This window comes from Anoplophora glabripennis, unplaced genomic scaffold, assembly GCF_000390285.2.
Source record: "Anoplophora glabripennis isolate ALB-LARVAE unplaced genomic scaffold, Agla_2.0 scaffold147, whole genome shotgun sequence".
NCBI lineage: Eukaryota > Metazoa > Arthropoda > Insecta > Coleoptera > Cerambycidae > Anoplophora > Anoplophora glabripennis.
The window spans coordinates 688,810-760,898 of record NW_019416251.1 but is presented as its reverse complement, the minus strand read 5'-3'; the positions used below and the strand labels follow the sequence as shown (position 1 = coordinate 760,898).

At 33.9% G+C, this 72,089-nt stretch overlaps 3 protein-coding genes across 3 annotated transcripts; all 3 read right to left on the bottom strand.

Moving 5' to 3' along the window:
• Positions 1-42,359: 42,359 nt before the first annotated feature.
• LOC108909605 (trypsin-7-like) lies at positions 42,360-44,189 on the bottom strand. Its single transcript, XM_018713988.1, has 2 exons — positions 44,112-44,189; positions 42,360-43,095 (listed from the first exon to the last, which is right to left on the bottom strand). The coding sequence occupies exons 1-2, from the start codon at positions 44,158-44,160 to the stop codon at positions 42,374-42,376; spliced, it is 771 nt and encodes a 256-aa protein (XP_018569504.1). The 5' UTR covers positions 44,161-44,189; the 3' UTR covers positions 42,360-42,373.
• A 1,133-nt stretch (positions 44,190-45,322) lies between these two features.
• LOC108909592 (trypsin-7-like) lies at positions 45,323-46,984 on the bottom strand. Its single transcript, XM_018713974.1, has 2 exons — positions 46,771-46,984; positions 45,323-46,064 (listed from the first exon to the last, which is right to left on the bottom strand). Exons 1-2 carry the CDS (start codon positions 46,817-46,819, stop codon positions 45,349-45,351), a joined length of 765 nt encoding a protein of 254 aa, XP_018569490.1. The 5' UTR covers positions 46,820-46,984; the 3' UTR covers positions 45,323-45,348.
• Positions 46,985-48,128: 1,144 nt separating this feature from the next.
• On the bottom strand, positions 48,129-49,713 carry LOC108909593 (trypsin-7-like). The gene is made up of 3 exons (XM_018713975.1): positions 49,434-49,713; positions 48,534-48,976; positions 48,129-48,422 (listed from the first exon to the last, which is right to left on the bottom strand). Exons 1-3 carry the CDS (start codon positions 49,477-49,479, stop codon positions 48,153-48,155), a joined length of 759 nt encoding a protein of 252 aa, XP_018569491.1. The 5' UTR covers positions 49,480-49,713; the 3' UTR covers positions 48,129-48,152.
• Between the last annotated feature and the right edge of the window lie 22,376 nt (positions 49,714-72,089).

The window sequence follows — 72,089 nt, the reverse complement described above, 5'->3', positions numbered from 1 at the left end:
AGGGGAAGGTAAAAATTTTAAATACCTATTCAAAGGAATAATATGAAGTATAATAAATAAATGATACTATTTTAATATTCAAACAAAATTTGAGTGCTAGAATTTATTTTGGAGATAGAACACGAAATTAGAGGATGAAATACTTAAAATTAGCACACACGATCGGTTCATTACGGTTCTGTAAACTTGACTGCTGCTGGAATGGTAAAGATAATGCGTATCTATGTCAGTTCTTGGCATGTAGAAAAATCCTTGAAGGGTAATACATTGACATTTGCTTAAATGAATAGTAAATGAGTTAATGACGTACAAAGTACGATAAATTGCACATACAATATTCTCCCCGGTAAACAGTTCGTGGGTGAAGGAACTGGAGATTATGAAACATGATCCGTTTGGCAAAAATGGAATCGTACATACACAATTCCGTCCTCGATATGTCGATATCAATGGCAACTACCAGGCTGTACCCATAGAAACGTATATTTTTAATTCAGTATACAGGGTGTCTCACGGTGACGGCAAATTAGAATTATTTCAAGAGACTACTTCGATTTGAATTTTGAAAATTTGGGATACCGGGTTTTCGGGCATGCCCTTCTCAACTAAAATAATGGCGCCCATGTACCACTTCCGGTTATACCGGATGTCACCATGAACTTGTTTATTTTAAATGGAACACCCTATATATTATTGCAATTTTGGATTTTACGTGTTATTTTAGGTGGACTTTTATGAAGTTTCCCTATTCCTAAAATTAACCGTTTTCGAGATATATAAGCAAGTTGATGGCGACTTCCGGTATAACCGGAAATGGTACGTGGACGTCATTTTTTTAGTTGAGAAGGGCATGCCCCTAATTTTCAAAATTCAAATCGAAGTATCTGAAATAATTCTAAAGGGCCGTCACCAGGGTGCTCGGTGTAAGGACCCTAAAATTTGGTGTTTAAACCAACTTATCTCCATACCAAGTTATTTCGTTTACCTTTTGATAAAATACTTTCGAATCACTTTTATGCATTTATTTTTCTGATTAACTATTAAAAAAACGTACTTTGTTTTGTTGTACTCAGTTAATGACAATGGTCGTATCCAGAACGCGAAAAACCCGGTGCAATAACTCATCAGACAGGTAGCAATCAACGCTGTGACAAAAACAGACCATTTAAAATGTTTTTTGAACGTTAAAGGCTAAACACATGTATTTATGGCGGGGCGTGTCCCAAACACATTTCATCGACACTAGACTACCAAGCGACGTTCCGTAATAACTGCTCTCCGCGGACTTCTCCCCAATAATAACACGATAATACGCTCTATATCAGATTATTACGTCCGTACAATGTTTCGACGTTGGTATTAAGCATTGCGTGCCTTTGCGGCGACCGGACGCGAGGTTTTATGGAACTTTCATCTTTTCATCATTTTCATCTCCTAAACACCGGCTACGACTTGAGTATTCCCATCGAGATGGGATCAGTGCTCATTATAATCCTAATTGCAACGAGAAGGAATTTATTCTTGAGGTAGAAAATGGCCATTTTGCTCCGAATGGTTTCCACAAATCAGACCACCCATCGCAACTGGCTCGTGTCTCTAACCTCAATACGCGCCTATGATATTTGTCGACAATCAAATTAAAGAAATAAAATATATGCTCCAGAGGAAGAAAAAACCTCTAAACTTGTCAAATATTTGCCAAATGTAAACACTTGAAGTATATAATGGCCAAGAATACCAACATCTTTGCAGATTTGTCGAAGCAAATGCCGTATAGTGTGGAAGATGCATATCGATACATTCGAAAGCGTCTTAATTTGCCAACGCTCGGGCGGTAAGAGCCTCAAAACTACTATTAGCTGAAAAGAACTTTAAGAATTCTTACAACTTAATATGTACTTGTTCAGATAACAGAATGTTTTCATGACAAGCTAGCAATTACCATCAAACCAACAAGACAACTTTATATAATGGCTGCAATTGTTCTATAAAACTCTTAGACAAGGGTATTTAACATTAATACTCAGGTTATTAATTAAGTAACATTAATAATGAGAAGAATTATAACTTGGCAGAAAAAGTTGCGTACAATTTTTTCTTGTTCCTCCACTACTGTGACACAGTATCAAATTAAAAATCGTGGGCCGTGGCACGAGAGAAAACATAAAATTCCACCAAAAAATTGAAAATAATTATGCTCGGGCTTTTGAGCTTTTTACTCCATATACTTTGAAGTATCAAATAGCTTAAAAATGTAAAGATTTCGTTATTAAGTAACAAATGTATTTTAATAAAAATGGATTTAGCAAAGCAGCGTAAAATTTGACAGCACAAAGCTAAGCTTAAGGTCTTGTTTACTTCATACTTAAGATATCTTTTTTATCTATTTCTTAGAATACATGGAAATGGTGATAAGAAAATACTCTCTAACATATGGATTATGGGTATATTTACGGAATTATCTTACTATACAAATAGATTTTCTACAAATCACACCAAAACTTGGTTTTTTGAAGAACTAAGAATAAAATAGATAGCAGGTGATTCAAAATGTGAATGTCCTGTACATATCCTTTAAATAGTTTATTTACATGCCATAGCCAAGAGGCACGTACTTTTTTCTTTAGATAGTCACTGTTTAAAGTATTAGTCTAATAAAAAATTAAATATAAGAAACATCAAAAACTGTTTCTTCTAAAGGAACAATAATACTTTAATCTGTGTGTTGAGAGACCAAACTCTTTTATCTTATCATCTTTGCAAGTAATAAAAATTGTGAGTTTAGCATCAATAAAATTCCAAGGGATATAAAAATCACTACAAAGGGTGTCCGTTAGCGCCGTTACAAATACAAATGTTGTATTTTTAAACCTTTCATGCCGTATTACATCTATTTCAGCTTCTGATTATTTCATAACCCCACCAGATGATGGCAATATTTCTCGCAACGGCCAGACACACAAAAAGCCCGCCTTGTCAGCCATGAATGATTTAACGTCGATTAAAATATTTTATATAGGAATCAAACTCTACGTTTGCTAAAATTCATAGACATAACTATTACGTAAGAAAGTATGGAGCATTGAAAGCCCGTCTAATACCATCTTTTCAGAGAGGATTGAATTCCATTGAATTTAAAATAATTTAATATATTAGTACAATGTAGTTGTTGGAAATAATAATAGATCCTAACCCGCTAAATGTTGAAGGTTACACCTGCTCACAATTAGTGTGGTTGGTAATTAATTTTGCACAGTAATATTTCGGTTTAATTAAAATTTATTACGGGAATTTTGTTGAAGAAATTGTCAAATGAATCCCAACACGTCTATATATAGTTAAAAGTATAGGATCGTGTATTTGCCCAGAAAATTATGATAATCAATATAAATTAGGTTTGAATTTAAATAAATTAATAGCTATACAGTTAGACTGAAAGTTATTGTCATACGTTCTTGTAAACAAAATGTCATTGGATGGAGTCGATTTTGTTTTCTTTTTATAATTCCATATTACTACCTGCTTTTCTTCTTTGAGTTTCATGTATTCACGAAATTCCTACACTATTTTTAAAACATCTCTTGAATAAAACATAGAATTATGTGTTTGTTGCCATATAATTAATGATATTATTTATGAGTGTTCTGTTGTTATTTAAAAATATTGAATTCCGCATTTTATTTTGATACAACATAAACTAGAATAATTTATCACTCATGCTGTTTACAAAGTAATTAATGTTGATTTCGAATATGAATACTTTGATAGATTCTTACCAACACCGTAAATTTTGTCGTACGACTGGGTTCTATTTTTACACAGAATTTTATAAATTCGCCATATCCAACGTATCTTGTAATGGTGCTAATTTTGCTACGTCCAAATAAATCAAGGCATCGGGAATAGAGGAAGAAATTAAATATCTTATTTTGAGAAGCACCTACATGATTTGTTTGAGATTTGCACATAAATCTTATTTTAGCCATTTGTCCAGATGTTCCACGACAAAGATAAAAATAAACTGTTAGAGCGTTAGAATGTTACGGTTAGGCTGAACAACCGAAAGTTATATAATTTATTGCAAAAACTACTCAAGAATTCGGGATCCGAATTTCTATTTATATACAGGGTGTGGCAATAGCGCGTGTTTGGGTCGTCGTTTATTTATTATAAAAGAAAAACGGTTTCTGATACCTCGACTGACAGATTTCCATACTTATGGTTTATTAAAAAATAAAATTGACATTTAACATATACATCGCTAAATATTATTTAAAAGTGATTAAGAGAAATACACCGGCTATGAAAATAACAAATGACAGAAGTACTTCGGTTACCTGTCTTGTTGTTGACTTTGGTCTTTACCAAATAAACTGAATGCACATTTTTTAAAATTACAAGAATGCTAAAAGAATATTATTTCCTGAACAAACGATGTATCGACAGCGAACCATTTGACAAACGGACGGGACAAACTTTTTCGTGGTCTTTACGAGGCTTAAAATTCATCCTGTACATGTCTATGTATATTGTAATTAAAAACAATCAAGGTATACAATCGTGTAATAGCATCTTCTTCCTTGCAAAACATGTCTAACAAGTGGAGACGTTTACACAATAAGCGCGTACTGCTTGTACGTGTTGCACGCAAGCAAGATCCGAGCTATTTTCGACGGGAGTTTACCGAAAATATCGACCATGAGAATTGTAAAGAATTAAAGCTCATCAGCGATTTTTGTAGTAAACGAACCTTAACTATTTGCCATATAGTTCAAACATTTTGGCAGCAAACAGGCGAATAGTTTTCGAGTTAAAAATATCTGATTCGTCGTACGTCTGGTGCAGGCAGGCAGCGGAGAGGAATCGTAACTTATTGCCGATCCTGATGGGAGCCAACGTACTGCGGGTTTTAATGGCCAAAAACTCTTTTACACTCGGCGTCCCCGCGGTCGAGAAACTGGACAACTGTTTGGCGTGTCAGTACCCACTGAACGGTGTTACTGAAGACGTTGAGTCTTGGCTTAAAGTAAAGAGTAAAAGCAAAGCAAACACAGAAGTTTGCCGCAAAAGTATTTGCTAAGTTTTGTTTTGCTCTACAGTAAATGCTTCAGAATTTGTAATAGATGCTATCCACGTTAGATAAAAAAAATATCTTCTAACCCAATAACAGCCACGCAGTTTATAGCTGAAGCCATTGATAAACAATTGCAAACAGATGCTGTTTACACAGACTTTTCGAATGCATTCGACAGACTTGACCAAGAAATATATCTATCAAAGCCTAATACAGGCCTCGAAATCACTATTAAAATTGTTTGGATCTTTGTTGAATAGATTTCAGTATGTTCTACTTAAAATATGTAAGCCTTTGGACAGTCCCTACAGTCCCACAGGGACCTGTACTTGGGCCCCTACTATTCAACATTTTCATCAATGATATAACTCTTTAAATATCAATTACCTTCTCTATTCGTCAAAAAAGTTGCGTAGAAGAATTTACCAAGTACTTCAACCCTACAAACTATGTGCTGGGTAAAAAAATTATAAATAATTTGATTGGTTATAACCTAATGAGCCTAGATGGTGACAAAAATTACCTGTTACTGAACTAGTACTTTAAATATTGTCAAACAGTATTCGCCAGAATGGCCTTGTGCAATTCTTTTTCTTGAATTCTGTATTTACAAATGGAGGAGCAATAAAAAACGAGAAAAGATTCTCCTGTCATAATAGTTGCACATCAATTGAATAACGCAAATCTAAAGAATAACTTTCCAAATCACTATTTTCAAACAATTTCAACGCCATTAACAACTTGTGCTCTTTGCGCCTTTTTCCTCAGTCAGTCGCCGCCTACGATTAGTTTTTGACAAAATAGTCCGATGACAAACCTACACACATAGGTAACTGCGTCTTTGTAAAACGTATCTATTTTTAACACTAATACTATAAGAAAAATTTTCAGTAAAAAAAAACGAGAAAAACTGGTTAAAATCGTCGCCAAACAAACAGCCAAAGCTGTAGACAAAACGGCTTATAATTAATACGTTTGATTAAACTTGATTTTTGACCTGTAACAAAGCATTTTAAAATATCGGAGCTAGTAAGCAATTATTCAAAAACCGAAAAATACGATGATAACCGTGACGAAAACGACGGTCGCCAGAAAGACGCCGTTGTACACTTTCGAGAGTAATAGTAGTGAATCACTGCCAATTTGATAGATTTAAATACGAACGACGCGGGGAAATTTGTAAAAATATACAGGGTGTTTGTAGATAAATGCGAAATATTGTAGGGGGTGGATGCCGAAGTTATTTTGTGAGATACAGAGTGTTTAAATTTAAATTTTTTGTTTATTTTTATTAATTATTTCAGTTTTAAAGAAATTGACTCGAAATTTGAAAAACGCTTTGGAGGGATAAATGTGCATTTTTTGGGTATATCTGAATATTTCTACTTGCACCTTTAAATAAATAAAAAACTAACAAAACCTACAATAAAATATGTTTTATTTTTTTTCTTCAAAAAACGGTGCATCCTACGAAAAAAATTGAAGAGGCCAATTTCATTTAGAATTGATGGCGGATTTCTAAAAAAAAAAATATTAAAACGGGAAAAGTCAGTGGCGTACTATTTTTTTTATTAAAAAAGTTATGGCATTCTCGCACGAACGCCACTGATGCAAGTAAAAATATTCGGATCACCCCATTTAAAAGGTTTTATTCGAAGAGTTTTGTGAGTGGAGAAAATTGCGTGTACTTTAAAAGATTGGACGAGCAAATTGTGAAAAAAGACGGATCATTAACAGAATAAAAGACATGGCTTATGAAGACATTTGCTCCATTTGGTTAAAATGTGTAGTTTTCAGAAAATAATTAAATAATAATAATCTAGAACTAGTTTATTAAATTATTATATTACAAGTAATTACATTCTGATATATTTGTATAAAGAAAAAAAAAACGCTTAGAGTTCGATTTCGACCAAGTAAACAGGAAGTATTCCTGACCTATTAAAAGCATGGCTACTCCAAATCTTAGGCGTCAGCAGAACGAAAATTGTATCGCGTTACCGTTGACATGAAATTTAATTTCATTTAGAGCACTGTTAGATAAGTTAAATATAGGAATGTGATAGTTACATTGAAAAACAAGGACGCGGTATTTTTGCGAGTTTACTGCTATTCGCATACACAATTTTGAACAGTTACAGTTTCTCTATATTAATCAAAATTAGCAAAAATTTTTCTATCAACTTGAGAATATTGTCAAATAAAACAAAGCTCAATCAATGAAAGCAAAATTAAAATTAAACGAACATTCTTTTTCAAGGTATAACAAAATATGTGATAAAATAATATTAACAATGATAATTTAAGATTGATACTTAATATAAGCATGTGTCTTAAATAAATGCTGCTCCAAATCAATTTCTTCATAAAATAAATTTCCAGTTCTACAGGGTGTCCGACTTTATTCATTTGTTTTTATTTTCTTTTGATTTGATTAAGGTATGTTGAGTTTTATTTCTAATAGCTGGTGAAATATTTCAATTACCGTATTTTTTTTTTTGTTATTACTGCGTTATTGGCGTAAATGGATATCACATAAAAATAGATTGCTCATGGCCAAAATGGGGTGTGAAAATAATATCTGTTGTATCGTTTAACACTAAAGTTGCCTAAATGTTAGAAATATATTTAAAACGATGTACAAATAAACTTTTTTAATGTTCTGCGCTCTATCCACATTGATAGCAAAACAATATGGTAACTTTAAAATAACACGTCGCAAAGTCATATACTATTTTCTATTGCAGTTTTACTATCTCCTACTCAGTTTTATATAAAAACAATATGCAACAAGTGCAATTTAAAAGGAACTAATTGTCTCTCAAGTATGTAAATAAGTAAACAATATATTTTCAGAATAGCTTTCTAGGGAGCACGTATTATTACCCCTAAAAGACGGACTGCTATTTAAAGTTATTATTGCAAAATAATTTTCTTAAAATTATATTACAAATATTGACGATTTCATGGATCTATTTTGATTATAATGTACAATAAACCTTATAAATATAAATTCCCACAAGAAAAAGTAAAATTTTGTTAGATCATGGGGTTCTAGCTGGGCAATTAAGGACTTTCGCTCAATTTGTTTATGTGAAAAATGTTGATTTAAATATTATACTTTTTTTTTAATTCGAAACGTAATGTTAGCTAAATGGTAACCATTTTTTTATGTGGACATAGCAACGCAAAATATGAAAAACCCTGAATATTTTTTTATAAAATCGAATTAAGTATCCACTATCCAGAATTTGTAAATTTTAATACTTACCAGTAATTGTACCGGAATCATATGTATTAAGTAAATAATGGACAGGATAAGTTTTTCATACGTGAGCAACATCAAAAAAACTAAGTTGGTAACGCCAAAAGAAATGAAACACCCTGTATAGCAAACCCAATTTAAAAATATGGAGAAAATATGGAGATATTACCAAAATCGCGGAAGAATCCATCTTGAATGGGACACCCTGTTTTGGCCCTACACTTGTCCCGAGAATGTTGAATAAACTTTCTTTAAAGCAATGTATAAGCCACGCCAACTACGTTTTCGTATCCGCACATTAACAGTCAATAATACTAAATTAGGACAACAAGAAATTTGCAAGTAAAATCCGCAATCGTCTAGCACAAGCCGAATTGGTCGGTAAAACAAACAATTTTCGTCTATTAAAGACGCACGACTCTCTTAAAGCAGGACAAAATCTTGATTAGAGAATCAAAATAGCCACATGGCGAGTATGCTTCGCAGTAGTAAAGTGTAGTACGGCTATAAATCTTTTTTCGCGCGCAAAATTCACGTACTGTAGAGTTCAACGTCTCGGAGAAGTTCAATCCGTTGGTTCAAGCGAGAAAGAAGCGACGAGCCTGTGTCAGATTGTGTCTTAAGTCGGAGTTATAATACCGAGAAGACAAACCTCCTCTAAGCCTTGTACAAACATATAATTGTGGTTTTTACTACGTATTTTTGTACGTACGTGAACACGCAACGGAAAATACCCGGAACATTCGAATGCAGTCGGCGACTGGTGCGGATTTTTTCAAATTCCACTTGACACAGCATGTTATAAAAGAACATAAACCGAAAAAGATATAACAGAAAGTATGTACCACGCAAATGTAATGCCACTGACCCACCAGGAAAACGATGTCGTGAAGTAATCGAGTCTGAGTCCGTGAAGTTTTTGACGACATCTAAAAATCTAAACAGAGACGCTAAATCAAAGATTTTGAACTTTTGAAAAAAACACGGTTTACAATTAAGCCTGAAGAATAGTCGTATCCTTATAAAAATTTATCACAACATACAGAATGTTGATAGCTGCACTGCCACTTTAGTTATACTTTTGTTGTACTTTTTTATTTGTAATTAGAGGGATTTCGCGCCGTTTCAACGTCCTTATGTATATTATTAAGTAGGACAAAAACTTGAGTCGGTTCAGATCACCTGGCGCCATTTGGTAGATAATAATTGTTTGCCTTAATAGGAAAGAGAAACGTTTTTTACCCATAACAATGCAATTTATTTATAGTAATACTTAAGCAGAATATAACATTCGTATGTTATTATAACAAGTACATACTCAAATTTATTTGAACATAAAACATTGTTATACCTGAAAACATACGTTTGTTTATGTAAATTTAAGTAAGTCTTCATTAGTTTTGGTCTAAACTAACGATATGTAACAAACTGTCTATAGTTCTATGATTTAATTAATTCAGTGAGGTCTACTTATTTATTACGGCGAAAATTACCTAAACAAAAATGTAAATTCATTTGATTTTTCAATGCAATATTTAAAAAACGAAAATATTTACGTAATATCTATGTGTTTACAACAAATAATAATCTAAGTGACGTTCAATTGTTTTTTAATTACAATCTTATGACTTCAAAAACTGGTACCTAAATTTTATCTCGTTCTCATTGAAATATTTGACTCGACAGTAGTCAGTCGCCTTGTACAAGTTCGTCTGCGCCTAAATTGTCACAGTAACATACCTACACCTGTTTACTGTACAGGTTATATCAAATAATCACATTTAATAACCGATAACCCCCACAATTAGTCCGATTCGACGTAATAACAACATTTAGTTCAATTGCATCGCAGTTATCATTATCTAAAATCGAATTTCGCGCAAACACGCGAATGCGATGTATCTTTCAAATGTATTCGATTTCACCTTGATATTTAAACTGGTGTTGTTTAAAGTTTAAATATCCAAGGTTAATATGGGTTGCTATAGACTAAGGAAGTTTGCTGCAATAGAAATAGGTAGACAGGTATTTTGTCGATTCAGTCAGTTAATATTCAAATGGAAGTAATTATTATTCAATACATTTTTAACAGTTGACATTGCTTTGTACAAATTTCCATCAAAAACTATTACTTTCAGAGAAAATCCTTCACATTATAGTCCGTACTTGCCACAATTTTATTGAATTTTCACGATTGCAGAAAGTAGAAATCTTTAATTTCAAGAAATTTAGTTTTTGTCGTCTTTAAAGGTAATGATAGTAATATTTCTCGAAGAAATATGTTTTTGCTAAAGACAATATAAAAAATCATGCATGTCAACTGGAAAGTTTACTGCAATAGAAATAAGTAAATAGGTGTTTTGTTTTTATTCATTTCAAAGAAAAACCTTCACATCTACCTACCACTATTTATTCAACTTATTGAATTGTAGATATATTTAACTTAAAAGGATTTTTTCGTTTTTAATGGTAAAATAGTAATACTTATCTACTAATGTTCAAGAAAATTTAAAAAGTGTATGGTAAAACAACTGCTATAGAAATAGGTAGATAGTTATTTTGTTTATTCAGTCAGTTAAATTGAAGGCTTTTTAACAGGTTTGTATACATTTTCCAATAAGAACGATTACAACTAATATAACAATTTTTTGTGTTATTCCTTTAGAAGCAAATATTTCAGTTGTGGCATGCATAGCACTATTTATCGAATATGTTTAATTTTATTGAATTTTCAAGATTGTAGAAGTCTTTAATTTGATTTTTTCGCCATTAAAGGTAATAATAGTAATATTTGTCAAAGTAATTTATAACTTTGATCTTCTACATCTAAAGAAAATATAAAAAAAACAATATAAGTCAAACTTAATATCGAACTCGAAAATATGAAATAGTCTATTGAAAATAATAGTTTTTCATACAATTTTTTTTTCTAAAAATGATCTCTCTTCAAGATATAAAAAAACTTAAACAACCAGTATTGGAGATTTGATTAATTTTATAAAAATAGTAGTATGGTCCTCTGCCAAATAAAAATTTATAAATTTTATTTGGAATGAAAAATGCCTCTTGATATATTTTTTAAAAATATTTTTAATATACAGTTGCACAAGCAGTATGTACACAATCATATTAACCACAGAAAATTATGTTAAATTTATTTTGAAATTTTCGTTACTTTGGGATTTATTAAAAAAATATAGTTTATTAAACCTGTGTTTTTGGAAAAATGTTTATTTTTAAAAGGACTACCACATACTCTCGGGTCCAACTCCACAAATTATAAATTTTATGCTTATTCCGTTTAAAGATTAAGAAAATATTTTCAACATGCAAACATAAATTAACTCATCTAATAATCTAGCAAAACAGTGGGTATATAAGTGTCGAATGTGTTAAATTTGTTATTCGAAGAAGCACATAGTGTTATTAATATGTTAATTAGTAAACATGCAGTACATATATATTTTTTTCTAAATACGCGTATTGGTATTTTAACAAGATGCTTCTTCAGATATTAAATGGAAAAAAATGGTACTTATTCCAAAAATGGATTAAACAGATGGTGTTACAATAACAGAAATAATTACTAAAGCAACGGGTTTTGTCTAATATTTCCTTTGACAACTTTTTGGCTTAAGATAACATACATTTTTACAATTTTTATTATGTGGCACTGAAGCTTAGGACCAAACTCGTAGTTTAGTCGATAAGCACAAAAAATGGGAACTAATTGTATTAATATTTCCTATTTAGACTATAAAAACTAAGATAGTGAATATATCTTTAATTTAGGCAGCTTGTCACGTCATTTTATTGGTTACACAAATTTTAGTTTTCGAATAGGTAAACGTATAAGACAAAAGTTGTTGTTTTGATTGTTTTAAAGTGGTAAAATTATTACTAAAACACTCTGTATCTAACAGGAACATATTTAAAAGCGAATGAGTTTTAAAAACAATCTGACACATTATCAAAAAGAATATACCTACCTAGATTTAGCTATTTTTTAAACATAAAAATTATAAATTTCAGGCATAAAAACACTTGTTATATTGCAAGATCAGATGTTATAGATATGTATATTTGAGGAATTAAGTGAATAATTATATCACATTCAGCATTAGTACTTAGCATTAAAATTTAAATTCTTTCTGTTTTGCAATAGCCCTTTTATATACTGATATTTAGAGATTTTACGGTTTCTGACAGTTTTCGTGTCGTCTTGTCTACTCCACAGTCCACACATCGAAAATAACCGCAATGTTGTGTCTATCAATCTATTTATTTTAATTTTGGTCGTACCATTGTCACCTTCGACGAACAAATAAACTGGGTTTTTTAAATTAATAGTTTTGTTTATAAACTGTGACAAACATTATAAATAAAAAGCTAAATATAGAATTCTTCATTCACGTTATTTGTTACAAAAAAGAGTTATAAATTCTCCTCTATAAATGTTACCAGCACACCTATAAATACTTGGTTAATCTGCAATTCATAAGTCGTTAGGTATAAAAAGCGAAAGATAGCAACAGCGGTCGAATTATTTATAATAAAAAAAATCTATAGCATTCCCTAGACCGGCTGGAATGTATCCAAAATTATTTCCGGGGTCAGGGCCCATAGCAATTTTATCGACTGGTTCGATGAGAGTAAAAACGTGCTGAATTTGAGGTTAGGGTTTCGCGAAGCCCGTCAAGGTCAGACACTGGCATTAGACAGTAAGGAGAGAGTACTGAGAGAAATAGTATGAGTATGGAAAGTGCGTGAGTTGTGTGTAGAGCAAAAGCGAAAAGCACGTTGAACATACTTTATTCGTGCCATGTCCTTATCCATGTGGTCATTGAACGCATCACAGTAATCTTCCAGTGCACTAATAAACATTTGAAAAGCGCGCTGATGCTCAGATCTCTCGGCACTGTACGATTTCCTAGCCAAAGTCTCTCCCGGCAGTATCCAATAATAAACACTGCATTCGCTGAGGAATTGTTACAAATTTATAAAAATCCTTCAAGGGACTATGGGCGGGTTGACGCGTTTCTAATGTAGGGTATTGGCTGTTTTCATATTTCGGTTATCAAATTTTAGAAACAGGCGCTAGCAACGAGCTAGTTTCTACGGTCTGTCGTCACACACTGAATCTGACGGCTCGGAAGACATTGTGTTCGAACGGCCAGACATAAAACCGAGCCGCGTTCGGCCTGTCTCGTGCGCGGCCGCCAGCCCAACTCAGTATAGGCAACCGGCTGTTACGTAATGTCCCTTTATTATTTACAGAGGCTAAGGAAAACATTATTTAAATATAGACAAAATTAGTGGTGCTAAGTTCCGGCAACAAAGAATGACGCATTGTCCGCTATTGATTGTTGTTCGCATGCACCTTATTTTACGTGTGACGCTCTCGATTGATACCTGGACCTCGCACCGTTCGCATTTTCACAGATAAGACGTCAACAAGGTCCTGGCACGTTTATTCTCCGTTCCGATATTTTAATTGATTTGACGCTGATTGCCGCCCAAGCTCATACTGGACATATTATTAAATGTATGTTTTTTCAGTAAAATAGGTATGCACGAAACATTTTAATATTACCTAAATTCTCTATATAACTGAAACATGTTAAATTGACCTTAATAGATTACCTACTGCTGAAATAAATTTTCAAAACGGTCCAGAAATGTGTAAAGCAGTAATTATTTTTTGAAAGTCTTTTAATTGACAATAATTGAGACATATTTTTATTAGATTTATTTCAGAAAAGAAAGTTTTAATAAAGCTGAAACATTTCTGAAACATGAAACATGTTAAATTGACCTTAATAGATCCTACTGCTGAAATAAATAAATTAATATTCAAAACGGTCCAGAAATGTGTAAAGCAGTAATTATTTTTTGAGTCTTTTAATTGACTGTAATTGAGACATATTTTTATTGGATTTATTTCAGAAAAGAATGTTTCAATAAAGCTGAAACATTTCTGAAACATGAAACATGCTAAATTGACCTTAATACCTGGATTACCGCTGAGATAATATTTTCAAAATACATATTTGTCGAAATACAGTCTGTTTGATTATAAAGGTACCGTTTAAATGAGAATGTATAATTTTTCTTGCACGTTTTGATTGATTTTTTTATTTTCTCTCCAGCCATATAGACTTTGTATGCCTTTTCTTAAAGAAATTTTTGAGAAAAAATGAGAAAACTTTCAGCCTCTGACTTTAGTAGTAAATAATGCAAACTTTTCAAAAGTGGTTTTATGGACAGATGAAAGTAATTTTTCTAAGAACGCAATGGCATTTTTAACCGCAATACATCATATCATTGAAGCTTTGATAATCCTAGGAGTTAGGTATATTAGAAAAAAATTTTCAAAATCGATTTCATATTAATGTGTGGTTTGGTATGCTAGGCTCTTACTACTTTCCTTATTTTTTTCGATGATTATTGATTGGGTTCATATTTTATTATTCATAAACCATTACAAATTTTTTATTAAATGAAATAAACAAAATATCTTGAGACCAACATATTTTAAGTATTTTAATTTTTGATTTAAAATATTCCGCTCAAATAAATAACTTTTTCTTTCATCGATTCAGATATTTAAATGTCACCAGGCACATAAAACAACAAATATTATTGTTATTTATGTTACTATTAATTATAGTTGGGATGTGTGTTTACAAAATATACTTAGCAGTTTTTTGCTGAAATTGACGTGTGTTTTCTTTTTAAAAATTTCCATAAATTAATATGTGAATCGCAATCTTCTGCATAATTTTCGGTTATAATTAAGCTAATTTCGAATACACTGAATTATATAATCCGCGATATTGTGCCTTTAGGTTTATAGGTCAGTCACAAGATAAGCAAAGTAGGTGTCTCCAAAAATATTATGTAGGTAGGTACCTAGGTACGTAAATACAACGATTAGTCATAGAAATTGAAATTGTTTTACGAATAAGGAAGATATATCCATTAATTTTTTTTTATTTATTTTTTTCCAACAATTTTTGAACATATTTAGGTATTTATTCGTTATTTTTTACCTAAAAATCATGAACAGTTTTTTTTAAAAGACATTTTGAGGACACGCCGATTTATGAGTTACTTTATTTATTAAAAAAAGGAAAAGGACAGTTCCCGAAAAAAATTAATTTCAATTTTCTACTACAGTTATCAGTGTTATAAGTCCAACAAATTCTCAGCATACCATCCCTTTGTAAAGGTGATCTCTCTTATTATCCATTTTTGAAAGAGATGTTAGTATATAAAACTGACACTTTTATGTTTTTATGTAGTCTTTATCCTTGTATGTGTGGTAAAATACCTTGAGAAATGATTTTTTTAGGTGATAATGGAACAATAACGATGCTTGTCAAGAAAAACAATTTCAATTCTTCGTAATTACTGGAGGCAACGATTTCACTTAACGATTCCATTAATTTGTAGTTCCCTCACAAACGACCAGACACGGTCCGGACTCTCAAAACTACAAGTCGTTGAGTCAAACGCCGGTTTTTTCTGTCCGTATTTGTTTTTGTTTAACGAGATCAGACCCACGCACGTCTGAATTTGCTGTGAAGTGTTTTTTGTTACAAAAGTACCAACGTTTAATTTTTGTTTTATTTGAGCAACTGCCCAGACATACGCAGCATCCTTCGTGCATCTAAATACCAACCAAATTCAGTAAGTTGGAGTCGGAGACAGATGTATTGTAGAACTAGAAATTACCTGCAGAGCAGTGAACAACTCTGTCTCCACAAATACCCACACAGTTTCTGTTAGAAAATCTAAATTTTTACCTATGTTTTGAATTTAACCGCCTAAACATCTACGGAAAAACAGCATTAAATTGAAACTGGGACACGAAGTCACGCTGCCTTACATTAAATTTAAGATCGAAACGACCCCAAAGGTCATCCAAAACCGTACTGAAGATCCATTTCAGTAGATACTTAGTGGAACGTCAACCTAAAACTTTTCTTTTGTAAAAGTCAATTTATTACATTTCATACAAAACACCAAAGACATGATAAAACTGCCACACTTTCTAATGAGAAATTTCGGAACTAGATATGATGACATTTATTGGGTCGTTCAACTAGATTTTTTTAAATGGACTATAATCTCTACTTCTTAAATGTTAAATTAACTTACGATATGAGGGTTTTAGCCCACCATCTCCACACCTAAACAATATAACTTAATAACCGTCTCATAATTTTCATTAAATAATATATGTAGTACGTTTCCTGTTTAATTTTTTTCCCAGCTATTCTTTAAAAATACTTAAAACTTCCGCTTGCTGAATAAAATCCTTATTAGAAAGGCTTATTTTTCTGCGCTTTCCTATTTCCGACAATAAAAATTATTCCGACTTTTCCGTCTGAAAATTCACTCAGCGTTCGCGAAGGACGGAGACAAGGGCGCTTTTCATTTAAATTCACCTTATTTATGCAATTTTAATCAGATCTAGAGTTGTTCAAAGTAAGATTTTGCTGAAATGCAAAGAGCCGGAACGGAAGTAGGTACAAAGCTCTGAAAAGCCGGCAAAAGCGCGGATGAGTCGCTTTAGTTGTAGTGAAAACTCCTCGCGCATCTGCCAAAGCATGTCATAAAACAACATATTTAGATTAAGCCGGATATGACTGTAGGAAAGCGCATAAGGTTTGAAAATATTGTTACAGTTTTATACACTGTCAAGAATACTAAGCTGAGACTTGCTTGCCTTTAGATTTGTTAAAATTATTTAAAAAATGCGAAACTGTGCTATTCTAGCTTGTTTCTGATTTCGCGTTAAGCGATGAAAAGGCGATTATTGAACACCCTGTAGGCAGCAACTGCTGGTCATATCATACCCGATGCATTGAATTCTCATTTCCAATTAAAGGCTGCTAGCGGAAAATTATAAAAGTCCATGACCATATTTTGCTCTATCCGAGTCCACGCCTTTTTCTTATAGCGGTCGATCGACATGAATGTAGTCGACGACGACGACGTCCAGCTCCAACGTTCAGCCTTTGAGGTTGTGCCTGTTGTGCCAATGTATGCGTTATTATGTCCGGGTGATGTCGCTGCACTGCAGAGGGTCGTTGACTTGTTCGCTGGTTGAAGAGGAACATTTTTGCCTGTAGTTTTGCTAAAATACAAGAAATAATTCGTTAGATCGTCTTTACCTTATTTGTATGAAAGCAGTTTTATACAAGTACGATCAAAAATATACTTAGTAGTACAGTTATTTGGCCCTAGTAGAAAATTAGGTTCGGAAGAGGACAACAAGATACACAATCAACTGTCAACAATATTTTGTTTTTCTTTTCGGTATCAAAAATTGTACACGATAAAAATTAGCGGGCTGTAACAAGTCTACTTAATTTTTTAATTTTATGTTTCATCTTATTCCGTTGGATACCATCTAAAATAAATACATATTGAACTAACCTAAAAATGGTTATTTCAAGGGAACGCAGCTGATGCGCGGTTCCATGACATCCATCTATATTTGACAGCTCTCGCATATCACCTCACAATTCATTGGGGATTAGGATATAAAAGTATACAGTATGTCCACAGACACAGGGGACAACAGGGAAACATTTTTATTTTAGCTGTTATAGATTGTTTGTAATATATGTACTTTTACAGTATTGCCCGTTTCTAATACATCGCTCTGTACATTGCAGCTCAGTAAAAATACTCATTTGAATCCCGCCCAGTAAAATACGGAATTTATCCTGCAATTATCCATCAGAAGTACGATAATTATGCGATATTATAGGTATTAAAAACTGATTACGTACTATCTACATACTCCAGGTACAAAATTTATATTTCGAATCAAATGAAAGCACGTCAAGCAGAGTTTATGAAGCAATAAAAGTCGGAATATGTTCAATTAAAATTAAAACTCAACAAATTTTATGAAATCATTAAAGCCGGGCTCTATAATTTTAATCGACCTTTTAATTACAATTTCCAATAATAGCAGTTCCGTTTAGTACCTAGTTAAGCGTAGCAGCGGATTTATTATATAATAAATATGGCCGCCGTGAGAGTGCGAGCGATTCAGGACTATGAAGGAGAGATATTACTCGATTCGTTTGAAAGAAACTGGAAATTTAGGATATTTCTGAAAGTATTTTTTTTTTACCTTTGCATGACAGTTACACTCTTTACCAATTCGTATGAAATTATAATATATGTTATAGATCAACTTCAAGTAAAGTAGATCCCCATTATAATTTGCTTAAAACTTATCCCTTTCCCTTTGTACTTTCTCTTCCCTTATCAGTAATTTATTCCACCCAGTAAACGTCTCCAAGTTAGGTACGCGCAATGCAGTTTTTCAATCGCCTAAACCAATACTCAAGCTTCCAGCAAGTAAATTAATGTATTCGGAATTAAAATGTTTCGCTCCTTCAGAATCCGGAGACAAAAAAATTGTATAATTCGAGTTAATATGTTTGACCTTCATTTGACCTTGATCTAGAGGTGATTGGGGTCTTATGGACACCGGGATCGTGATCAGCGACCTCAAAAACATAAAGGTCACTTACAACTAGTCTGGGAAAAGGGACCTTTCGATTTCTGTTTGTGGGCCTGTGTACTTTTATGCAGTAAGCTGTACCGCTGCTTAAAGTATATGTACAGCTTTATAGTCCAGGTGGTTGAGCAGTAAAAGTAGGCTTAGGCGTTTGTGTTTGACGTCATCTATTTTGTTGTACAGAAAAATCCAAAATATTATGTAGAATAAGAATCCGAGTTTGCCTATTCCAAAAAAAACATTGCTAAACTCAGGTGAACAACAAACATACAATTCAAAAACTTTTTTCCTCTTCAATATTCTTCCAAAATGCATAGGTTCCAAGATATAAGTAAAAAACTCAGACAAAATAGGTATTTTTTTAAAATTTTTAAAACATTTTTGCAATTTTGAAAATGTTCCGGGCCTCGCGCAGATCTAAGGATCTACACTTCTATTATGTGAATTGTACTGAAGGTAATCCAGAAAAAATTTGCTTGCCCCCTCTCACATCCACCTTAAAACAGATCCGCCCTGATCTAAATCACCTAAAATTTCATTTTGTAGATATTCTCGGATTTAGCCTAAACTGATCAGCAAAGAAACCTTTCAGTCAGCACCCAGTTTAATGACAATTATGTACGAATAAACATTCCCGCCTCAATTTTTCCTTTTTCTATATTTCCATCAAAGCAAATCGCTTTCGGAGGCATCTACCCACCAATAATAACGAGGGGTTGGAACTCCCATAACGCAAAAACTCGTAATCGTCTTAAAGGGACGCTCCACGAGAATAGAGCAAAACAAATCGCGTTGTCAATTTAATTTAAATCAAACTGAACGGACCAGCATAAGCGTATTTACGGAGGCGGCTATTAACGAGCGCTCCGGACCTCTAAATGCGCTTTGTGCAACTTCCATGCACTCCGCACAAAACGACAACTAAACACTGCACCGGGGAATATTCACAACTCTAGTTAAGAGCGCAGACTTGCTTTGAAACATCAGATAAGGCTAAGTCCCCGCTTTAATATGCATATTTGCTTGGAGTCGCGTTGAAGATGCCGGTGTCATTAAAAATTGTGCATGTGTAACGAGTTTTAAGAAAAACTGAATTAGTGCCAGCGTTAGAGCACTTAAAAACTAGTTGTAATTAGTACAAATTTCAAAGCATTTCGTTAAGTTTTGAATGGACTTGAACTATATCAAATCTTAATCATATCAAAACAGGTTGGTTTGAATCTGATGGTAAGTTATGTTTTGGAACAGTGACTTGCGGGAGTTCGGTAGACGCGGCTCGTAACAGAGACGTACTCAACTCACTCTCCCATTCTCGATATTAAATAAAAAAACTTATTTTATCTGTTCCCACTATAGTAAATAGACAATTAATACATTGTTTTTAAGGAGGTAAGTGGATTTTACCGTAGATGTGGAAGTTGCTATGGACAACGAGAGGTAAGTAAGGTAGCTTGCCTCCCTAGGGAAAAAAGCGATTTCGAGTTAAAAATGAACAAATAAATATAAATATTTCATTTTATTAATTATTATGAATGAATATTTATAGTAATTGTACATTTATTACATTTAGTATTTATGTTTTGAGTTTCGATTTAAAAAATTTAAATGTAATTCTTTAAGAAACTCGCGGTCGGCTGCGCCACTGCGGCCAATGAACACAACATACTATTTACGCGATTGAAACAGATCGATTTCGATGGAAAGTTCGGCCAGACTCGAGTCTCAATAACCACCTCTTCAGGCTGCAGACAATGGGAATCGCGGGGCACTTTACATTTTTACTCAGCGCTGATTGACCGACACGTAATTTTGCCATTACTGCTGTCTAGTCGCAGTTGGAGCAACAGATTGTTCTTATTTTGTCTGCTGCAAGTCATGTTTATGTGGCTTCTTCTTGAGAGACCCCTTCGATCGGGGCAGGACGGCCGGTCGCACTAGGCAGACTTCCCTTCGATAAAATAAAGTAATAATAGATGAAAGACGAAGCCTTCAGTCCTCAATCACAGTAATTATCAATAAGCAAAGCACTACAGGTCAAAACTATCATTAATGAAACTTGTAAGTAATAATTAAATAACTTTAATCATTAATATTGTAGGAAAGAACTACTCAGTGCGGTACGGAGCTGTAGTCCTCAGGGTAGTTGTTTCCCACAATATCATTAGTTAAAAATTTCCTTTCGTCTAGTGTGACGTTAGTCAAGCTTTAATAGTACTTACAGATTAGCAGGTCGCTATCTGTTAGTAGATACAGACCAACGCTTTGTGAGAAAGTATTCAGTAGCAGTGACAATTAAGATATGACGCACTTTATAGGTTATATCTCATCCATAATTAGATAACGGATTCCTAACAGTTACCCAAGAATTACTAAAGGTGTTATTTTCAGTGGAAACGTTAAATTGCCCGACTGTGAATTTAATTTTACTAATTTTAATTACTAGTCATTGCTTTGTGATGATAATGAATTATTAAGAAACAATTAAACATCAGTGAACTTCATTGCGTAAAAACCGTGATTCGGAAACGGTTCATCGCCTCGCTGCTATTCTTGTGTACACTCTGTACAGAGAGGCAGCATCCGACTCATCGAATCATGATGATGTCTGGGTGAAGAGGATGTGAGTGATGCATAGCACTTCTTCTGTTGCGGTGTTTTTAGACTAGGATAGGTTGTTGGAGGTTAGGTTAGGTCAGTGACAGGCCGTCGAGAGCTGTAGCGAGGCAGACACACACACGGACGGACAGAGAGTCGGGTAGTCGGCTCCGTATTATCACACTGAGAAAAGGGTTAGCTCAAGTCGAGCAATTGTGGAAGAACAACGATTTTAATAAGGTCGGATTTGCTAAGGTGTATGTGTGTGTCGCCATTTCAGTAATCAGAACGGAAAGTTACTTCGAAAATTTTACTTGCATTGCAATCCTTGACAAAAAAAGTCATCAAATGAATTTATTTTTATTTTTTTAGTTATGTGTTATATTTTGTACACGCAGTGTGTATTTAAATGAAGGAGTTCAGACGGTACCTTGATAATTTCACAAAAACATCACAAATTCGCATCTCGAAAGATGTTCTACGTAAACTAATGTAATGAATATACACTGTAAAAAAAATTCACTCAATTTCACTCAATTTCACTCAATTGAGTGAAATTTTCACTTTATTAGTATGAGTACAACTAAAATTGTATGTGAGTGAATTTTACTCAAATCCGAGTTTCTGAAGTTTTTGACTTTTGTCTCAATTCTGAGAATATAAAACCAATTTAGAGTTGATTTTTTCTCTAATGTGATTTAAATTTAACTATTATTGAGTCATTTTTTACTCAGACTTTATTTATATTCTCTTTAAATTTTAATTTAAACATCATTGTATTAAAGTCATAAATTACTAAGCTGCCATAGTGGTTTCTACACAAATCTGTTTTAGAGACAATATTTTAGGTTTCAATTAAAAGAGTTGGTTAAGTGATCAGACGAATAGATTGTCACAACTTATATTGTATGTTGCAGATACGTAATTAAGTACAGGTAACAATCTAACTATCCGTTTATTTAACCAATTATTAATCGAGACTCAATATGTTATTGTTTTTGTAATCAAACAATTGCATTTAAACATAATTTTCACCGAAATGACAGGATTAACATACACTTGACCAGCACTACAGACAACGCACGACAACCATAGAATTGGCCATCCACTTATGAGGACATTTCCTCCGATTTAGGTACAAGTGTATCAAATAGTTTATCTAGAGAATTTATTTAACGAGTACATAACTACCTATATTTGAGTGAAATTTGTGCTCGATGATTTCACCGATTTTCACACCAATTTTTTTACAATGTATAGATACTATTTTGTAAAGACAAAAACATTTGAAAATTCATAAAATATGTATAACATTTTAGAGATTTACGTTTCTGTTATTTGTTTCTAACACTGTAAAAACGATTTTTCATTCAAATTGATGCTTCTTTTGTTTGTATGTAGCGTCTTTCATTTATATAAAAAGTTGATAGTTATAAGTTCTAGATTTTTATGTTAGGTGTATATTAGTTTTCTTTTATCACAATACGTTTATTTTGTTAACAATGTTACTTATCTGGTCGTACTTATGAATTTCTTCGTAGAGTTTTTTATTTACCTTTTACAAATAACTCATTCTCTCAGTGTACCCAGACACATCACATTCTAATCACCCTGTCATCGCCAATGGCCACGCCCTACCAGACGACCTGTGTATGCAGATCATCTACTATTTATTTTATCTCCAATATTGCAGTACTTGACTAATATAAAAACTAAATAGAGTTCTCGAGCAACCCCTCTCTTATTTTTATTGCCAATACAAATTGAATAAATAAGGTAAATGCCAGTCCTAATATCTTAGGTGAATTAGACATAATCTTCAATGTATTAAAATCCTGCTCTGGTATTATAGTACGATTTTGGCGCAAAGGATTATTTGTTATTTTTTTCTTGACAGTGTTGCAGAAATACCTGTTTAAATAAAAATTGTAGGTAACTGAAAATGCCACAAATATATATAATTACAGACAAAATTTTGATGCATTAATTTTCTCATTCTCGCGAGTTGGTCATTTTGTCTTACATGAAATGAAAATAATTGATCTATAGAACTGGACAACGAACATAATTTAGCTTTTTCGGTGGAGTCCGGCAAAACCTTGCGTGTCATACTCCGCTTCATTCTATTAAACTAGTGGTTACATATGAATAGCGCAGGCAGACGGACAGACCATCCGCGACCATCGAAAAAAGTTGCAAAACATAGATGAAGTGCAGTTTATCCATGCTGTCCGGCCGGCAGCAGACAGAGACGAGTTTTTTGCATGCGACCGCCTCTGTAACAGGACACAGCATGCGCGTGTCACTCGGCTTTTTCTGTAGAACCGCGTTTGGTAACCGAAAACGCGAGTATTTGCTGAAAATAGATACTTTAGATTATGTCGAGGAATTCACAACTTTTTTGACATTAACATTATTTTAAAATTATCCATTTTTCTGATTATTAAAAACTGGTGGTGGGCGTGACAGGAGAATTCTAAATAAAATTTAGTATGCAGACAAAATTAAAGAACGTAATAAAAAAAATTAAGGGGAAAAGGTTTGACTTAGGTGAAAAGACTATACACTGTCCAACTCTTTGAAATAAACAAGACGCATCTATATTTTGTTGCAAACATATTATCGGAATATATTAGCCGCAACACTCTGGCCTGGAAGGTAAGCGCGCTCCGGTTTTTGCCGCCAGCCTGGGGGAGTACATGTAGATTGCCGCACCTGCTTCGTGTATGCATCAGCCAGCACTAAACTGCAGCTCAGTGCACTCCAAAGGGCATAATTAAAAAACAATATTTCCTTGAATTGCTGCTTTTGCTGGTCTTCGTCCAGACGGCGACCTGAGATGGACTCGCAACCAGCTTATGCACTTGCACCACACGCTCGGGACCTGTGCGGCTTGAAGTTGCACATTATTTGCATGGCTTTAAACTCTGAAAATGTTCTGAAGACTTCTGCTTTGCACCAAACTGAATGTTGAATATTCATTTTTTTTTTGTCATTTGATGGCTGATAAAGTTTAACGACTACCTTAAATCTGTAGCAAATACAACAGCATATATATCTACTGAGAAAATGTAATATCTTGCAGCAACACCGACAGATGTCACCACATATAGCTCACTGAATGCAGTTTAACGCTTTTTATATACAAATTTTTGTTTACTGATAAATAGCATTAATAGAAAAGGTCTACCGCGTATAAAAAGGAGATATGAAAGGTACTTATCAAAAAGTTTAGGAAATTATTTTTTGCAGTGAAGAAGTAATAGTTGTTTACACCAGCTGCGTGGTGTATAACATTTTATTTGTTCCCATAGTTCTTTATGGTTCATGAAATAAAGATTAGGTTTTATTTTTGGACATTTCTTAATCAATTCATTTTGACATTATTCGAAATCTTGCAAAGTCGCCTTGGTTGTTTGGATTTTACATTTACAATTACTTCTCGTCTGGTTCTGTGTCTCATCTAGAAATTCTCAAGAAATATATCAAGGTTAGATTGGAAACTAAAACTGAAATTTCACACTTTTTTATGCGCTATCAAGCAGGTAGATGTTACAACCAACAAGTCGGCAAGAATACCCTTTCTATGATTCCTAATAAGATTTCAGTTTTTGAAACTAGTACATCCTGAAACATATACATGCCATTCATTCCGAAGAACATCGGCAACATTACTAGCTAATACAGGAGTTGATGTATTAGCAATTGCAGAAAGTTATGTTGCTGACAGTTTAAGTAATAAAAATGAAATAGCCAACATGATTCTTTACAATGACACTTCAACTCCAGGTTCTAGTAGTACGTCGCATCATGCTGCTTTAATGGATCAGTCAGATTATATTGAGCCTCCGGTGACNACTAAATATCAGTGATCACAGGCACAGCTACACGCCGATCCAAATCGCAAAACGAATCTGACTCACATCTGACTCTCGGCCCTGGTGGTTCAGCTGTACACTATAACGGATTCGACACTCCACACGGAAGTCGGTGAATCATCGGAGTCGACTCTTACATATTTTGGGAGTCGACTCAGATGATCTAAGCCAAGAGTCGACTCTCTGATTCGAAACATACACTCACTAGCCAACACTATTGTTTGGATTTTACATTTACAATTACTTCTCGTCTGGGTTCTGTGTCTCATCTAGAAATTCTCAAGAAATATATCAAGCTTAGATTGGAAACTAAAACTGAAATTTCACACTTTTTTATGCGCTATCAAGCAGGTAGATGTTACAACCAACAAGTCGGCAAGAATACCCTTTCTATGATTCCTAATAAGATTTCAGTTTTTGAAACTAGTACATCCTGAAACATATACATGCCATTCATTCCGAAGAACATCGGCAACATTACTAGCTAATACAGGAGTTGATGTATTAGCAATTGCAGAAAGTTATGTTGCTGACAGTTTAAGTAATAAAAATGAAATAGCCAACATGATTCTTTACAATGACACTTCAACTCCAGGTTCTAGTAGTACGTCGCATCATGCTGCTTTAATGGATCAGTCAGATTATATTGAGCCTCCGGTGACTGAAATGGAGCGGTCAAATCATTTTGAGAAAAATGTGACAATTAGTAATCGCGAGGAGAATAATTATTCAGATTTTATATGTTACTAAATGTAATAACTGTACAATTACTATAAATATTCAAATTCATAATAATTAATAAAATGTAATGTTCATCAAACATTTCTATTTGTTCATAAAATATGCATTTATAGCTCGAAATCACTTTTTTCCCTAGGGAGGTAAGTTACCTCACTTACCTCCAGTTATCCATAGCAACTTTCACTTCTAGGGTAAAATCCACTTACCTCCTTAAAAACAATGTATTAATAGTCTATTTACTCTAGTGGGAGCAGATAAATACATTTGTGGTATTCCCAGAAGGCACTTGAACCCATTAATTTAATTATTAGGAGTACTAATGCAGTTGCCTTCATATGCCATTCTGATTTTTCACCTTTTCGCACAAAGCTTAATTAGTAGCAAATAAAAGAGTATATTAATTACGCATTTCTTTAAAAAAAAAACTATAACAAGGGCGCTACTGTATCAAAAGGTTTGGGATGCTCGGAACTATTTTTTGCAGTGGAATAAATATATTTATGATATTCCCAGAAGACAGTTGAACCCATTAATTTAATTAGAGATTCTAACGCAATTACCTTCATATGTCATGCCGATTTTCCACCTTTTCATGCAAACTATTTAAGAATGAGCATTATGTGTTATGGCTAGAATTATCAAAAATTTTAAGCACAGTTATTAAGTAAAAAGATATTCATCTGTATCGCAACTTCCGGCCATCTTGAATTCAGTTCGTTCCATAACTCCGGCACTATTCCAATAATAAAATGTTAAACGATGCAGATGAGGTAAAATTTCAACTTCTCGGGGAACATTAATCCTATCGCATTAAATGATTTAGAGTGCGATTTGATAAAAGTTTCTTTTATTCATAAACCCATTCGTAGAGAAAGGAAAGATTAATAGTTTCGCGAGGGGGTGTGCAGTTGAAATAAGAGAGAAGTTTTAATCCATCAAAGATATCTGACGCTAAGAACGGCTACTTAGTGCTTCTATTACAGTTAACACGGGTTAGGGAATTGAAAAATTGTGCGACTGGAATTTATCATTAGACAAAATGGCGGGGTCGGAGCTCCGGAATGAAAACAGATAAGGGGTCAGAAATATCTACTTCTATTTATTTTATTTATACTCCGGTCGAATTAGATCATAAAACCTGAAAATTTGAAAATATTATTAATAAACCTACTTCTGGCAAATTAGAAGAATCTGCTTTTACGGAATTTGCTTCCACTTTTTTTAAATTTTATATACACAAACGCTAAAACATTCTGTACCTGCAAAAACTCATCTGGAAGTAGCGCTGNATTTTCCACCTTTTCATGCAAACTATTTAAGAATGAGCATTATGTGTTATGGCTAGAATTATCAAAAATTTTAAGCACAGTTATTAAGTAAAAAGATATTCATCTGTATCGCAACTTCCGGCCATCTTGAATTCAGTTCGTTCCATAACTCCGGCACTATTCCAATAATAAAATGTTAAACGATGCAGATGAGGTAAAATTTCAACTTCTCGGGGAACATTAATCCTATCGCATTAAATGATTTAGAGTGCGATTTGATAAAAGTTTCTTTTATTCATAAACCCATTCGTAGAGAAAGGAAAGATTAATAGTTTCGCGAGGGGGTGTGCAGTTGAAATAAGAGAGAAGTTTTAATCCATCAAAGATATCTGACGCTAAGAACGGCTACTTAGTGCTTCTATTACAGTTAACACGGGTTAGGGAATTGAAAAATTGTGCGACTGGAATTTATCATTAGACAAAATGGCGGGGTCGGAGCTCCGGAATGAAAACAGATAAGGGGTCAGAAATATCTACTTCTATTTATTTTATTTATACTCCGGTCGAATTAGATCATAAAACCTGAAAATTTGAAAATATTATTAATAAACCTACTTCTGGCAAATTAGAAGAATCTGCTTTTACGGAATTTGCTTCCACTTTTTTTAAATTTTATATACACAAACGCTAAAACATTCTGTACCTGCAAAAACTCATCTGGAAGTAGCGCTGCCCGTCCCATGCGGTGACGTCATTGCATTACCACGGCTGAGACTGCACAACGGATTGAGTTTAAATTTTCAGTATAGCCTAATCATGAATTTACTGAATTATTGCATTGACTACAACATAAAATGACTAACTTTCCGAGAGGTCATCTAAATTTGCGTGAGCAGTAAAAATAGTGAAAAAAAACAAGTAAATTTGCCACTTATTTGCTAACTTTTTTTTACTAGCGTCACTTCTTCCTAGTAAAATGCAATAAAATGTCACTATTAATTTTTTCGTGTTGAAACTCTAATTCGACTGGAGTATTATTTGAATCTTTGTGGTGCGCTGTGAACGAACTTGGTAAATTCACACAAGATTACTTTAAAATTTAAGTTTTCTTTATTTACAATATGCTATTTTTTAATGTGTAAGGTACGCAGATATGCAACGTGTATTCCTTGTCACATGAGTCTCTTCCTACGACAGACCACACCGCAGTAACGGCAGAGACTGGGGGGTATGAAGGGGATTAATTAAAATTTTTTCGGAGCGCCGCATTTTTCTGAAGGAGGCGGTCCCGGCTGGAAAGTGAAAACTTCCGAGGAGCCGCTTTATAAAGCCATATATTAGGGGTAGCAGGCAGCTTCAAACTTGGGAGGAACAATAAAACAAGGCAGGGATATAAATTACTCGGACCGGCTTATAAATCAGACCGCCAAGCGATGATGATGCTAGGCGACAAAAAGATATGCGCTGTTTACCGTCCCGACGTAGCTAGTCGGGAAACTGAATCGATGTTTTAAACTGAAATTAGTGTTCATTCATATTCGCCGGATCGCATATTTACGAAAATAAAACGAATAAGATCGTAAAAAAAATTGAGCAAATTTTCACTCAAAATCAAGACGATCAAATAAATTATTGTATATGGACTAAAATTTATCTGCCTTTAACTCTTTGTGAAATAGGTTAAAAACTGAAATTTATTTATAAAAGGTCTATGTTTAATCAATATTACTGTGGAACAACTACTCTGGGGACTAATGAGCATTAGCATTGAATTATACCCACCGTATTTAGTAAACAACTAGAATCATTTGTTAGTTAGCAGATCCACCAGACATATACAGGTTTTGAAGTTACTAGTTCTCATCAGTATGCCATGGATGGACCTGCACATTTTAACTGCAGATATAGAATGATAGGCTGTTGATTATAGGATTTTAAAATGAACTATGACGTTCGAGATATTTTATTAGGTACATGAATCGTTCAAAGGGTTATTTTAGATGAAAAAATCGCGGAGTGCTATCAAATTAGAGGGTGGAAATTGGAGATAGGGGTGAAAATGCACTCCTTTCAGTTTTTTAATTATAGCTCGAAAACGAAGCAAAATTTCGCTATAGTTCATAGGAAAAATTATTTACAGAATTGAATTTCCTATCGAAATAGCTTATTTAAATTAAAATTTTATGCAAAAAACTGTTAATAAACAATTTGAAAAAAACAAAATATTCGATTTTTTTATTTTTAGATAAAGAGTAAAGATAGGTATAGGCATTGCTTCATAAAAAAGTAGATACAATTTCCTTAAAAAAAGATGTAAAGTATTTTTGGATGAAAATTGACTGATATATGAGGAGTTGATTTTCAAAATGCAGTTTTCGACTTTGATTTTCAAAACGTATTTTTTCGGTTTCAAAAAAAGTTTTAAACAAAATACCACAAAAAAATATTTTCTAATGTCAGGTGATTAATACACTTAATTATTATTATCTTTATAGCACCAACAATTATTACATAATTATCTCAAAATATGTTATGTTTCAAAAACTGTTTCAAAAAGAGCACGAAAACGAAGCAAAATTTCGGTAGGTATATCTAGTTCATAGGAAAAATTTTGTAGAGAATTGAATTTCCCATCGAAATGGCTTATTTAAAAAATTTAAAAGAAAAATTTTATGCAAAAAGTCGTTAAACAATTTAAAAAAAAATAAATAATTACATTTTTTATTTTTTTTACTTTTTTACTCTACTTTTCTTTTAGTAGATAAGCAAAGAAAATTGCTGAAAAAAAACTAGATGAAATTCCCTTCAAAATTACGCATTTTCAAAAGTTTTGGGACTAATATTGACTGAATTATAACTTAAGTATTTTTTAGATTTTCGTCGTTTTTAACATAATAATGATTATAATTCTTATTATTTTTACAACAAATTGGTTCTTTACTTAATAAAAAATTATGTCAAAAGTTTTAGTTGTTACCTAATAATAAATAAAGATTTTCACAACTGTGTGAAACTGAGGGATTTTTCAAATGAAATTACAGTTAATCATATTATTATTATTACTTATCTGGAATATGGAGATGTTCCTTTTTTACAATAGAATAATTTAGCAGAAACTTGAGAATAACGGGTCAAACTCAAATATTTTTTAGATTTCCGTCGTTTTTAACATAATAATGATTATAATTTTTATTAAATGGTAAACGCGACGAAAATCGAAAAGTTGGCTTAAGTTTGAGTCATGTATCAGTCAATTTTCATCCAAAATACTTTACAACCTCTTTTTTTGAAGGAAATTTTATCTACTTTTTTTTATGAAGCAATGCCTGTTTACTTACAATTTTTTTACATAAAATATTTAAACAAGCCATTTCGACGGGAAATTCAATTCTCTAAATAATTTTTTTTGTGAGCTACATTTAAAAAACTGAAAGGGGTGCATTTTCACCCCTATCTCCAATTTCCACCCTCTAATTTAATGCACTCCGCAGTTTTTTCATCTAAAATGACCCTTTGAACGATTCATGCAATAAAATTGCTTGAACGTCATAGTTCCTTTTAAACCTGTTCTTTTGGATGTAATCAGTAACCTATGAGTATGGGTGAGATATAAGATATAACAAAGTGCTACTTCTATGAAAGGTCACTGTTATTCACTGTCCAGGTCTTCAATTCAAGGCAATTTTTAATTGATGATACTGCTGAAAACAACGACTTTGCGATCTAATGTCCCGACTAGATCACAGGATCATTCGTCAGCAGAACTAACTGAATATAAAAATGGAGCGGTCTTATTGAGGTTTATATTCAAAAGAGTCGATTATTTGCGCCACTACCTTTTTTTCCTAGATTTCCTTTTTCTATTTAGAAGATGCATTAAAAGTTATGATAAAAAGGAAACTCCCGGCAATTATTACATTGTTCTTAAATCCATCTTATCATGATAATTTTTAAAATGGGATATTAATATAATATTAATATCGCATTGAAAAAGAAAAACTGTACCTAGTACAGAACATGCCATTTAATGAAGCATTAACACAAAAGCTGTCTTGGATACTTTGCAATGTTTAAACTGATTTAATATGTAAATTATTTTTCAATTGAAATAAAATTGTTTGTGACCGGAACCTTCGCCATTTTCTAGAAAGATGTAATATACATACGAGTACTTATGTCCTATATTTTGTAAAATATTGTATTAATACTGACGTCATAATTATATACTACAAAGTTATATGGATTGTCCAGCTAAATGTAAAGCAGCCATTTTCTTAAGATTTAACAAAAATGTATAAACATGATGTCCCATTAAGACCAATAGTGCATGATGTTTATTTTTTTATTTATCTGCATATTTCAATGTGAGATTTTTGGTTAGACAAAAATGGTTTGTTAAAAATAACCCTTTACTGGTGATTTTGACTGAAGAATTTATTTCATTAATTTTTTTCAAGGTTTGGGAAAATACTCCCAGGAAGAAGAAAAAACTAAAAATTTGCTACAAATAGATACCTTCAGGCAATAACTAAAGAGTAGTTACTCATATACCTACAGGGTGTTCTGATTTATGTATGTACAGAGTCACATCACTATACCAGTAAAAAAAATAGGTGTATTACTTTTTAGCAAACAAAACAGCATAAAAAATAATGGGTATAATAGTCATTGCAAAATCCGTTTTTTGTTATTTATCTGGGAATATTAGCAAACATTTCCCCGAAAGGGATTCACCGCCTCGTACGAAACAACCGAATTCTAGAAACAAATTGCAAAATTCGAAGGTCTGGGTAAATACTTTCATCGTCAGTTGGCGACGTCGAAAGAGTTCTGCGGCCGGACGAGGGGGTCGAGGGAGGGGCCACAGCGGGATTTTCAGTCCGCGTTAACCGCAGGCCATGTTTCCTCCGAGATCGGTTCTCGGAGTCGGCGGGCGGCAGCGGTGGATTACCTTCGACGTCCTTCAGCTTGTGGCGGTGGTCGAGTAGGCCGCGGCCGCCTTGCCGGGGGCCGGCGGGAGACCCTCGTCGAGTGGTCTGGCTTTGCAGCGAAGTTACTTGACTCGGCTGTTTCTAAAATGCAGTGGCGGCGAAAAAACGAAACGCTGATGGAGTGCGACAGGCCCGAGGACGAACAAGTGTCTTACGTAACGTAAAAATACTTGTACACAACGATAGGGAATTGGTAATTTTTCGGGTTACACGTTATATACCGATCTACAGGGTGTTGAAATTTTAAGATTTTTTAAATTTTTTCTCTATAGCTCCTACAGTTTTTGAGATATTTAGTTCAAATTTGGGATATAGGTTACGCTGTAGGCCTTACATTATTGGGCGTGCCAAATGGTTGTGATATTCTACAGAGTGATATTTTTTCTGAGGCATGCCCCCTTTTCTTCCCTTGAACTTTTGTGCGGTGCGCCGCTGGTAGATTCTAAAATCAAAATTGAATTTTACGGTCGCAAATACGAAAAAATCATAGGTGACCAAAAAGTTTCTCAACAAAACATAAATGTCAATTTTGATTACAGAATCTACCAGTGACACACCGCACAAAAGTTCAGGGGAAGAAAAGGGAGCATGACCCCCAGAAAAAATATCACTCTGTAGAATATCACGACCATTTGGCATGCCCAATGATGTAAGCCATACAGCGTAACCTATATTCCAAATTTGAGCTAAATATCTCAAAAACTGTAGGAGCTATAGAGAAAAAAATGTTAAAAATCTTAAAATTTCTACACCCTGTAGATCGGTAACGAAGCTTACAACATATATTGTCCAGGTTAGTGAGTTACAAGGTACCAGTGTAGACGTTCGAACACCTCCCACGACGGCTCCGTAGAAGTCCTGCAGCGATATTTGCCTTAATTTTTAACTTTTTGCCTCTCCGGATTTTGTTGATTTTTGGAATCTGCTCAACCTGTCCTGACATCTGGATGTTATTCGGCGTGGTAGTATATCTTTCTGCTGCCCTGCCTCAGTTCGAATTTCGATGTATTTAAGAAACTTTTTATTTCTGACAATTTGAAACTAACCTGCACATCGTTGTCGGTCGCTCGTTGGGAGCCTCACATAGGGCTCCGAAGGAAATTTTCCACAATTAGTCTAAAATTTAGATTCAACTTCGCGTAAATGGGCTGAGAACGGTTTGCTAGCTCAGATTGGAAAGTGGAGCGAAAACCGACATTAATTTCTTTTTGGTTCGCAAAATAATCCACTTATTTGAGAAGGTCCTGTACATAAAATGGAACGACATGTGAGAACCGTCCTTTCCCGCAGTCACATAGGGGTATTTTCCCGCAAGTTTGGGCCGCAGATATGCCCGGCGTTCGTGACTGGACGCATTTAATCCTTTTATCGAAACAAAACCAATTAACTTGATGCTTGCAGTTATTACCATCTAGATTATTCAGTGGCCGCGTTGCGCGTATGCTACTGAACTTTGTCATGTAATTATTTCATTAGCCTCGGAGAATATAATCAACGAGCATTTAAACCAATCCCGAGGTGTTAATAGGCCATTCGTATCGATTATTAACTTTTTAAATGCTTCTGTTTAAGTGTACCATAATTCTCTGGAGGTTACCTCGCCTATTATTCATTCAGTGAGGAAGGTAATTATAATCGGAAGGAGAAATATGTTTAAGGATAATTAATTACGGAATAAAAACCTTAAAGTAAAATATTCCAATTATTTTAATATTCACCTTATCGAACGAATCTTGTAAAATATTTACGACTTAATCTTCGAGTGACACAAACTTGTGAAAACAACAACAGATGACAAAGACTCTATTTTCCCGGAGAAATATTTTATAAGGCATAATTTCCCAGGAAACTTATATCGCATAGAATAATAAATTTTTAATTTTTCCGCTGAAATAGATTGTTGTTCCTAGAACAATTAAGGCGTTTGAAATTCCCGTAAACTGCTATAGCCGATGCGCTGCCTGGGCATGAGCTCGCCTGGGGAAACAAACCGTTTTAGGGCGTAAAATACTTTTGACTTGTTGTTGTTGAATCGAAATAAATTATAATTTACTTTTTTCACACGTATTTTAGCTTAAGTTTCTAATTTCTGAAAGGCGCATCACGAGAGAATTGAAATTTAAAAGACGGTCATTTAACAAATTGCAAGGACCCAGACGGAGGAGAGAATCAGCCATCAGGACGCCTTTTGTAAAAGTATCTGGTAAATCACCGTCAGGCAGCACTAAGGCTTAGGAAGCTAATTGAGAGTGACCCCGGCCACACTCGATGATAACCCTCTTTAGAAGGAGCGCCCCCTTTTTTTGCTAACAACGACAAACTCGGAAAAAGAATTGCGCCTCTATTCAGGGGCCAAATTTAAGGAGATATCGGGCCCTGAATGAAAACGAGCTGATTAAATTTACCAGAAACTTTATTGCCGCCGAGCTGGGATGGAGGACATATTTTTATAATTAAGCTATCATTTTCTTCTAGTAGAATTTATATGAAAGCGCCCTTTTGCACGGAAAATAATTAATGAAGATTTAGATTGCACTTTTACAAACATTTGCATAATATAATCTTCGACAAGAGAAAATCTATGCTTGTTAATGAGTATGCGTGTAACTATACTCAACTAGACTAGCACTGTAATTTTTTCTTAAAAGTATTTCTCTCGTAAAATGACATTTCCTATCTCCATTCTTTAATTCCTTTTGCAATAATTGTTATCGTTATATTGACAGAGAGCTGAAACCCAACAGGGAATTTAGTAACACGTCTTTAGACACCTAATTAATATTTTGAAAAATATGATCTCCTGAGGCCCCTTTTAGGAGGGCGTAGCACCTTTAGGAAGCATTTTTCGACCCTTGTTTATAGGAAAAAATAATCTTATTTTTGATTGTAGAATCCACTGCTAAAATATTGCACACTAATTGCGGGACACCCTGTATACACAGTTCCTTGTAGGGTCCGATGCATAAACTAGAGATAGGATACGCCATTTAAAACATTTTTCAGAGTGACAGTCACTACAGAAGAGATTATATCCATGATAGTAATTTTCCACGCACTCTTATTTTACTTATTTCATAGTTTTTAAGTTCAACATCGGTAAAAAAATAGAAGTACTCGGATTCACCATGAAAGTTACTAAAATTAGTCTGCGAGCTGCCGCAGCGACGACACCCTCTCGGTGCAGGTGCAGTCGCCCCCCATTGACGACCAATATTCGCCCGTCTAGACTGCCGGCTACATCACCAAGTGCGGCTTTAACAAAACACAATTACACATGCTTGTAGCACGTTGCATTTTTCCCAGAGTGGTGGCGTATCGGGCCGGGGGAGCTCCAGCGGGGGGCCAGATCGTTCCCCAAAAGAAAATAAAAGTGATTCTTGGAAATATTAATGCTAGGTAGCGTTGTATCCGCTACCTGTATCATGTTGTGTTGAACACAGTCATTTATGTTTTACTAATTGAAAAGATACTCATTCAAAATTAAAATTTACTTATAATAAAGCTTCAATTTTTTAATGGTAACTGCGAAATGAAATGCAGTAAGATTACGACAATTAAAAACATTAATGGAATTTTACTAGATCCGTTTGTAAATAATAGTCGCACCAGAGCATCCTAAAAGTCGCCTATCTTTCGAATCGGTTAATTTTTACTGCCCTTTCGAATTTTCAAAAAGGATTTTAATGTTAAACAAGTTCATTAATAAATCAAATAAAAAGAAGTGGCGCAAGCTTGGATCCTTGAGGCGCACCAAAATCTAAAACTATTGTATGAAGCATACAGTTTGTATTGTGAAGGATATGATCGAAGGAGAGTTTGTTACCATTAAAATCCAACCATACATTTTAATGAGACGCCCTGTATTTAAATAGCTTATAAGAAATATTTCGCTATATTTTCTTCTCGTCTTTTGCAAATCTAGGTGTAGAAGCGTTTTCGTAAATATTTTTAACGGCAAATGCAATTTTCGTCTCGCTATAAGAACTGGCTGGTAGGATTCGGAGAGGCAGGAATGAATACACACGCAAGGTATGCAAATGAGCTGAATATGCACCTGTTACATGAACAAGGTGTCTGTAAGGCTCAGCCCCCGCTGTCTACATGTCGACGTGTTATTATGTAAGGACAGCCCTCGCAATGTGCCAATGCACTTGACTGTCGCAGTAAAAGATCCACGAGACAGTGGAAATTTTAAAATAGCTGCTTGTCGCGGTCGTTCTGTAATGCTGCATCAAACTCTTAAAGCGTACGCAATTGTGCATATTGTATGTACAAAAATATCAGACGTTATTTTAGGCCCCGAATTGTAACTGTTTGTGATTGTGATCAAACTCGGGAAATGCGTTTTCCTTGAAAATGACTGAAGATTAAATTCTGGTAACTAAGTTTTAGCAGTAAGGCGATGTTACGCATTGTATTAGCTATGTCCAGTCCAAAGGACCCCGCACAAACCTTATGGAAATGGATCCCCGGTGGATCTCTCTCAAATTTTGGGAATTAACTCTTCAGGGCATCCTGATCAAAAGTTCTCATGGGCACAAAACCCAGAAACCGCTCCCAACTCCCCAAAATCACCCCCAAAAATCAGGGGCTCATTATACCACACCACCAAAAAAGTATCAGACCCACACATGCAATACATATATGGTTTCCGGTATATTTTTGAGCGCTGGACACGAATACGTCATCATTTTTGCTCTAGCACGTATCAGTCTTCAGCAAATCGCTAAAGAAGCTTCAGAAAACTGAAGAAAGAACATTGTGGCCTGTGATTCACATGCGATATTTGGTTTCTGGTCGATTTTTGGCACGCTGAGCAAGTTTCTGAGGTCAAATGTGCTTTAATTACCTTAAGTCTTCAACTAATGACTCAAGAAGCTTCAAAAACGGAAGAAAGAACATTGTGTTCTGTAATTCACTTGCGATATGTACACACCACTGAAGAACCATGGTGTTCTTTCTTACTGAAGCTTCTTCAGCGATTAGCTTAAGGTAATTTGACCTCAGAATCGTGCTCAGCATGCAAAAATACACCGGAAACCACATATCGCATGTGAATCACAGTCCACAATATTTTTTCTTCAGTTTTCTGAAGCTTCTTTAGCCATTTGCTGAGACTGATACGTGCTAGAGCAAAAATGATGATATATTCGTGTTCAGCGCTCAAAAATACACCGGAAACCATACATTGCATGTGTGGGTCTGATACTTTTTTGGTGGTGTGGTATAATGAGCCCCTGACCTTTGGGGTGGTTTTGGGGGGTTGGGAGCGGTTTCCGGGTTTTATGCCCATGAGAACTTTTGATCAGGATGCTCTGAAGAGTTTATTCTCAAAATTTGAAAGAGATTCACCGGGGATCCATTTCCATAAGGTTTTTGCGGGGTCCTTTGGGTGGAAACCTCTCGGTTTCAAAAATTCAATACCTACCTATGTATAGTCTTTCCTAAGTCAGTTGGACATAAAATTTAATGAGTTTCATAGGCGTCCCTAAAAAAATTTTCTGCTAAAGGTAAAAAATTATAATAATTTGTANATAATAACTGAAGAAGCTTCAAAAACGGAAGAAAGAACATTGTGTTCTGTAATTCACATGCGATATGTACACACCACTGAAGAACCATGGTGTTCTTTCTTACTGAAGCTTCTTCAGCGATTAGCTTAAGGTAATTTGACCTCAGAATCGTGCTCAGCGTGCAAAAATACACCGGAAACCACATATCGCATGTGAATCACAGTCCACAATGTTTTTTCTTCAGTTTTCTGAAGCTTCTTTAGCGATTTGCTGAGACTGATACGTGCTAGAGCAAAAATGATGACATATTCGTGTCCAGCGCTCAAAAATACACCGGAAACCATACATTGCATGTGTGGGTCTGATACTTTTTTGGTGGTGTGGTATAATGAGCCCCTGACCTTTGGGGGTGGTTTTGGGGGGTTGGGAGCGGTTTCCGGGTTTTATGCCCATGAGAATTTTTGATCAGGATGCTCTGAAGAGTTTATCAACCACTTGTCATCTGCTGTGATTTATTGCCCAGTAGCCCAATGCAACTGTAATCGTTTTTCTTTGCCCGCGCTCGCATTCTTCAACCGAGCGGATACATTTCTATCGCCTCCACGTTTTGTTCGACCAGACCTGTATATAGGTATGGCTAAATAAATATGGGAACAAGTTTTTCAAATATTTCAATGCCGAGTTGCTGCGTCAGCGACCGAACCTGGTACCTACTATCAATTTGTTGCTTCTTCAATTGATATCGGAAAAACTATACGTTTTCATCCACGAAAATTGAATAATTCCAAATATTTCGAGCCTTTCTTTATACGAGGTACATTCCAGAGTTCCTCAACTTGTTTGAGCAATTTCGATATTATTTATTTTAAATTTTATTAAAAATGGTCATTATTAGTGTTACACAAATACGATTTTTCCTATAATTTTTTTTTAGGATCACTTCAAAAAACAATACAAGCAATACTTAGACATTTTCTTGGCTCTTCTATCTCATAATTTAACGTCGACGTTAAATGGCGAACACCTGCTTGGAAGACCCAGATTTTGCCATCATAAAATTCCATTTATAATCCCTCCAACTAAACCGAGCAAATTTGCACTATCCCCCGATAACGCAAATACAGCTGGCTGGCTTTGGAATTGAACCGAAACCAATCCGTAAAGAAAATTCGGAATTTTCGCTCCGGAGGGAAATCTCCCGCCAAGGTATCTGGCATATTCCGCACAGGACTAGACAATGCCAGCGTCGCGGCGTCTAGACGGCTACGGCGGGCGCCTGTTTGCACACGTGCAGCGGTTCTCCAGGGCTCACCTTAACGTAAACACACACATCCCTCCACTTGATACGCTCTTATACGCCGCAAGCTAGTCCGATTTTTATTTGTTGTTATTATATAGATATTGCGTGTCTCTTGTGCAAACACACTCGCTTTTAAGGGGCTTTGAAATGTGTTTTTCTTGCTCGTTCTCGGCACATGAATTTTACATGTCGCTATCATATTTATAAATTTGACGTTTGCAAAAGTATTTGTAAACAATGCATATTTTTCATCCGGTTGCAATATTTTACTCGTCATTTCTCGATTTCTTTTCGTTTTGGGCAAAAAAGCGATTAACATTGTTTACATATCAAAATATGGGAGTTTGCGCATTAGAATGATTTTTGTATTTGAGGAATGTTTAAAATGTTAACTTTATACACCTAACTCCACAGACAACATTCCTAACTACTCTACATGTCTCAACAAGCACTGAATTACACCAGGTTATTGAACTAGGTTGACGTTCGAACGCGTAGTACGATGGCTCCGCAGAGGATCCTGTAGCAATGTCGCATTGGAAGAATGGAACATTATTCTATGGATTGTGGGCGTTTTTCAAAGAATTGTTAAGTTTAAATTTATTATGACTAGTTGTGATCCTGGACTTCAAAATTCAAAAGAGTGGTGAAATTTTCTGCGCCTTATTACGCTATACGGTTGATAACTTTTGGCGGTAATTATGGCTTCATAGTGGAATTACGGGAAGTCTTCGACACATGCGTAAAAATTTAGTCTGATGGCTTTTAGGGGCAATCGTGCTTCGTAAGGGACGATTCTGAGAAATTTTCAAAACTGTAGTGAAAATGTGTTTTTCCGCCCTACAACTTCGCCTTCGCCGTTGTTGGTTTGTGACTGCGGTTGATTTGACGGGAGCTTTTTGAAAAATTATCGAATTATTTTCGAAACTGGGTTAATTTCGTTGCCATGCGTTTTTCCTATTAACCTCAGGTGTGACCTAATTAGTAATTGATTTTTTTGTTTTTTTTATTTGTTGTGGAAAAAATTGATTACACACGACTATAAAATATATTATCGAATCATCGATAAAATATTATTCTGTGATTGATGGAACTATTGATATTCAGACGGAACCGATAAGTAAAATAAGTAGATAAAATGGAAGTACGTAGTCATTTTCTCGAAATAAAATAAAGACATTAGTTCCTGACGTTTAATGCTATCCATCAGCATTAGAAAACAACGAACCGTACTTCGTTCGAAAATAATACGCCAGCAATCCCCGATGCCGTTGATTGATGCCTCCTTACACGGAAGATTTGATCCACTGTCTATTTTTTTGCCGTCAGAACGCTGCGATGAGCTTCGGTCGCTCCTCCACTCCTGCGAGGCTTTTTATTTTCCAATCAATACAACATTCATTGCTTTATTTTTACGAAATTACTTTTAAATTGCTACTAAATTGAATGTCACCGTTAAATTTCCAATAACAATGGAGAATGGAGTTTTCGAAAGTATTAACCCGCCTGTTTATGTGAAAAATAAACGCGGCGGGTCTTTATTTTACTTTTGCCGTAATGGAATCTATTATGGGGAACATTATTTATGACTTTATGGCCGCGAATAAATATCTATTAAATTTGCTGTTTAATATTGAACCTCTCGTATTTTATGGTCCGCTCTGATTTAATGGCTGTAAGTTGCGAAACCCCGTATATTAATCAGTTTTAAAATTTAGTTGATTGCGTAAAACCGCGATGTTCCCTGGAATACGTAATAAACCTAGTTTAATAGTTCTGTTTTTCAAACGGAACCTCCTATTTTTCGGATTCTGAAAGATATTTTCTGTTAAAATATTATATTTTTGCAACTGTTGTTACCCAGAAACGTTTACTACAACAATTAGGCACTATCGCAACAAAAAGAAATATTCATTCCATGCTCACGTGCACATCCATTCCTGTATAAATAACCGCATGGTGCTAGCTATGTCTTGTACACATTTAGTTTCGCGCAACTCACTCGGTTTCAAAAATACAATACCCATGTACGTTTTCAGCCACGAAATTTGAATAATTCTAAATATTTCGAATTTTATAAATAACCGTACGATCGTATCTCTTTAAATACGGCCATACAAAGGCCTCAGGTGTCTATACACGTCACAATTAGTGTAGTCCTAGCCGCAACTAATAGAACGTACGGCAACAAAGGCAAATAGCGTGAGTCTCTACCGTTTCCTGTGCTTTTCGTCCCACAATATTGTATGCATTAACCATGGTCTTGCATAAATCATGTAACACGGAAGCGGTATGCAATTCATTGTACAGTTGCTTTCAGGTACCCACAATAGCATCAGATGCAGATACAATGTTCCACATGAGTTAATGGTATCTTTGAAAAACTGCTACAACGTGCCGTTAGTGGTAGTTCTTCCATTATAACGTAAAATATTCCTTATATTGCAACCTATACACGTGCCGAAATATATTAGTTCCGCACAAGGCTATTCACATATGATGTATGATATATCAATACTAATCAAACTGTTCTTTCAGTATATGCGAACCCAGATAAGGCCTAAGCATTCGGTCAATAACAACAGAAGACGTTAAAAACTGGCCCGGCTTATAACGCGGCTTGTCTGGGGGCAAGCAGTCTCGCTAACTGTGTTTTGATTTAAAAATAATATCTTACAGATCTGACTGCATTCTGCACAAGGTGGTTCTGACAAGGTCTCGTATTATTTTCCTTCTTCGGAGCTGTACGAGTTGCGGTTACCCGCAACATATACGCCTCAGACTTGCTTTCAAAATTAAATTCCATCGGTTTCGTTTCATAACAGTGAAATATAATCGAAATGCGCACCATAACAATGCATGTTAGTACCGAGTACGGTGGTTAGGGTATTATGCAATATGAAATTTCTAGTAAATAAGAAGCTATTGTTGTTATTAAAGAAAATATGGCAAGATGTGGTTTCTTTTTTGCGTATAAACTCAGAAATAGTTTATGTGAACTAAGCAGTTTATATTATACATGCAGGATATAAACTTATCCATTATCGAAAGTACGTTTCTAGACCAAGATTTATATAAATTTTTTTGTTTATTTTAAGCTAACCAGTGCTCCATTAAAGTATATAGACTTCCTCATAATATGCCCTTGACTTGCATAGAATTTGGAGGTATTAAATAAAAAAAAGTTCCGTCTCATCATTTAATCAATTGACTGAATAATATTCAGCACCCACTCTCTTATGATAGAAATCCTTACAAATACTTTGCCATTGTAACCATCTCCACAGCTCTCGCCGAACGATATGATACCCTGCAGGATCCCGTCGATAACGGCAGGTCCACCATAATCTCCAAAACAAAAATCTCGGATCTTTGTTCCCGAATAGTTCCCACAGAACATGGCATCCGTGATGACCGGTGTATCGTAGGAATTTTTACACTCTTCGTCACCGAGAATAGTTAGGTCAGTAACTCGAAGTGTCGTGGAAAACTCATTTTTCGTATTCAGTATCGTCCAACCCCAACCTGCTACTAGAATCGTCCCTCCCTCGATGATAGCACTATCGTCCGTAGCTAATTGTATGGGTTTCGCTGTAGAGACTGAAACGGTCTCTGACAAAAGAAGAACAACCGCGTCGTAGTTATTATGGCTCAGGTTGAACTGTGGATGGTAAGTGGTTTGTGATATAGTGAACGTTTGGCCGCCTTCTCCAAGGGTTGTAGTTCCAGCGCGGATCAGAAAATATTCTACGGTCTTTCTGGCTATGCAGTGACCAGCGGTTAGAGCAAAACGTTCAGAAACTAAGATACCCCCGCATTCTAGTTGGTCCATATAGAACAGCTGAAGAGCGTAAGGGTAGTTTTCAATGTCAGTTTCGTTTCCGCCCAGTATTCTTTCATTTGGATTTCCATACGAGACCCCTAAAATGTATATATTATAATTTTCTAATTTTAATGGCAAAACTAATGAATACTACATATTTTGATATTAAATGTATTAGGGCGGCCCAAAAAAAAACGATTTTTTCTTCGTGTCTCTTGTGAAAATATGTTAGTTTATCATGTTTTAAGAGCCTCCTCAAAACATCAGCTTAAAAAAAATTTTTTTAGAGGTCGCTCAACATTTTTAAAAATTTCCAAAATCGTCAAAAATTAAATTTTTTTTTAATTCTTTTTTGACCTGACACATTTTAAAAAATTAAAAAATTATAAATATTTGATACTCACAGTGCCGTAGTAAATTTTGTCTCGAGAAATTTTTGAAGTGTCTCGTGATTTATTTCTATTATTTTGTTCATCAAATTCAATTAAAAGAAATATTAGTTCGTTGATATTTATTTTTAGAGGTCGCTCGATAGCATTTTAGGTACACTACTTTGAAAGTTAAAATAATTATGAGTGACCTTTAGAAATTAAAATATCGATTAGAAATTTTCGAGATTTATTTCAACCTAGAAAATGATAAAATAACGAGGAAAAAAATAAAAAAAATTTTGACGATTATGGAATTTTTAAAAAATTTAAAAAAAAATCAGGGGGCTCTTAAAACATGATAAACTAACATATTTTCACAAGAGACCCGAAAAAAAAATTTGTTTTTTTTGGGCCACCCTAAAATGTATTTAGGGTGGTTCTTCATTAATTACAATAGATTTTACTATGTTTTAGCTATTCAAACGGTATCCACAATATTACTTACAATAGTTAAATAGTTATATTACAAATATATATTTTTAATTCGAATATACGAGAAACAGAACAATATTTCTTCCATTAGTATTCCTGATCTGGAAATTCTTTGTCAATACTTTTAGAGCTATATTACATTACATATTAAGATAAGTAAATTGAAAACAAAAATTATAAATTCAAGTAATAATTTAATTCATACTGCATTTGCTTTAAAAGACTGTAAAATAAAATTGAAAGTAGAATACCTAATCCGGTGCCAAAGAGGACCAAAATCAGTACGGTGAAGTGCGTCATTTTCCAACAAATATTTCCCACTGTTTCACTTGTACTGTCATATTTATTTGGTTGCGCATTAATTTATTTAGTAGAAAAAGTCTTATCTAAGTACCTACTTAGTGATTTAAGTGTTACTTTAACATTCCTTAATTAGTTCTTTATTATGAATTTTATTTGATTAAATCCTTGAAAGATAGTACTAAGAAACTAAAACAGGAAAAAAATCTTACCTATATTGAACAAAGAAAATAATAAATAAATACAATTACTTACCTCTCACTTTAATTGCAGGCAATTAATTTTACTTTGATCTTTCAAATTTTCGTATAGAGTGTTATTTACAAATACTTATAGAGTAATGAGGAACAAGATAAAATTCTTTGTAAAATAAATATTTTGCCTAGATTAGCCTATTTAACATTTTTCCATTCATTGTTTAAATATTACTTAGTATGGTTAATGATCTTCCATTGTAATTAATTTTGACAATAGTACTATGAAAAATGTGAACGCTAATTTCAATATACACTTTTATCAGTCGTACAGTTAATAACTGTTCCTGACACGTGCGTCAATAGCATTACTTAAACTTATAATTTTTCTACTCGAGTGTTACATAATTAAAATATTTAAAAAATTAATAAAATAATGTGGATGTTTCACGTATTTTATTATTTGTTACTATTACAATTTTTTTCTCAAGTATATGCACCGCAATTTTTCCAAAAACGGTTTGACAAAGTAGAACTTCGCTAGGACAGCTTTTCCTCAAAGCCACTTAGGCAGCACCAGTATTGAGATTTTCACCAATCTTTCGAATTTCGCTACGGAGCCGCAAACCGCTTCAGACATACTAGTCCAAAGCTCGATGCTACTGGTGGAATGAGCAGAAAACAGCACATCAACAAGAAAATCGCTAATATTTCGAACTTTATGGGAAATGATATTTTCTTTTTTTTGCGTATGAGCTCAGAAATAGCTTATGTGAAATATTCAATTTATATTATACAAGAAGTCACACAAGTACAATACAGAAGTACACAAAAGACCATTACTCAGGTAAAAATATGTAAAATGGTTGTTATAACTTCTTTGCTTATTCTGAGCTAACGAATGCCCCCTTAAAGTATATACACTTCCTCATAATATACCCTTGACTTGCACAGAATTTGGAGGTATTAAATAAAAAAAGTTCCATCCCATCATTTAATAAATTGACTGAATAATATTCTGCAGCCATTCTCTTATGATAGAAATCTTTACAAATACTTTGCCTTTGTAACCATCACCACAGCCTTCGCCGAAAGATATGATCCCCTGCAGAATTCCGTCTGCAACAGCAGGACCACCATAGTCTCCCAAACAAAAATCTCTGATTATTGTTCCCGAATAGTTCCCACAGAACATGGCTTCTGTGATGACCGGCGTATCGTAGGAATTTTTACACTCCTCGTCACCGAGAATAGTTAGATCAGTAACTTGAAGAGTCGTGGGATAATCGCCATTCGATTCCATCCAACCCCAACCTACCACAAGAACTGTCGCTCCCTGAGCAATGGCACTATCATCCACAGCTAATTGTATGGGTTTAGCGCTAGAGATTGAAACGGTCTCTGAGAGACGAAGAACAACCGCGTTGTAGTTATTATGGCTCAGGTTGAACTGTGGATGGAAAGTGGCTTCTGAAATAGTGAACGTCTGGCCGCCTTCTCCGAGGGTTGTAGTTCCAGCGCGGATCAGAAAATAATCTAGGGTCCACCTGGCTATGCAATGACCAGCGGTGAGAGCGAAACGGTCGGAAATTAAGATACCTCCGCACTGTAGTTTGTCCAAATAGAACAGCTGAAGAGCGTAGGGGTAGTTTTCAATATTAGTTTTGTTTCCACCAAATATTCTTCCATTTGGATCTCCATACGGGACCCCTAAAAAGTATCTATTATAATTTCGTAATTTTTATGACAAAATTAATGAATACTACATATTTTTATGTATGTAAGTGGTTCTTCATTAAATACAATAAATTTTACCATGTTTTAGCTATTCAAATGGTATCCACAATATAATAATAATAATATCTCTACTCCTCATTCTAACTACGAGAGTTAGCCCAGAAGTCGGAGACTTGTGCGGGAGCGGAGGCGGCATATTATTATTACGCAGGCCGCATTTGCGCCCAGGAACGACTTATGTTGGTAGGCCCTAACCACCATTCAGTGCAGGAATGAGGGAAACCTGGAAAACCTCATTAATTAGGGGGGTGGTCAAATGCCATCCGGTGTCAATCTCTCACATTGACCCAAGCCAACATTCTTCCACCCTACCATACCTGCACAGAGGGTGCCAATCCTCCGTACAAGCATAGCTAATCTACGGTCTATCGGTCGCGGGATATTAGTTAAATTGTTAAAGTACAAGTGTATATTTTTAATTCGAATATACGAGAAACAGAACAATATTTCTTCCTTTAGTATTCCTGATCTGGAAATACTTTGTCAATACTTTTACAGCTATATTACATTACAAATTAAGATAAGTAAAATGAAAACAAAAATTATAAATTCCAGTAATAATTTAATTCATACTGCATTTGCCCTAAAAGACTGTAAAATAAAATTGAAAGTAGAATACCTAAACCGGTGCCAAAGAGAACCAAAATCAGTACGGTAAAGTGCGTCATTTTCCAACAAATATTTCCCACTGTTTCACTTGTACTGTCATATTTATTTGTTCACACAGAATTTATTTTGTAGAAAAAGTCTTATCTAAGTACCTACTTAGTGATTTAAGTGTTATAAATACTTTAACATTCCTTAATTTGTTCTTTATTATGAATTTTATTTGACTAAATCCTTGACAGAAGAAACTAAAATAGGAAAAAAATCTTACCGATATTGAATAAATAAAATAATAAATAAAAACAATTACTTACCTCTCATTGTAATTGCAGGCAATTAATTTTATTTTAATCTTTAAAATTTTCGTATAAAGTATTATTTACGAATACTTACCAAGAAATGAGGAACAAGATAAAATTTTTTGTAAAGCAAATATTTTGCCTAGATTAGCCTATTTAACATTTTCCATTCATTGTTTAAATATTACTTGGTATGATTAACGATTATTGTAATTAATTTTGACAACAATACATCTGAGAAATGTGAACTTAAATTTCAATATATACTTTTATCAGTCCTACAGAATTGTATCTGACTTGCGTCAGTAGCATTGCTTAAACTGATAATTTTTCTACTCGAGTGTCACATAATTGAAATATTAAAAATAATAATTGATAAAATAAGGTAGACGTTATTAACGCGTATTTTATTATTTGTTACTGTTACAATTTTTTATTTTAAGTAAGATATATTTACTACAATTTTTTCAAAAACGCTCTGCCAGAGCAGAACATGACTGGAATGTCGAGCTTCAGACACACCAGGCCAAAGCAGATGACTCCGACAGAACCCGATTTTATTGATCGAAAGAGTAGAAGACAGCACATTACCAACAAAATATCTAATGTTTCGAATTATGTGGGAAATTTACAAAAACATCTCAGCGATCACCTAGAACACACCATCCAATGGTACGAGGTATCAAGAGGCGCGACTGAACGTCCACTTTGGTCAAAGATTATTCCAGTATGACAATATAAATTGAAAATTTTTACCTAATATAACAAAAAGAGCAAAAATTAGTGCAATATAAAGATTGCGATTAACATAAGTAACCTGACCTATACTGGAACGATCAGGAAACTGAAGGATTATATCATATGAGTTAAAGATTAAGGTATAAATTGTTAATAGTTTCTGAGATAACACCTAACTTAGAACTAGATCACGACCACGAAAGGATTCCAGAGTTCCAAAAAAAAAAAAGTTGTTAGTGTTACTATTCAAAGCAAACTTCTAATTCTAAAAAGTCATCAGAACCAGAATAGTCGTTCTCCAAATCAACCTTATAATTAAATAAAATCTAAAATATCAAATTAATTGTCTTTAATATCATCAAACATCAACTGTTCCAATAATATTGTAAATCCAGTCTCTCACTTTGGAAACCCTAATAAGTACCCCAGCATGGGTACCATCTCCACAGCCTTGGCCAAAGGATATAACTCCGACGAGGACTCCGTTGATTACACCTGGCCCACCATTGTCGCCGAAGCAGAACCCCCTACCGGTAGCCTCCAGGTATGCAGCGCAAAACATCACGTCGCTAACAATATCGTAGGCACTAGAGCAGGCTTCGTTGCCTAGGATAGGAATCTCGACAACCTGGGCAGTGAGACATGATCATAACGTGCGGCTAATGCTAATTTCACACGCTGCGACAAATCGTAAGGATTTGTCGGTTGCAGTTTCCGTATAAGAAAAATGTCAACTTACCTTAAGGTTTGTAGAAAACTCGGTGTAGTAAACAAACTCTTCCCAACCCCACCCGGCTACTGTGAGGCTAGCGCCTTCCACAATGGCGTCGTCATTCGTGGCCAATGAAATAGGATTGGCGTTGGATACGCTACCAGATAAGAGCATAAGAGCCACGTCATAGTTATTGTTGCTGACCTCGAACTGTGGATGGTACACGATATTTTGAATGAGCAGTTCTTGTCCACCTTCGTATAGGGTCGCGGAACCAGCACGGACCAAGAAGTACTCGGCGTATCTGGACCGTAAGCATTGGGCGGATGTTAGGGCGTAGTTGGGGGTAACCAAGATTGCTCCGCAGACGAGCTCATCCATGTACTCGAGCTGGAGCATGTAGGGGTAGTTTGCTATGTCGACGTCATAGCCACCTGCTATTCTCCCGTCTACGTCTTCAGAAGGGGCACCTGAAACAATATTTATGGAATCCATTGATAAAAATTGTGGAAATTCACTTCATGTACTTTACATTTTAGAATGTATTATTCATGTTTTTTGCATGTTTTTACTATGTTTGTTGTAAATATAGGAATAAAAGTTTGAATTTACATGATCTGATTTAACTCAACCAATCAAATTAATCATGTGATCACCTGCTTTGGTGCTACCGGCTGGAAGAACTGTGCTAGTACTTCTGTAAGCATGTTTAGATTCATTTGTGGCGTAATAATATAGCACAGTATAATGTTATAAATGAATACTGAGGGAAGTAAATGAAATGACTAAACATGATTATAAATACAACATAGTGTTTGTTTTATTTAAAAAATATATAAATTTAGTTCCTATATCCACTATTTTTTAATGTTAAATTTAAATATACTTGGATTAAATAAACTGTTTGAACAACTGATTTATATTTACCTAAAACTGCCGCGGCAACCACGAAAATCACAAATAATGACTTCATATTTTTACTATTCAATCTACCTCGGCAAAATATCGATTTTATAACATTTTACAACTGCTTACCGCTTACATTTAATCAATTTATCTCTATAGTTTTCTAGTATTACGGCAACAATCACATGTATGTTTATATTAACTTAAAGATCTCTGATTGTATTTCGCTTTGGAAAAGATTAGCTAACTGATTCCAAAAACCGAAATTGGAACATTTTAAGAGACTGAGTGTCAAAATATCTCGTGATAAAAAACAGTTTAATTTAAATTTTCTAAAAAATTGAAATAAAACATTATCGGTGAAGAATCAAGTAATCTAGTACTACTACCAACATTTTTATTAGAGATATCTGTAAGAACAATTATTTGTTCCACTCCAAACGTTCTTATCAAAGATATATACTTATGTAAAACATTTACTTATATAGATTATGAATATTTTTAAGTAAGGATCATCCATATCGCTTTCATTGTTCCAAATTCCTGTGGTTTTATCTTAGAAGACACAAGGGTCGATTTAAAGTCATAGAACGACTTTATAATGACCGTATCGAGACACTTTAGCGCATTTTACAAAAGTTCCGGCAACGGCATTGAAATAAATTCGTGCTCTGAAATAGCACAGACACAATTTGTCATAACATTGAACACATACACAAGAAAGTCCTGGCAGCAATAAGTCTAGAATTTAAAACTTTACTTATGTCGGGATCCCAGCAATAATCATAACTCAAAAATACAAAAACGACACCGTTTCTAACTGAACGGCTGACAAAAGTAAACTTTAAATGTCTTTCTTACCCGTTCTACAAATCTCTTACTTCTTATTTGTCGCAATTTATCACATATGTTCGCTTTGAGAAAAAAAAAGGAAAGGGACACCTACGCCTTGGAGATTTTGTATTTGAAAGTGTTTTGTGCAGTGCTATAATTTTATTTATGGTCATTTACTTCACCATATCACACAGTCATTTGTTTTCACATTTAAGTGGAATTTTGTACGGTTCAGTTTTTTTATCTTAGAAAATATATTTAATTTTAATTATTTTTACGTATTTTTGAAATTTTGGAAAAATATTGTAACTCTTTACAAACTGTGAACTGAAAGTTTGATTTTAACATTTTGGTTCCAAGAACTCGTCATCAATTCTTTTTGTGCACCATACTGAATTGTAGCTGAACAGATATTTTTTTAGATTCTCAAAGATGTATCATAAAGTGCAAAAAAAATCAATACAATGTTTTTACTCATTTTGTCATTTTAGTCAACCGTTTGTTTTGATGCATTGGATTTTTCATTTAATTTTGTTGGAAAGTAGCTTTGTAATGAACTGTTTTTTATTTTGTATCAGTCATTCTTTAATTTCTATTTTTTAATTCGAAAGTTTTTTGGCTTTTTATATATGTAACTAGGTGCCCCAAATATGTGTTATTATGTGAATATATACCAAATAGAAGAGCAATACATATAAAGTAGAAGTTACGAAGTGGTGATTTTTTTTTATTCGACGCCTATCCTGCAAAGAATCGTTACAGCATCGTCAAATAGGGCGGATATTTAGGCACGGAAAAATGGAGCAAATGCTTTTACTGACTTGCGTTAAAGTTTGAGATAATACAATTATTTCTTTTCCTTGCAAAATTTGTTACCAGAGTACTTGTCACAAACTACCATCAATTCATGCAATTTTTGTCATCAATATCTGAATATGGTGGATTCAAATGACAAAACCATTAAGTAGCAAGTAATCTTTAAATACATGAAAATCAATGTTAGTATCCAAATATCCGATAAACATATTTTATCGCACCCGTATTAATAAATTATCCAAAAAGATAGAAATAATCTGTTCAAATATTGTTGATAAAAAAAACCATACCTGACATATTTAAATAACGCAAAACTTTCAAAGAAATTGCAATCTCTTCTTGTTTCTAATATTACCTCTTTGACTTTGAAGATAAACTCACGTAATCAATCACAATCACAATAGATGAGCTTAACTATTTCTGCATTTTAAAGATTTTCTCAAGAATTGATATCTGAATATACTTGTATCAAATTATATATAAAATTTTACAAAAGAGTGAAATTTTGCAATGATAATTTCAGAAATGCGGCTATCTGTCTAGATTAATATGAATAATAACGTTTATTTTCGCTTATCTAATCCTAATAGTCAGATTTTGCAGAAAACCATCGACATAAATGTAACTTGCCCCGTTCTTGCAATAAACTATGGCACTACAGGGTGATTCAATCATGTTGAATTTTTTTCATTGATTTCAATATCAAAGTGCACCGGATTCCGACATTATTAAGTGCTATGGACGAATGTGGTTTTTTTCAGACGTACTAGCATTTTAAATAGGTAGGTACGACTACTCTTTGAAAAGCAATAAGTCACTTTTATAATTGAATACGAGTTTTTAATATTATATTTAATTAATTATTCCGTTTGTAGTACGTATACGTGTACTACAAACTGATTAATTAATATTAAAAACTCATATTCAATTATAAAACACTGAAAACTTTAACAATATTAAAGTTAGGTAAGATTCACTCTCGACGTAGGTCAGTGGTCAGGAGCGTCCCAAAAGGGGTTTAAATAATGATTCGAAAATATTTTTTTTCCTTCTAAAATTTTTTTAATCGCGTATTCGTATTCTACTGATTTTTCCTTATTTTCCCTGAAAATTAATGACTGCAGCAGCCCGTATATGTTTAGGGGGTTAAGTGCTTTTGAAAAATCTCAAATTAAATATTACTGATGTGCCCATTCGCTGAATGTTTCATTTCACACACATCAGTCGCTGTTCTGGGATCTTATAGTAACTTATTTCACAGGACCTTATATCCTTTTCTTCTAATTTTTCACACCGCCAATTTAGTGCCTACAACCCGCCCTCTGGACGGGACTAGGAAGGAGACGCGACGATGCCATCAGCGGGGCACATCCGCGCCGCGACAGAGCGAGAGAAACCGCGTAGAAGGCGGGCGTACTAGTCAGTGGCTAGGATTCGATCCGGCGTGACGTAGTGTCTAGACGCCGCTTGCCCCCTCCACCACGTCCTGTCAGTCTCTTCCCACCCCCACTGCTCTACCTTCGCTGACGTACCTCGCGAGCCGGCCATGCTGATTTGCCCGTTCCTCCCGCCGGCTAGAGCGGAAGCAGACTGGTGCGAGGACTGCGAGGTGGTATTAGACGATGCTGCTATCAGTATTGCAGGAGTGAGAGGATATGTTCGGCTGGCGGGCGCTCGGTTTGTGGACGGATTTCGGGGGTCTTGGATGTTAGAAAAAAAAACTCAGTTGGAGGGCTTTTCTTTGAAATCATATCTGGTATCATTACAGCTGTAGATTTAATAGTTAAAAAAAAATTAAATTAGAAGAAAACTGCTTCTTCCGATGTAAAAGTTGCTGAAATAAATTTAAATGGACATAAAAATTTCAACAAAAAATCGCATCTCAAATTAGCAGAGCGCATGCAGAATTAATAATAATAATAATAATAAATGTAATTTATTTTTATTTAAAACAACATAACTAAAAAATAAAATATGTAGCGAAAATTTATAAAAATAAAGTAGGCGGATGTCATAACAAATAAATTGTTATTTATCATATTAATAAATTGACACTTTCTCTCAATAAGCTGGTAATTTAATAATAACATTAAGAATAATTTGTTATTAATTAATGAAAAATGTTTGATAACTTATGACTATGGGACATGTATTAGGTAAAGTTATTTATCTGAAATAAAATTTAATGCAAACGAAAAAAATGCTATCCATAGGCGTTAGGTCAGGCGAACGTGCAGGCCAACAAACAGGGGCAACACAACTACGACCAATCCAGCGATTCGGGTAATTTAAATTTAACCATTCTCTAACGGCAAGTGTACTATGTGCAAGCGCCCCATCGTGCATATACCACATCACCTGACGTGTAGCGAGGGGTACTTCCTCATCAGTCTCAGAATTCATGAATTTTATTATTAAAAAAGTTTGTTAAAGCTAAGCAATAAATGAAAAAGTTACGGATGTGGGTATCTTCCAAATATAACACCCTATACGATTGTAAGGAACTACAGAAATATTTAATATTCCTTATTTCGCTGAATTTTTTTGCGTTTTTTTTTTTTCGTATAGTGTTGGTCACTAAACAATAGAAGCTAAAATTCGAATTTATAGGAATCGACTTACCTACTTCTTATAAAAAAAAATTCAATTACGGTTTGGACCTGGGCAAAGCCGGGAAAATGTGGCTTTTAGTTGTTGATAAAACGAATTTCTTTTATCGCGTTTTTTGTGTTGGTATAAATCCTTTCTAACGTCAAATATTTTATATTGAAGAAAACCCCTATTCTTTTATTCCTTTAGGGAATATAATGAAAATGAAAAGCTTCTTGCTAAGAAAAAAAGACAAAGAAATAAAAAGGCATCTCAACTTTGTTGATACGAAAATAATAATTGCTATATGATTCACAATTTACTCAATTGTTTAATAAAACATACGTAGTTTTAAAAGTAATTGAAATATCAAATTATGGTTATAAAATAACATCTATGTATATTTCTCTCTGACTGCTACTTACGGCTTTCATTATGGTTTCCTGATAACCTTCAGCTCTAAGTAGACAGAGCTCACTATATAAATGTAACACAGAAAGACTAAAAGGTATGTACCTAAAAGAAGGAATTTATTATTAGCTTGTTATTGTAGCTAGTGGCCCGAAAAAAATTGTAAAATAGGAGTTTATACTGAACTGACATTGTATTTCGTCCCGTATTTCAATTTCCTTTATAGTAAATATAAAGTTAACGAGTTTTTCACATATTTCATACAAGTTCAGAAAAAATAAATTAATCGTTCTACAGAATCCTGCTGTATATATTTTTACCCCACTTTCTATTTATTTCTTTAAGCAGCTGGGGAGAGAAAAGGAGGTTTTTTAACATTTTTATCTATAAGCGTACCAGGATATGGAAGAGGTGTCTGGAATTTATTCAACTGGAGTAAGAGTTTATTTTTTTATGGACACTGTCATTCTAATTATTCGTGTGATGGTCAACTTCCCTTTAGCCAGATTTACGAAATTTCAATTCAGTACAAGTTCCAACTAAACCTCTGCGCCAGGTAGAGTGGCAATAATCCCGGTCGTGCTGCTGATTTTAGGCAGAGTTTTCATTTAAATGGAAATTTGAATCAGTTGAATCCTTACAGTTACGTCAGTGATTATAAAATTATCGGTTTATTGTACGTTCCAAAACCAAACTAAATACTTTGCCTATACAATTTTTTCATAGATAGGCCATTTTAAAGTATGAGCAGTTGGTAGTTGCGAAACATACTGTACAGGAATCTGAGCACATCAGGCACCGACAATGCCCTCCCACTAACACGCTCTTAATATAATTATGGAAGTGGTGATTTAATCACGAGATATTGATTAAAACTTAGTCGCAGATGGAGATGGTATCTTAAAGTTTCACCACCTTGATTGAATTAAGTTTATCAACCATAACAGCTTAATGCATATTTGCTGAGATTGCAGCGTCTAGCGGAAAGGAAATTCCACTGAGACAGTTACTAACATCTCATTGGAACAATTTAATTTAATAATAACTTATCTGTATAGAATAAAATATTTTTCTGTCTAAGTAAGACTCAAAACAAGTGCTCAGTGTCCAGAATTATTAATTAATTACGCTTTTAAAGACATATGACATATTTCACACTCTAGGTGTCTGAGTCTGAAGAAACACCAAAACCAGTTGCTGGAAGTTTCGAGATGCTGCTAAAACAAAGCTATTGTTTCGTAGTATTTATCAAATAAAACCGCAACCAACCGACAATTAATACTGACTGGGTTTTGACACTCGCCTATCGTGATTTTGTGTCACAGCTGGTTTTTGGCGAAATTTAAACAGCATGGTGTAAAAGCACGGTTTAGTTTGTACGGAATTTACACTAACAAAGGGTGAAACGCGACGAATCGCTCAAAGCTTTGATATAAAATACTTTTTCGACGGCAAAACACTTCTCTGTGATAGTTTCCGTCGAGTCTGAGAGCGTGAGACGGCGATAAAAGACAAACCGGTATAAATTACAGAGGCATTAAGGTATGCGTTTCAAACGGAAGATCCATTTCGTTTGTTTAAAATGCGAAACATGAAAAACGGACACGTCTCTTCTCAATCATTGCTTTGTGCTTCCAAATAATTACTTACCTTAAGAGTCTAGCGACACGCTATCTTGTTTATTGGTATCTTACAATTAGATCAAAAGGGGAATATTATTTAACACCATTCTACTAATAGACCAGGCCGGATCTGTCGAAATATCCCACTTGTTGGATGTAAGAGGGGGCAAGCTAATTTTTACTGGAATACCTTCAGTACAACTCACGTAATAAAAGGGTAGATCCCTAGATCTGGGCGAGGTCCGGAACATTTTCAAAATTGCAAAAATAATTAAAAAATTTTGCAATTTTGAAAATGTTAAACGTTATTATTGGTGTTTAATTGTGAGTGACCTAAAATGACGTTAGCCCTGAATGACGTAGTCTTAATTTTGTCATAAATGGAATGATTTAATATTTTTTCAAATAAACGAGTTTGTTTGGAAACAATTACCGCTCTCGATAGAAAACTAAATTGCAAGCGCAACACAAAGAAGAAAACTAACTGTTAAGGAACAGAAGTTTCCTAACTTCGCCGGCACAGGGTGGCCAACATTTATAATTAAGTTTGAATACACCTCCTGGGCGACATCTTTCCTCATCCATTTTCCGATCCTGCACCGAACGTATTGCAGAACCGGAATAATGATGACATTAGATATTCCGGCTGTGATTGGAGCAAAAAGTGCAGTCAGGGGAAAGAATGAAGTTTTGCCCTGCCGAGCAATTGAACTATTTTATACGTGTCTGAAGACATGTCTAGACTCCTGTAACTTTCCAGCAATTTAAATCACTGGCTGGAATAAAAACTTGGATGTTCGAGTTAATCTCAATCTGCAAGTGAAATGTCTCATATTTCTGAGTTCGCTGCAATAATTGCCGTAATGGGGTTGCAGGAATGCTCGTTGCTGCTTTTCCACCAGCGGCTGTTGAATTAATGCATCACCTCTACACGAACCATTTTTTTTTCAAAAGATTTTCATAAATATGGACGTTACATTAGCTTGGATTGGGTTTAGTTGGCAATTTCAGTAAAATGTGATTTTTTCGGAAAAGGCAGTAGATATCAAGTCGACTTTTTTTAGTAAAATTCCAGGTAACATTTGCGAGGTGCATTTTTTTGACTGAAGAATAAATCAAGTAGTCTTAAGGATTACTTAACTCGATTTGATATTAAACCACTATAGGCTATTGATTATAGGATTTTAAAAGATATTTTATTACATGAATCGTTCAATTGGTCATTTTATTAAATTATAGGGTGGAAATTGGAGATAGGGGTGAAAATGCAAAATTTCGCTATAGTTCATAGGAAAAATTATTTAGAGAATTAAATTTCCCATCGAAATGACTGATTTAAAAAATTTAAAAGGAAAATTTTATATAAAAAAACGTTAATAAATAATTTGAAAATAAACTAAAAAATTTGATTTTTTTATTTCTTAACTTTTTTGCCTTTAGTTTTTTTTGAGTAAAGATATGTATAGGCATTGCTTCATAAAAAAAGTAGATAAAATGTCTTTCAAAATAAGAGGTTGTAAAGTATTTTTGATGAAAATTGACTGATATGGCCGCTCAAACTTAGCCAATTTTTCGATTTTTGTCGCGTTTACCCTTATACGTTTTAATTCTCATTTTTTGCAAAAAAAAGGAAGGAAATAACACGTTCAAGAATTTTCATCGACTGACATGATTGTCATTAAAAATGAGTGCTATTAAATTAGAGGGTGGAAATTGGAGATAGGGGTGGAAATTCATTCCTTTCAGTTTTTTAATTGTAGCTCGAAATCGAAGCAAAATTTTGGTAGTTCATAGGAAAAATTTTGTAGAGAATTGAATTTCGCGTCGAAATGGCTTATTTAAAAAATTTAAAAGAAAAATTTTAGTACAAAAAATCGTTGATAAACAATTTTAAAAAAGGCAAAAAAATAATATTTTTTTATTTTTTTAAATTTTTTGTCAATTTTTTTTTTAGTAGAACTAGGCTGTACAAAAATGAGTGACAATATTCATACTTGAAGACATAAATGAAGCTATTGAGATTCAATTTGAAGTGTAAATGAAGAAATGTAGATAAATGAATAAATTGTTAATAAACTTTATTACTTAAATTCTCAAGTTACTGCTAAAATATATTATTGTAAAAAAAGGAACATCTCCATATTCCAGATAAGTAATAATAATATGAATAACTGTAATTTTATTTGAAAAATCCCTCAGTTTCACACAGTTGTGAAATTCTTTATTTGTTATTAACAACTAAAACTTTTGACATAATTTTTTATTAAGTAAAGAACCAATTTTTTGTAAAAATAATAAGAATTATAATCATTATTATGTTAAAAACGACGAAAATCTAAAAAATACTTAAGTTATAATTCAGTCAATATTAGTCCAAATACTTTTGAAAACGCCTCATTTTGAAGGGAATCTCATCTAGTTTTTTTGTGCAGCAGTTTTCTTTGCCTACTTCTACTAAAAAAAAAAATGTCAAAAATCTAAAAAAATAAAAAATCTTATTTTTACTTTTTTAAAATTGTTTATTAAAGATTTTTTGCATAAAATTTTTCTTTTAAATTTTTTAAATGGAAAATTCAATTTTCTACAAAATTTTTCCTATGAACTATGTCGAAATTTTGCTTCGTTTTCGTGCTATATTTAAATAACTGCAAAAGTGCATTTTCAACCTTTATCTTCAATTTCAACCCTCTAATTTAATAGCACTCCGCGGTTTTTTCATTTTTAATTACCCTTCGAACAAGTCATGTGATGAAAATCCTTGAACGTCTTATTTCCTTCCTTTTTTGCAAAAAATGAGAATTAAAACGTATAAGGGTAAACGCGACAAAAATCGAAAAATTGGTTAATTGTAAGTTTGAGCGGCCATATATCAGTCAATTTTCATCCAAAAATATTTACAATTCTCTTATTTTGAAGGAAATTTTATCACCTTTTTTTTATGAAGCAATGCCTATACCTATCTTTACTAAAAAAAAACTAGAGGCAAGAAAGTAAAAAAAAAATCAAAAAATCTTACTTTTTGCCTTTTTTCAAATTGTTTATTAACGATTTTTTGCATAAAATTTTCCTTTTCAATTTTTTAAATAAGCCATTTCGATGGGAAATTGAATTCTCTAAATAATTTTTCCTATGAACTATAATTTTTTCATCTAAAATGACCCTTTGAACGATTCATGCAATAAAATTGCTGAAATGTCATCAAACGTCTTGACTTAAATTCATACTAATAGCTTAAATTTTGAACGTAAGTTATATAATCTGTATTTATTCTAGCAAACATCAACAACCAGGTAGATCGAACCCATTATCGATCTTTCTGCGTCATCCTGTATTCTCGCGGCGGAAAAAATAGTAGCCAATAGAAACAAAGATCCTATTAGTCCATTATCATATCCCGGCCGCCTACGCGTTTAATTAATCGACGGGTTTAGGGACTCCGACCACCCCTGGCCCCTCAGATTGCCCATTGAAACAATTGCCACTCGTTAAAATTTCACTTCTCTTAATCCTTGCAAATTAAATGCACGAGCCGCAAAAACCTCGCCCAGACGACAACTCCTGTCTTAATCACTTGAATTACCCCCCGCCCCAAACTTCATCTTTTATTTATCTCGTTCGTCCGGAATTAACGTTTGGCCTTCCTTTGACCAATTTGCATGCATTAGCGGTTAGACCGAATTAAAAGTAATTTAATGGATAAACACATCTTTTACTTTTATAAAAAAAGCCTCGCACTGTACTGATACGAGACGATTTGAAAGACATTGAGTAAAATAATATTTTCGTTAAATTTCAACACCCTGTTCATGAAAATATTTTTTTATCGATGACGTAGAAATGCATCATTAAAGTTTGGTAGAGTATATTATTAACACCCTGTAATACGAATAGTTTATGCTAACAATTATTTCCAAATAGGTTGTTTTGTTAAAATATTGAATAACTTTCATTGCTACCACCGACTTATCTCCAAATTCCGGTACCCAGAGACGTACCCTTTTTATTCCTAACCGCCTGAAACCGTCCCGTTCGATTAACACCAAACAATGAACGTGATTTTACATAATTACACTTCTATTAATTAGTTTTGGAGAAGCTCCGTGTTGCCGTTTGCGCTTCCGGATCGCTCCTGGTGACGGAAGTTCGCGGTAATTGTTTGTGTATTTATGCGCAAAATATCAGCTCAAGTTGTGCACAGTTATTGGGTTAGGGGAAAATAATAGATCGCGATGGTGACGTAATTGAAGTGTACGCGGAATTTCGAGGGAAACTTGTTAATCTAGTTACCTCCGCGTTTGTACTTTGGTAAATTGAGCTGTGGATGTCAAGGCAACCCCGTAACTAGACAGTTTTGATTATTGTTGCCTAACCATTAAAATATCCAAATGATGCGTGTAAGGAATATTGGTAAATCACATATTCTTATTTTTTCTGGAGGTCCAGATTTCAGAAATTCGGGAAAGTACAATAAATATTAAAATAAAAAAGTAGGTACATATGAAATGTTTATCGATATTTCTTCGAAATTTGCCCATGTTTCGAATCCAATAGAGCTCTGAACAGCTCCAAAATCATTTCTTTATATTAAAATGCATATAAAATGGAAATCAGATATTAAAAAATGCATTCAATAATAAATGCGTTGAGAAATAGTAATATATTTACTGCACCCAAAAAAGTAATTAATTATGGATAAAACCACGTCAGCAGGAAAAGCAGCTGCAGAGCCAGCGGCGCTTTTATTTTATTTTCCCAGACAACGGTTGCCTTTTCCGCGGAATCTAGGCCAATAAATTAATATCCCCATAGCCGGAGTAATTTTATCAGGCCGTAAATTTCCATTTCCAAGCTTGGATGATAATTGCACCTATGGTCAAATAGACACTGAAAATTACGTAGATACGGTCACGTAAACATTCTTATACAAGATGCGAGGAATCTGCTGTGCCCATAGAGGTGAGAGTCATTTACTAATGCAGTTTAAATCGTTATCATGGCAATTTCACAACTGCAAAAGTATGTTTTGGAATTCCGAGATAAAAAATAAGTAAATAAAATATGGTGGCATTTGCAGAATACTGAACTCCTTTACAGATTTGAATAATCTACTGCTAAAAACGTAGATATCCCGGTTATACCTTAATATATCAGACCACATGTAAAATATTTCACTGACAAAGGCATCCAAGACCACTTCGTACGTCATCAACATCCATTACGGGGCCGTCTAGCAGCTGTCTGGTTTTCTTTCTGTCCAGTCGGCGAGGCTTCCATCATTTGTTCACGTCCGTTCCCCGTTCGACCTTCGGCCTCCTATGAGCCTAATCACTAAATCAATATTTGTCATCCGAGGAAGAACGGAATCACCGGGGTCTCCCTCGCTTCTATAAATCATTCTTGTGCCACAGTTCCTACCAACTGTATGCGGCTCTCGAGACTTCGCTAATGTTGAGGAGAAGTATTTATACGTTTTCAGGGACAGCAAATAGTGAGTGGTTAAACTTATCACTAAATTTTTTTGCGTTCCAATAATGGAATGGCTAGCGAGAAGAAGGAACGCCCTGTATATTTCATTGTAATGTCGATATACAGTTTGAAATTAAGATAACTGTGTTGCTCGTGTAACGGTTAAGTGGTGGCGTGGATTAAACTTTGTTTGCTAATAAGTGTTGTTGACACTTAACACAGTTAAAATTATAAATTTTCTCTCTCATACTGTACCTGAACGAATCTTACGGCAAGTTTAGTAATCTTCCATGAATATTAAAGCGAGCTTAACGGCGGCGGAGTACACAAAGGGAAATTATTCGTCGCCTTATGAGACGCCAAAGGAAGGAGTTAAGTTCAAAGGCATGAAATTTCCACCAACAACAGGATTCAAACCGAAGCAACTGTTATCACTTTTTTAGGCAATTTAAATTTATGGTACAAAATGTATGTAATGTATTGTGTTTAATATTGTCCAAAAACAATTTCATGCCAAAATTATTGCGGTTCATATTATCAATACAATCTAATTCAGGACTTTTAGGCTGTAAGATATAGTACACACTTCCTCTAATTTTAAATTTGATGTCTTCTTTTTTGTGAAAAGTATACTCTTTGACATTTAGTATAAAGAATAAACTGAATAGGAGATACCTCTGACTATTTTTTCGGATAACTGTTACACAACAACCGTCCTATTGGTTTAAATTTAAATCCATTTGCATCTATAACGACTGTTAAAGGATTCCAGACAGACCCTCGTCAGTGATCTCCGGCTGGTCATAAAAAATGGATGATCAATTAACGAGTGGGGGTCCTGATTATCAAGATAATATCCGGTCGAATCAGACTTTGTAAACAAATGTTTACGTTATGAAATTTAATATTTTATATTATAATGTAGTTACGCGTTCTTGATTTAATAGTCTGCGAAATATTTTGGACAAGGTCGTTTGCACGAGTAAATACAAGGTGTTAGAAGTTTGACTGACTTAATTTTAACAGGACATAGAATACATTAAAATAAACAATAAATCTTATATAACATTCGATAAAATCACTTTTTTGAACTTCTTTATGCTTAACTCTATAGAATAATTAGCGTTGTAATAAATTTAAAATTCGATAAAATTCATATCGAGCAATGTGACAACGGCGCGGCAGATAACACGATGTACTAAGCTGCCCACCAATATGAATTTTAGTAGGTATCTGGAATTGGACCGTGTCTGAGTGTTTTTTGCGTACCACTATTTCCTTTTCTTGAGGTGTGATTGGATTCGAAGGTGTCATGTGTACATCGAAAATGGTGGGGGACATTTTGAGCATATGTTGTAGTTTGTTTTGTACTTATAAGTTTAAAAATTACTGAATTTTGCTTTTTGGTAAGCACCTAAATTATTTTTACTACGTATGATTATTTTAATTACATATTTTTCAAATTCATAATTTGATTAAGAGTTAAGTTCCTGCTTTAAGAGAATCATAATTACTAAAATTCGAGCTAAAATTTAAGCACAACACTATATCTTCGTGCTACAAAAGCTATACATTTTATTTTATTTATTTAACTGAAAAACAATTGTCTTCAAATTTACTAAATGTTTCATAATAATAATAGTTGTTTACATTTTTTCCGTAGGACAAGTCTACTGCGTGCACACGTGGTATACATCAGATGTGTAGCGCTATTGTCACGTTGTGATGAAACTCCCCAATATTAATACTCGCTGTATTTTGAAAACTGTTAATCTTATGCCCCTGTAATATACAACTTTTTTGTTCATTTATGATTACTCTATCGCATGCTGAAGTAACGGCAGTCAAACTTCTTACACCCTGTATAGGGCACCAAGAAAAAGTGTAAAGTGCAAACTGGTAAATCTTCTAAACGGGGTTTATCGCATCAATCCAAGTTTGGGACAAAGTGTTATCTAATAAATTTGCACCATGTTTTGAATATCACGGAAATAAATAATAAATATACAGGGTGTTTAAAAAAGAATGTAAAATATTTCAGGAGGTAATAGTATGAACCAAAATAAGCAGAAAAGTCTAAATAAACTTTGCGGACCCATGTTTATTAAGACTTTTCTGCTTATTTTGGTTCATACTACTACCTCCTGAAATATTTTACACTGTTTTTTTAACACCCTGTATAAAAAAATAAATCCGGCGTCCCTCGAGCATTCTCGTCTGAAGGTTTCCGCAAACCAAACCGCATTCCTCTAGGTCGAGAAATAAAAAAGTTACGGGCTGATCGCTAGCTTAAAAAACCCAACCATCTGAGTCAAGAAATTGGACTGTCTTTATTTTCTAAAACAAAGCTCTTTTCTTTTTCTAACCGTTACTGTTAAACCGGGATCAAATATTGAGTGGTACAACCGTACTACCTGCTCAATTACTAGTTGGCTTTGGCGACAAACGAGCAGCTCTGTGAGCTCATCGCAGTGGGCTTGGCATCTCCGAAGACGGCTTCCTCAAACTTTGATACGCGTAGATGTTGTTTTGTTTGCACCCAGACTGCATCACTAACTACAAAGACAAACAAAGTCAGTATATAGTCGCTCTGAGGGAGACTGGTAATTTCCTCTAAAGATGTGAGATTGGACGGAAGAGCAGACAGCTCGTTAAAATAATAAAACGACTTTAATGAACGTAGCTGTATATTAATTAAGCTATGCTGTTATGTTTCCAGTAGGGTTGGTCAGAAAAATCGTTCTTTTCTTGCAATAGATTAGTAAACAGTTCCTTCCGGCTTTCCCATGACAAATGCGAGACATTTGACGTACTATCTCGTTCCAAAATTTCCTCATTTTAACGCCATCGCGATACCTTAGCACACCTACGGATATATTCCAAATAAATCTCTACAGGTACAAGAGCCGGATTTGCAGTGCAGACTGATTTATGTCTACGTCTGGGCGTTGCAACTGCTCCTCCTCGCGCTTCGCTAACACCCCCCGTCATTGGCAACCCTGAGCCAGGACAACTCGACCTGGTGGCGGGAGTCCTAGTAATTAGTCTTTTAATTAGAGACTTAAGTGTTGGCTGTGTCAAAAGTTCGAAGAATTGGAAAGTACTAATTAAATGATTTATGTTGGTAAAATAGTGGCACTGGACTGGAGGCTGGTTAAATTCACAATACACGGTGTTAGAAGTTTGACTGCCTTAATTTTAACAGACTATAGAATACATTAAAAAAAACCTTATATGACATGGGTCCTAAATTCAGCCATTTCCGAGAGAAAAATTATCAAAGTCTCCAACTTAATGTACAAAAGTTTGATTAATTAAGGAATATTGACATAACTACGTGCATAGAATATCATAAAATACAATATTTATCACTTTTTTGAACTTCTTTATGCTTAACTCTAAAGAATAATTAGCGTTGTAATAAATTTAAAATTCGATAAAATTCATATCGAGCAATGTGACAACGGCGCGGCGGATAACACGAGGTACTAAGGTGTCCAGCAGCCACCAACACGCAATTCTGTTATCTTCTGGTATCTGGATTCGACCGTGTAGGAGTGTTTTTTGCGTACCACTATTTCCTTTTCTTCCATTTTCCTTTCCATTTATGTTACATAAATGCCGTTATAGAAACATAATTGAAAAAAAGTACAAGATTTTCCACGACGTGCTGCAGTCACTCACATGACATTCTACCTATTTATTTTTTTCCGTTCTGTCTAGGGAAAATGGTAAAGACCAAAGTTTTAAGAATTATATCTTGCGATTTGAAAATAAATATGTACAAAAACTGTTAGATTGGGGATGAAATATGTGCGAATAATATGAAGGAGTGACCACCTGAAAAATTCATGGATTAAAAATTGTATATATTTTCTCCAAACACCAATTTCACAAACTCCTGAAATTCCAAAACAGCGGGATCTTACTGGGAAAGTTTCTATCTATTCTTTCTTGACCCTTCCGAAAAATTTACCCTGTATATTTTTCCTACTGTTTCGTATAGAATACTGCAATATGTAAAGCATACTTAAAAAATGAAACTCTAAGCTTTTCAGTATTATTTTAGCAAAGATAATCGTTATTTTTTTCATATTTTTGTCTTTTATTATTGGTATTTACCATGATTAACTGTAATTTTACACACATTGTTTATAAGTTCAATTTTATTTCACTTGTTACATCGAAAATTTTACACCTGTATATATTTTTTGTTATTTGATACAAACATAAAATATTGGCCAGTGTCATTGATTTTTTAATCAGTTTTTTTTAAGATTATTTTACAATGAGAACAATTCCAGATAATTTTTTGTATTTTCTATTTCGCTTAAGTTGCGTTACCTAATTGTATACTGCAATGTATTTAATCCCTTAGTTTCCCTCTAAGCGATTTCCGTGCAACTTTGCAAATGGATGCAATTTATCGAACCAATCGATAGTCGGTAGACAATCTATTAGTTGGAAATCTTTAAATCCAAAGATGTTTGTTCGAAGAAGGTTGATAAATAGACGCGATTCCAACCGCGTCGTTTATTATTGGGAACCAAATCACTATGCCTGTGAATTTATCAGGTGATATGCCACTGACTAATACAATTGGTCCTGCCTCTGCCATTACCACCTATAGTGCAAGACATTACATCGTGCGCGTTGTTATCAGTTTAAATCGGTTGTTTTGGAAAGTGTTATAAGATTAATTATGTTGTAAAACGTGATTTTATATATTTTTTCTGTGTTAATCCGTGTGTATTCTAATGTGTAATGCTGAGTGTTTGTTATTTACATTCGCCAAGCAGTGTATTCATCGCAGTGTCATAGAGAAAGACTCTAGAACAGGTAAGGTTTTAATTTTAATATAAATTGCCCTCGTTTTAAATCCAAATTGTCTTAATATTTATCAAAAACAGTACAGTTCAGGTCAAACCTTATAAAGGTATAGACGAATATCTGTTGAAAAAACCACATTATAATTACTTCATTGAATTTATTACAGTTGGTATATGAGTACATTCACGATAAACAAAAAATCATAATATTTAAATCCCGAAGAGGATTACATATACAGTTATAAACTCACAAGTACAAGACAACTTTTTATATGTTTTTTTTTGTTTAAAAAAGAAAATGTTATTTTTACATTCCATAAATACTATCAAATCTCCTTTCCTTTATTACTTACCAATGATAATTATTATAAGGATTTTAACGCGGTATTTACATGACAATGTTGTTAAAACATTCATAAATATTTATATTCTTTTCAGTTGGTTTTAAAATGTATTTCAAAATGAGGATGTTTAAAATGTTTTTGTGCATTTGAAAACCATAAAAAGGAAAACATAGCAAAAATTATAATATGTGTTGCTAATACTTTGTTCAAACATCGAATGGGGTGCAACAAAGAAATGACTATTAAATTTTTCAACTGAGAAAACGTTTCAACATTTACCTGCGTTATTTTATTCTCAGTCAAATTTAAAACTTCGTTCCTAGATTCTGCAAACTTCCCAGCGGAATTGAAGCCATGCTATTTTCGTTCAATAACAATTCTCTTATACCATCCAATCCCGCGAATGTCCTTACGGAAAGTTGGGATATGTTATTTCCACTTAAATCGATTATAACCGACAAACACGTTACCGTTCGGTATAGATATAGAAGATTATTATTATTCAGTAGCAGTTGTTCCAGTTTCTCAAACCGTAAAAAGCTTCCGGTTCGATAACAGTTACATTAGAACCTGATAAATCCAGCTGTTGCAGCGATATCAGATCTCTAAATGAATAAGTCTTTAAAACTGTTATTTTATTGAAGAACTGGGGATGTAAATACTGTAGACGGTAAAGACCCCTCAAAACGTCTGATTCGTAAGAAGTGATTTTTTTAAATGTAATTCTCTCACAATCAGATCATAAAGACCAAAGAGAAATGGACTACCCAAATTTCCAAAGCTTGAATGAATTGAATTTAAAGAGTTGTTGATTAAATAAATATTTCTTTTTGAAACCCCAGCACATAAATCTTTTGGTAGCACTGATATTATTATTTACTGGATTCAGAAAGTCGGTTGCAAATCGTTTCCATTCATATTAGCTAAATTTATCGGAACAAGTTTAGGTGAAGATTTGAAAGCACTCCCTTCAATAGTTTTAATACGATTTCCATCCACTAACAATTGGTTGAGGTTTGGTAAATTGCTAAAGTTTAAACTTTTAATGACTGAGAGATGATTGTTACGCAAATTTATTTCTACAAGTTTGGTTGTGTTAAATACGCCTACTTCTACTGTACTAATTAGATTATTGTCGGGGTTTATTATCTCCAAATCATTCGAATTGTCGTTGACAAATTCGTTTTGTTTAAGCTGTAGTGGCTCAGATTTAACTTTTTAACAATTAATCCATCAAATTCAATGATTTCATACTCTCGAAAAACGTACGAAGCTTGAATTAATGTTAGGCCTTTTTAACTATTGGAAAAAATGAAGTATAATAAGTACAATGTAGACATATATCTGAGACATACCACACATTTTCGTGTATAAAGTAGGTTTCTAAATTAAAATAATTAACAAAAGCATTGCTCATTTATATCCTTATAATTCGATTTTCTAATTTTTTTTCTTTTTTGCCTCTAGTTTTTTTTTGAGTAAAGATAGGTATAGCCATTGCTGCATAGAAAAAAGTAGATAAAATTTCTTTCAAAACAAGAGGTTGTAAAGTATTTTTGGATGAAAACTGACTGATATATGGCCGCTCAAACTTAGCCAATTTTTCGATTTTCGTCGTGTTTACCCTTAATACGTTTTAATTATAGTTTTTTGCAAAAAAAAAGGAAGGAATTAAGACGTTCAAGGATTTTCATCACATGACTTGTTCGAAGGGTCATTAAAAATGAAAAAAACGCGGGGTGCTATTAAATTAGAGAGTTGAAATTGAAGATAGGGGTGAAAATGCACTTTTGCAGTTTTTTAAACAGCACGAAAACGGAGCAAAGAGAACTAAATTTCTCATAGAAAAAATCGTTAATAAACAATTTTAAAGAAAGTAAAAAATGAGATTTTATGATTTTTTTACTTTTTTAATAAATTAATTTAGTTAAACTTGAGAATTTAAGTACAATAAAGTTTATTAATAATGTATATACAGTGTGTCCACGGATGGAGTTGACAAGAGGAGAAACTCTTTTGTTTTTGACTTTATCGAAAAATGTTAGTCTTTATAAAAAGTTCTCAGGTTGGATATACAGGGTGCTCATAAATTAAAAAAACACGAAAATACTCAAGAGACCATTATTTATTATTTTACACAACATTTTTATAAAACAAACAGTTAAAAAACTGACTACAGTTAAAAAACTGAAAGGGGTGCATTTTCACCCCTATCTCCAATTTCCACCCTCTAATTTAATAGCACTCCTTCATCTAAAATGACCCTTTGAACGATTCATGCAATAAAATTGCTTGAACGCCATAGTTCCTTTTAACCCTGTTTTTTTCTGATATAATCAATAGCCTATTAGGGAAAAACCTTACTGAGGTTATTGCTTTCTGTGGAGGATTTTTTCTCTCGATGCGGCAATACCACTTGATTATGACTAATATATTTTAAAAAGTACCAGTACATTCGGCCGCATCTTACCATATGCGTTTTTGTATAAAACCAGCAGTTTACTGCTTCTTGCTCCTGGCATCTTCTAGAAATATAAATATTTCCCGGCTCGTAGCCATTAATTCGCCATATTAAAAACGGCAAGTCGCGTATCGCACCCAAACCTGTTATTGCTCTTTTTTTCTCCGGTACGTTCCCGACTCGCATAAACCTCGCAATTTACACTAACAGGTGAAATATTTAGTGTTAAATTGTGCATCGAGAAAACTTAGTAGGCGGCTCGCCTGAGCCCTAACAGGTGATGTTACTTTATGGGGTTCGGAGCAAGCGGAGTGCATAATTTCGCTCTGTACCCGCAACTATTTAGGATTACTGTCAGGGAAATTGCGAATTTATGGCCATTGTAAATTTGTATTTGCTCGCAAACAAAGAGGTTTAACATTTTAGGTCGTTCTTACCATATATAATGGTTTTCGCCAGCAGCGTTAATTTATGTAGGTAGCTAGCTGCGTCGCCGTCGCGGACGATGTACTGCGATGGTAAAACCCCGACACACAGTTCCTTATGGGATGTTACAGGAATTTATTTTAAAAGTCTCAAAAATCTTGTAAAATTAAGAAATTAACAAAAAAAATGTATATTCTTAATGATGTTTTATAAATCTTGTCGCTTCCGTTCATAATAAAAACAGTTAACTGGATATCTAGAAACATTTCCGAGATAAAGAGAATGGAAGCAGCGGAAAAGTTTACAAATCAACCTTTAAACACAATATATTATTATTACTTCGGTTAGCACTTTGGAAGTTTTGTTATAGTTATGATAAGATGGCACAATTTCGCAACTTAAAAGCCCCCAGAACAAACACCCAAGTCTCGTGTTCCATATAAACGACTTATAAAACCCATCCGCGCTAATATTTCATGAATAAAGCAAATTAATTAGAAGTTCGAAATTCTATTAAAGCAGTCTCTAAAGTTTGGCCAATTTAAGGTGAAGATGTAATCTTCTTCCTCACGTACGGTGTGTTATTTAATAAGAAATCCAATTCGTCCGACGAAAAGGAGGAATTTACTTAACAAGGCATGTTATTTACTTTTATTACAAAGACAAATACGGAACGCTAACATTTATTTTGAGGTGGGATGGAATCCGGGAATATATTTCGGAAATGGTTTAAATGGATGAGAGTCTAAGTATTCTCTAATTCTCTAATTAAAATTTATTTCAGTCTCAAGAACTACCAAAAATTCAACATTGTACGTTGAAAATCGTAATTAAATCGGATAATCTCGGATTCAAACGGTAATATGTTATTCCTAGGTCGATATTTGGTTTCCAAATACACAATATTACATCAACATTGTTACTGTTTATAAATACACATTCCACCTAAAATAAACCGACATTATTCGACGTTATTCCCGCAGTAGAAGATATTATTTCAAAGAGTAAAAGTTTTCCAACTAAGTCGAGTCAAATTACAACATAGAACTGCCGGGAATCCAACAAGCAGTTCCTTTATTGCCAATTTATGAAGTTGTAGCCTCAAACAGACCGTATCTAATTTTCTTAGTTTGCCTTGGCAATTGCTCCAGACCAAGTGATTCGCTTTTTCTAATTCTGCGGTATTTCTTTCGGGAATAAAACTGACTTTAGCTGACTTTACGACACTGCGACCACGGGACGTTTGGATATCATAGTATATTCTGCATATTAGTCCAGTCACTGAAGTATTTTGGCTACCAATTTTTTCAGATGGAACGGGTTGACGTGAAATTTGAACTGTAGCTAGGAAATAGCCCAAGAAACAGATGTTATATAGTGCCGATGTGTGCTTTTACCCTAGGGGTGGATGCCACCCCTTCTGGGGGTGGGAATTTTTTTATTAAAAATAAGTACGATTCGATAGAGGGACGAATTCTAACCAAAAATGTTCTATAAGAATTTTTTGTACAGTCAATACTTTTTAAGTTATTTGCGAACATGTTCGTTTTTAGCCCAAAAATGCATGTTTTTGAGCCATTTTTCGTGAATATCTCAAAAACTACAAGTTTTATAAAAAAAATGATCTTAAGTAAAAATGAAGGTAATTAAATAGCAAAGAGATTGCTTTTTTTAATTTTTGTAGGTGGTATAGAACCCGAGCTATGACTCCCAGAAGTTGAAGTCAATTTCGAAAAAAACTTATATAACACTTATTAAAGTTCCTGAAAAGACCTTTAAATTGAGTGGTAAATGTCGTTAGCATGAAAACTAATGAAGTTACAATCAAAATAAAATGATTGTCTTGATTTTCGAGAAAAAAAAAATACTTTTTTTAAATTTTTGTATGACAAAATTTGACTGAGTTATGACCATTAGAAGTTCAAAACTAAACTTGAAGATTGCCTTTCCTTTTAGCTTACAAATCTAAAAAACGAAGGGCTCAAAAGAACTGCAAATCACAGAACTTAAAGTGCTTTAAATTCCCTACAAAATGTTTTTTTTTTTGAGTAAATTTATAACTTTAAAATTACAAAAGTTATGGTAAAAAAATTAATCGCATTTTTTCGGTAAAATTTTCGGAGCGGATAAATTACCATCATCTTTGTGTATTTTTTATTTTGGAGCACTTGTGAACTAATTTGAGTAAGTATTTAATAATATACATACACACACGTATCCGAGTTCACATGTATATGTATATTTGATATTAATTTAATAAAAAAATATTAAGAATAAATTCAATAAAATTTAAAAAAATAATTATATCATACTCAAATATAATTTTTCTAAAAGGGGTAGGGTTTTTTATGAGGGTAGGTCTTCCATAAGGGTTTTTTGGGTGACTGAAAAGTTGCAAGATATCATAGATCATTTGAAAACTAATAAAGAGCTCAAGCTAAAGCTCAATAATATTTTTTAGTTATTTTATTATGAGGGATGGTTTTTAAAGGTTGCAACTTTGTAATGAGTCGTAAGCTTTCTAATAAATAACAAAATAAATGTAATACATTGTGAATGCATCAAAAGAATATTTTAAACTGTTAAGAACTTTTTTTCTATTTTTTTGGCCATGGAAGGGTAGTTTTTAAAGAATTTTAAGGGTTGAAAAGTAATTAAATTTCATAAATTATATTAAAAAACATGAAAGGAACTTCATCCAACATATTTGAACATGAATTGAATCTTTAAAATACGTAAATCTGCGATTTTCTCATTTTTTTCGTACAAGAGTAGTTTCCACCCCCAAATATTAAATATAACTTTTGAAGTGGGGGGTTAGATGAGCTTGTATGCAAATTTTCAGGAAAATCCACACTATCCGAAAAAATTGGGAGCTT

Coding starts and splice junctions, on each gene's coding strand:
- LOC108909605 (XM_018713988.1), bottom strand. CDS start 44,160: ATGACGCACTTCACCGTACTGATTTTGGTCCTCTTTGGCACCGGATTA. Junction 43,096..44,111: donor CCTCTTTGGCACCGGATTAG/GTATTCTACTTT, acceptor TATACATTTTAG/GGGTCTCGTATGGAAATCCA.
- LOC108909592 (XM_018713974.1), bottom strand. CDS start 46,819: ATGACGCACTTTACCGTACTGATTTTGGTTCTCTTTGGCACCGGTTTA. Junction 46,065..46,770: donor TCTCTTTGGCACCGGTTTAG/GTATTCTACTTT, acceptor GATACTTTTTAG/GGGTCCCGTATGGAGATCCA.
- LOC108909593 (XM_018713975.1), bottom strand. CDS start 49,479: ATGAAGTCATTATTTGTGATTTTCGTGGTTGCCGCGGCAGTTTTAG. Junction 48,977..49,433: donor GGTTGCCGCGGCAGTTTTAG/GTAAATATAAAT, acceptor ATATTGTTTCAG/GTGCCCCTTCTGAAGACGTA. Junction 48,423..48,533: donor AGTTTTCTACAAACCTTAAG/GTAAGTTGACAT, acceptor CTCACTGCCCAG/GTTGTCGAGATTCCTATCCT.